This window comes from Candoia aspera, chromosome 4, assembly GCF_035149785.1.
Source record: "Candoia aspera isolate rCanAsp1 chromosome 4, rCanAsp1.hap2, whole genome shotgun sequence".
In the NCBI taxonomy this organism is placed as follows: domain Eukaryota; kingdom Metazoa; phylum Chordata; class Lepidosauria; order Squamata; family Boidae; genus Candoia; species Candoia aspera.
The window spans coordinates 77,900,779-77,972,867 of NC_086156.1; the positions used below are offsets into that span (position 1 = coordinate 77,900,779).

The 72,089-nt window shown below is 43.0% G+C and overlaps 1 protein-coding gene across 1 annotated transcript; it reads right to left on the reverse strand.

The window, feature by feature from the left end:
* Positions 1-16,179: 16,179 nt before the first annotated feature.
* TNS4 (tensin 4) lies at positions 16,180-48,811 on the reverse strand. Its single transcript, XM_063300690.1, has 13 exons — positions 48,708-48,811; positions 40,506-41,092; positions 33,836-34,256; positions 31,556-31,962; positions 29,765-29,851; positions 27,404-27,511; positions 24,830-24,922; positions 23,724-23,801; positions 23,357-23,425; positions 20,019-20,187; positions 18,715-18,783; positions 17,290-17,316; positions 16,180-16,407 (listed from the first exon to the last, which is right to left on the reverse strand). Exons 2-13 carry the CDS (start codon positions 40,975-40,977, stop codon positions 16,278-16,280), a joined length of 2,130 nt encoding a protein of 709 aa, XP_063156760.1. The 5' UTR covers positions 40,978-41,092; positions 48,708-48,811; the 3' UTR covers positions 16,180-16,277.
* Positions 48,812-72,089: the final 23,278 nt, after the last annotated feature.

A 72,089-nucleotide genomic window follows, 5' to 3' on the forward strand; every position in this document is an offset into this window, starting at 1 on the left:
AGCAGAACCCAAGCACGTGGGTATGTGTGTGCATGTGGGCCATTTTTAAACATCTAAGAAGTGTCAGCAAACAGCAGTAACAAAAGGAAAGCAGGATAAGCTGCAAACTGAGAAGGCCTTCTATTTTTACAACAGACCCTTGAAATTGGATACACTTAAAAGCCTTCCCTCACAAATGTTTTCCTTAGCTGGGTTTTGCAGCCAGCGATAATGGAGTGGGACCTTGGCAAGGCCTCCCATCATTAAGTCCATCTTTAAACTGTTTTCTTTTCTTTTCAAAAAGCGATTAAGGAGAGTGCAAAGCCAACCAAGAGCAAACATTCCAGCCTTAAAGCCCTTGGACTCCACTTCACATTCCAAACTTCCTGGTCTTTGTCATCACTTTTCTATTAGACCTCAAGGGTCAGGGAGCCTTCCTCACATGCCAGGTTCTGGCATTATGGCTTTCCACCTCCCCAGCTGGCATTTTATGTTCATGTTTCTATTGAAGAAATCTCTCTTGCTTTGCTTTTTTATCTGGGTGTGCAAAAGCACAACTTGATAAATCAGTGGGCTGTACATTAGTGGGCTGCACACCTGTACATTGGTGGGCTGATAATTAGAAGGTACACAATCTGTTCCTGTGTCTGTTTTGGCAGAAGGCAGCCCTCCTGTGTTCAGTGAAGCTTCTCCCAAGAAAGTGTGCAGGCAGCTTTATTTACATAGCACTTTCTACTCTTCTGAATTCAAAGGACGTCAGGTTCATTTTCTGAGTTATCTCTTTCCTCTTTACATAGCATTCTTCCAGACACAGCAGACCTAGAGCAGGATCATTAAACTGAAAGCCTTAACTTTGCTCATAGAAATCACAGCACCTGCCGTCTGGAATGAGGTTCCCCCTGAGATCCAGGTGGCTGCCACCCGACTGGCGTTTTGGAGGGCCTTGCTCTTCACCCAGGCCTTTGGCTAGGATGGGAGTAGCCCCTTCCAAGGAGGGTGTGTGTGGATTTTTGCTGCCCAGTTTCGCCATCTTTGTTTTTTGGGTTTCTTCTTGTACTGCTGTATTGTTTTTATCATTTTAGAGTTTTTGTGTTTTCTTGTGAACTGCCAAGAGTTGCTAGGAGCTGGGCAGGCACAAATGGAATAAAATAAAATGAATGAATGAATGAATGAATGAGAAAGATTTTGTTGGGTTCTTGGTGCTCTCTGAGCTTGGTTTGTTTGCAGATGTTTCATTGCCAGGCTAGGTAACATCATCAGTGCAAGGGAGAGGGGGGTTTACTGGCTGTTTATACAGTATGGAGTAGCTTGCCCTGCCAGTCTTGGTGGGGGTGAAAAACACAGCTGTGGGGTACATTTGAAAGGCACTAGGGGTGGGAGAATGAGGAGATCACCTGTTGAGGAGATCACCCTCAGGAAGTGGTGAGTGGCCCATACTGGCAGTGTGCCAAGCAGAAAGTGCAGCTGTGCCATTGGCCAAAACACTTTTTACATTTCCGAGCTTCCTTCGTTTCAATACACTGTATAACTTTTTGTACCTGGGTTGGCAAGTCTGCTGAGATGCTGCGAGACAGCCAGCCAGGAGGAATTATAGAATCAGATAGCATTTAATCGCATTTGGTGGGAAGGGAGACAGAAAACAGAGCAGAGAGCTGCATTTTAATTTATCATAAGGAAAGCTTAATGGAGGGTGAGTAAAGAGCACATCCTCTCAAGCAGTTTTTCCTAACGTACCTATACCTGATCTGCTGGAACTACAACTTCCAACCAGTAGGGCATTCGGGGAATTTAGGCCTGGGGAAAACTGCTCTAAAGCTGAGGAGAAAATAGCCTGCTCCATCTCTCTGGTTAAATTTTAAGAAAACTCTAAAACATGCTGAGACCTGGTACCTTTTTCTGAATCTTTTTAAAGAGACATTAGAAGGCAGGGAAAGCAGATACAATGAGAGTCATGTGACAGGGTATTAAAGTAAGCATTCATATAAGCTGCAGCATTGCAGAATGCTGTTGAAGGAGAGGAGGGCAGTTGAAGGCATTTCCATGCCGCAATGTTTTGCTCTGCAGTATCTCCAAAGCAATGAAGTGCTCCCTTGAACTGACCAATAAAAGACAGCATTTGGTCAGGAACGGCAGCTGCTGGTATAATAAAGGTCCCCAGGCCACCCACTGCACCAGGGTTTCTCAACTAGGGTTCTGCGAGAGGTCACTAGGGGTCCCCTGGGAGATCACAATTTATTTAAAAGATTATTTCAAATTCAGGCAACTTCACATCAAAGAGGTAAGTTTCATTCTTTATTTTTAGTTTAAGAACACTGTTGATGCATCTATACAGGCCTAGACATGAAACGGATATAATAATTGTGTAACCTCTGGCCTATATGTGAGCCTGAATGTGCAGGGGTTCCCCGAGGCCTGAAACATATTTCAAGGGTTCCTCCATGGTCAAAAGGTTGAGAAAGGCTGCACTACACACTCATACACGCAAAAGGGTGTGTGTGGAATCTGAGTGGCTGCTATGATGAGAATTTATCCAGCTGCAAACGTGCCTTTTCTTCTGTTTTTATTTTTAAAAACCTCTGTGAGCTCTGAAGCAGAAAGAACAGCATGCCAGCATTTTTCTAATCAGGAGCTTTTCACAACAGCTCTAAACCATGTTTATTTGTTGCTGTGGCAGCAGGAGTGAGGGAACACAGTCTGGATGATTTGGGGCTGCTTTCCACTGTTTTCAGACCTTGCAACTTGTCCTGGGTGCCCTGGAGTGCAGATGAAGGAAACTAGGGTGATATTGACAGGAATTCTCCCTGCTTTCCCCTTTCCTTCCGCAGAAGAAAATGCCAGGCTTTAGCTAAATTTTTTTTTAAGCCACTGTCTTGAAATGTAAGATGCTGGAGATGTATCCCATGCTGTATGAGAAAGTCAATAGCTGGTAGGTGGGTGAGGCAAGAGTTTAGTGTTCCAAAACATTGCAAAAGAAAACATAACTTCGTTGTAATATTCAGAGTGGAGTTGGGAATAAATTGGCTTCACTCTTGAAAACAGCTGAAGTTATGAAATCACAGAGATCCAGAACTGCTTTTAAGCTGATGCAGAATCAATGGGTATGGAGTTCCCTGCGCTTAATTTAAAGCAAGAGAGAGGGAGGGAGGGAAGAGGAAAAGAGAGAGAGAGATGGTTGTTTCTTACAACTGAGGTAGCACTGTCAGTCAGTCCTTGAACTGACAGAAAACTATATCATCAGCATATACCTGGATGTCCCTGCAGGAGAATAGATGATCCCTATCCTACCATAGGCCCAATTTACGGGAAATGGTGCTGTCCTTATTTATGGTATATAGGACACATTAAGGGCAGGGATTGGTGGATTCTGCTGGCTGTTTTCCTCCAAACATCACCAGCCAGCGGAAAAATATTCACCAATCACTTTATCTGGGAGTCAGATAAAGGCAACATCATCGGAATACAGCAGAAAAAAGGAGGTTGCCAGGTGCTTGTGCCACAATTAGATGGAAGTAAGGAAAGGCTCATAGACAGACAGACCCAGGCAGAACAATGCCAAGGTTCAAGTCTTTACTCAAACTTTGCTATCTAGGCAAGGGAAAATTCAGTTTTTAGTTCTGGGGGAGTGTTCATTTGCTCCATGTGTATATGCATTTTCCTACCAATGTCCTACAAGGTTTGATTGCCCCAAAGCCTGTCAGGCAGAGAAAAATGGATTTTTAGGAGAAAATAGCTTCTGGAAGATGGTGTAGTGTCATGCCCTGTCTATGCAGAGTAAAGCACTGACGCTGATTCATGCGAGAGCAGGTTCAGTTTTATTCTTTACATAGCAACGGTTCCGAAAAAAGCTGAGAGTGACAGGAGCGCGCCGGTGCGGGGTTTAAATACCCCGCGCCGGTCAGCGCCCCCTCACTCAGGGTTACGTCATCCCCCCTTTGTCCTGCATGCTGTCTTGCCGGTAGGTGAGGGGTTGCGAGGCCCCGCTGGTGCTCCGGGATCGCCCATCATCGGTTTCCTTATTCAGCCGGTGATTGCTGTCAGCTGGGCGATCTCCGTTGCGCTGGTGCTAACAGCTTGGGTGTGCCTCGCGATCCGCTTAGCCTTTGTCTCTTCTTCTTTCTTCTTTGTGAGCTGATGGCTGCTTATCTTGAGCCCCTTCCCCTGCTTCCTCGTTATTGTCATGTGTGCCATTGCGCTGATGTCTTCAGCTCAACGGCACTCATGACATGTAGTATGTTCCATGAACATCTTTCAGGGATTCATGGTTGGAGATCTTGCTGTTTGCCATCGAATAACCTTCCAAGATCTTCCAAATTTTCCTGGTGTTCTTGTGTGTTCCTGATCTGATTTTCCTTATGTGAATTTGTACACAGTGTAATTACGTTTTAACAGAACTTTGTGGTACTTGTCAAACATGATCCCAAGTATGCCATTTCTTGAGGCTCAGCTGGCTGTCAAATCAGTTCAAAGATGCAAGTTGAGGGGGGATAGGCGGAAGTATTGGAAAATGCTTGGCTTATGTCTGCTTCAGTGGCTGCCTGACTCTTGAGTTTTCTGCCATAACTCAAATCCATAACTCAAAGAAGGAGAAGAAAAGACTATCTGAACGGCCAGTCAGTGTTCCTGGTTCCCTGTATTTGTGTAATTATGCACAGAGCAATTATTCTTCATAGGTCATAAAAACCATTTTGAAATCCCCTGAAGTAACAGCATTCCTCTGAAAACATGCATCATTGGGGAAACAAACAACATTCCTGAAACCGAGTCTGACCAATAGAATAGATTGGTATTCTTGCTATTGTACATAGTTTGAAATGGAAATATAAAAGTAAAAAGAACCTGAGTCATAATCTTTATTCTCAAAACCTATCCTTCAACTTCTTTCTATTTTATTATCTGTATCATGTCCTGTGATGCTGTCTTCTCCAGTGGCCCTTATCTTTGTCTAGCAGTTCCAAGCACTTCTGGATGTAGAGGTAAAGCTAGACTTAACTATTTTATTTATTTATTAAACAGATTTATAAGGCTGCCCAATTCACACATGGTGACTCCGGGTGGCTTACACAATTAAGTAGTTTTAGTCTCTGAATTTTAATAGACTTACAGGGAATGGCATGTACTGTATATTACTTCAGTTGTGAAGTTCACAACTAAAGGCCTCTGCGAGATCTGATGCTTTCATCACAATGCATGTACAAAAGGATGGGGGAATGCTCATTTTATCATTTGCCCCTCTGTCTTGACCCCTTCATAGATGCCTCTGCTCCAAATGTACACTTTTTCCCCTCCTACATGTTGGAGTTCCTGGCAAATCGGCATGCCTCATTAGCATATAGATGAATTGATCCCGTGATGCAACTCTCTGTGCTTCTACAGGAAGCTGTTTGTTGTCCCTCCCAGTCTTCCTCCTTCCACTGACTGAGGAGGCAGCATGGATGCTGCTCTCTCTCCCTCCATTATGGTCACATGCTTGGGCCTTGAAAAAGGATTTTTCCCATTTTCTGCATGCAGTTCTTAGCAGCTATGAGGGCTAAGAGTTCATTAAGTTTAGGGAGCAGAAGAAACAAAGAATCTTCATTTTTCCACCAGAGATGGATGTAACTGAACCAAGAATAAAATCAGTAAGACTCTTTTTACTTTTAAACCTACTTTGTCTAAGCATGTGATTCTTTATGCTTGGGAGGGCTGAGTGTGTAAGATCAATAACCTGTGTTTCTCTGACGTGCTGATTAAAGCTATTTAAGATAATATTCTTTTTCTGTGTGCAGCTTCTCCACTGTGTTAAGCTCTGCTCCATTCAGTGGTCCTAGCTGTCCACGAATGGCTTCACTACACCTATCATTCCATGCTTTACAATAAATGTGCTTGCCACCTCTGATATATCCCTCCAACTCTTGGAATATCTGACATTTTTCACTTTAAATTCTCTTATATTTTAAACCATCATGCCTATACAATCTCTGCTTCTTCTTGTGCCCCAGGATAGTGACCCTATCCAGACTGTGAATCCTATGGAGATAGGGTGGAGGTGCAGTTGGCTTGTAAGTTGAGTTATACTGAGTGGGGTTGTATCAGGCAAATGGTGTGGACATCTCAAACATTTTTTACAAATGCAATTATGAAAGCATCCCTTAATTTCTCAGTTCTTAAAACTTCTAAGGACCCCTGGAAAAGTTGTATAGCTATGCCAGTGAATGTCAGGTGATGGTGAAGGTCTCTGGGGGCCATAATTATTATGCCTCCTGCACAGTCCTATTTTAGTCCTAAGTTCCTTCACTCCATTTTCTTGCAGGAAAAGGTAATGTATGTATGTATGTATGTGTGCGTGTGTGTGTGTATGTATGTGTGTGTGTGTGTGTATGTATGTATGTATGTATGTATATATATATATATATATATATACACACACACACACATACACACACACACACACACACACAAAATGAGTCTCTAGGTAAGCAAGTACTTGTCCAATCAGCTGTACTTAATGGAAAATGTCTTATTTAAAATCTGAAACAAAATATTTTTTTAAATGATGAGTAAAGTTAAGTGTGCTTTTGCTTATGTCAGGTTCTGTCACCCACTTTCTGGGTTTCTGGGTTGCAAAGAATCCAGTCTTATCTCCATCTATGGGAGAAAGATGTATCCATGTAATTTCAATTTTACCTGATATATCACTGTTACTGTTCTTGGAGTCCTCTGGTTTACCTGCCACAGCCTTCTGGCCTCACTTAGGAACAGGATCAGCAGAATATACCTAGGGCAGTCTTCCTAATTTAGTGCTTTTCATAACTTCTGGCCCTGCTCGCCAAAAAATCTGAGAATTTCAGGTCCAATATACCTGGAGGCTACCCACTTAGGTAAAGTTATGTTTGCATTAGTGACAGCTTCTGAAAGCATAAATGGTGAACTAGGAATCCTCTGTAGAAATCTAACCTCAGATTATGCATTTTCAGGGTGACTGGGTGTTTCCTTATGCCTGTTGATGGGCTGTTCCTTATAGCAGTGTTAATATGCTTTTCTCCAGTCCAATGAAGTGACACCAGTCTATGCTGGCATGCTTTGTGCTGTCCTCATGGCTGAGCTCTATTCTGCTTCAGCAACAAGTCTGGCCACTGCTGTTGTCCCGACAGATTTAGTCTAAGGAAAGGGATTGCCAGATTGCTTGCTGGTGGGGGAAAAGGGCTGCCGATCACTTTTCCTAAGGGAGGAGGCAAACCATGACAGATGGGTAGACAATCTGTCAAGTGCTGATCGCTCAGGTAGCTAATCCATGGATGTGTATATGTGAATGTGGTTCTGTCTAGTAAAGTTGACTGTATTCTCATGCTTTCCCATGCAGAACTCCACCCCACCCCCGGAACTGAGTACTCCAGCTGTGGTGGATCGGTGGGTTCTGCTTGATAAAGGAGCTGATGAGTGGGAGGGGTGGACACTTCCTGGTAAAGCATGAGGAGGCTGTCCTTTTCTGGACATGCCCAGCTACCACCTGGATCAGCCTGAAGAGTACTGACACATGTCAGTCTTCCAGAGGTCTGCTAGACAATGAGTTCAAAAGACTGCTGGATATGTGTCAAAAATGCCCCTGTTCTGCATCCTCTAGCTGGCAAGAGGAGTGTGTATGGGAGTGGGGGTGGCTCTTTAGATACTTTACCAGTTACAGAACTGCTCCACTTGGATCGCTTGCTACCCCTCTGAGCCCTGACAAGCTGCTAAGGGGCGATAGAAGAGTAACAAGTGGAAGGGGATTAGCAATGTGTTAGTACCTCTGACCTGTATCTGTAGGATTGGAGAACTGGGGGCTAAAGAGCCACTTACGTTCTCCTGTATGCTTTTTTCCCACCCTTCTCTGTGGGACTTCAGTCATTTCACTCCAAATGTCTCCTGCCTCACTGAGCTCTGGCAAGCTGGCAGGAAAAGTGGGAAGAGATGGCTATTTGGTATAGAGAAGGAGCTTGAAAGAGCTGGCACTGCCAAAAGCAGAACAACCTTAGGAAACAGTGTCCAGAGGAGAGGGGGTTGTGTCTTCACCAGCTTCAGGTGGCCAATGGGAGCTGGCAGGACTGAACCCCTGACCATATAACCACCAGCATCACAGTGAAGGCATCATTCATTGTTCATAGAGCAAGACTTGCCCCAGGAGAAGAGGGAAAATATCTATATACTACTAAAACCCACTTGTCTGTTTGATACTTTGTAACCTTCAGTTGGGCAAAACGCTGCATCATTCAGGTAACTTTTTCAACATCGTTACCTCAAATGGGCCAACCTACAGAATTGCAGGACCCATTACTCCTGTGGGAGTGAAATTTGAGAAAGGTGTTGCTGTTTCAGTGCCGCTGTTCAGCGCCACCACCGTGGTGCCACAGTCAGCCATGGTCACAGGATCCTCATTTGCAACATTCCCTGACAGTTTCCCACAAGTCAGTGGGGAAGCCCTTGCTCCCTCCCCCACCTGGCAGCAGCCACTTACCTGCCTGCTGGCTTTGGACCTGCAATTTCTTACCTGGGAAGCCTGCAGGGAGAAAGTCAGTGGGGAGCCTGGCAGGGAAGGTCACAAGTTGCTCAGGTAAGTCTCCCTCACCCACGCACTCTCCGCCAGTCCCTCTGCGCTCGCACCCCTCATGCGCTCCCTTGCTCCCTCCCCCACCCAGCAGTCTGAAAGGATGACTCAACAGGTCATGGGTTGTCTAGTTACTTCTAAACTGGAACTGCTGAATTCTTAAGTATCTTACCTTCATGGTGGGCTGGGATGAGACATGAGGATATGACCTTTAGTCTGCATTTAAATCAATGTGAGAAAGAGCCCTTTAAGTAATCTTCTATGCCATCTTTCCCTTGCCTGGGAAGAGTGGTGTCTCCACATATATTGACCTCAGTTTCCAAAATTCTTAACAATAGCCAACTATTGTTCACTGGGGATTTCTGGGAGTTTCTTTTAGGTTGGGAAAAACAGCATTCTTGCTGGTTTGTGAATCATTCTGCAAAATATCTATAATGGGGAGATCACAGTTCTTATCTATCCTTGTTTCTCTTTTTGGAAAGATTACTGACATAATGCTTATGATGTTCTTGGAGCATTCTGGAAAGACATTATCCAGTCATTATCAATAAAACTTGGACCAGGGCTTGAAAAAGTGAGCTTTTTATATATCCGTTTTATAGTTCTCAATTTATGAGTAGTTATTGCTAAACAGAACTGAGATCAGAGCAGTTTTATATAAACATGTGTCCCTCCTCTGTGGCTGAAACCTGAATATAGATGCTAAATTCCCCTCTTCTGCAAGTTTGGAAGAAGGTTCAAGGAAAAGGAACTCTAATCCAAGTCATAAAAAAGACCAAAATGAAAGTCAGAGAAAACAGCCAGTCTAGAAAACCTCTGATTCTATTGATATGTGGGAAGCCAAAATGTTCACCTCTTCATAGCCCCCTTTGCCATTATAAATGTGTTTTAATGGGGTGGGATTGTCACGAATATGAGTAAATTAAAAAGCAGAGCTTTGTCCATGGCTTTCCCAGGTTCCCTCAGAGAATCAGATTGTAATCTGCCAGGAAGAAGAAAATACAAGGGGAAAAAAAAAAGAAAAATAGAAAGCAAACTTGAACATCAGCAAGAGGTTTTACTTTAATCAAAACCGGACTGTGTTCAGCAGGAACTTAAACCTTGTTCAGTGTTCAACCTAATGAGTGAAAGTAGGATGCAGCAGAAATCTGACTCACTGGCACCCTTTGCAGCTCAGGACTAATAAGTTTAGTCTCCTCAGCAGGAAGCAGCAATCTCAATCAAGGGGTTTTAATGAGGGAAAGAAGTAAAAGCAGTGGAGTTACTCACTAAATAGTTAATCTATAAAGTTTTCTCCAGCAATGAAGCCAAGAAAACAATTCTTTCCTTCTCACTAAATTATTGCTACTCTTAATGAAGTATATTGTTTAGCAGCCAAGATTAAGCTACATCTGACTTGGGGACACAACTGGATGGAATCTGTCCAAGAAACGTGCCCCAGCCAGCTTGTTTATAGAAGATAAAATTGAGGTGTCCCCTGCTCCATTTCCAATTCATGTGTTACAGCTTCTAAACAGCTAGTAGAGTCATTATTTTTTAAAGGGATTTTTGCAGTATGAAGAATCTCTCATTTTATTGATAGCTGAGAAACTAGCTCCAGATGGACTGATAACACATAAAAAACAAAAAAGCATAACAGGAAACTCAGGGAAAATTATAGCTCATTCTGAAAACTTTATTGGTTTATGTTTATTTTCCCGGAAGAAGGCCATGACAAATCACTTCCATGTTGTTGCCAAGAAAACAACATTGATGTGTTCATGAAGTCACTGGGAGTTGAGTTCAAGTTGGGGGAAAAGTATTTATTCAGTTTATTTTTAAAAGTTACTCTATAGCTCTAAGGACAATGCACAATGAAGCAATATTATGCAACAGCAGAATAAAGGAATTAAGTAGTCTTAGAGGATAAAAAGGGATTTGCCTGGTACTCCAAAGATAACAAAATAGGGATAAGGGGGATCTCTTGCAGAGCATGTTTTAAATGGGAGCAATGGAAAAGGGAGCAAGAGACTATTGATGAAAACTTCTCTCCTCCCAGAGAAGCTATTGTAGTACTTGGGCATGCAGCGGTGTTCAAAGTAGGACCTTCATAGCAATCTCAGGCTTATATGGAAGGAGGCTCTCCTTCCACTAATTGTCCCGGACCATGACATCTTGTCACCTCTAGCAATATGAACTGGGCATAAAAATAAATGAGCTGGGAGCCATCAGAGCTACCATGGTTTACATGAACTGAGACTTCTAAAGACTCTTCGGGAGCAGTCGTGGAGGACATCTGCAGGGTGTTGGTGGTAAAAAAAACTCAAGATGTCAGGTACATGATCAGACATTCATCTAAACTGAGCCTAACACAGATCACTGAAGCCATCATGGTGGCTTGGTTCACACATTATGCAAAGCCATAGTATGGTTTCCTTAGCTTTACCTTGCGTTTATAAATATATTCTAATTACTTCAATGAAGCAGCAGATTATAAATCAGTGTCAATGTTACTAATAAAGGCTTGGCAAAACACTAGCATGTTGGCAGCTCTTCTAAAGGCAGACAGAGCAGAACGTCAAGCACAATTCATGAAGGATCCTATAACTGGGAAACAAAGCAGGAAAAGGCATTCTCCCACAACCCAGTTATCAAGCTTCTGAACTTGGAGACATCTTCAACAGACTTAAGCTTGTTCAGCTGTGGCTTAGCTGGGTAGAAAACATTCTACTTTTTGATTGGCCACAACCATTGAGGCAACATTTGGTGAAGAAATCACTTTCCTGTGTCAGTAATTTTGTGAGTGGGCCTCTTCCACGTGGTCTGAAAATTCCAAATATATCCCCCAGCTCAAAAAGATTGCTTGCCCCTGGCTTAGTGCAATGTGAGAACCCAGTCACTATAGTTTCTTAGTTATGCTTACAGCTAGTGTGATTTGTGAACTCTGCCACTTGAGGGTTATTGAGCAAACCACATTTAAGCAGGATATGGAATAGTGGATTTCAGTGACAGGAAGGCAGATTCTCACTGAATGTTGGAAGCAACTTTTTAAGGACAAGAACAGTTTGATAGCAGAAGGAGGTGGGCTCCCCTTCATTGGAGGCTAGATAGCCCTCTATTTGCTCTATGCTTTAATTTCAGTTCCTGATCAGGATGGTCTCTTGCACCTTTATGAATCTATGACATAGAACTAAATGTGAGCCTAGTCAGTGTCTTTGTTTAAGTAAGTCATAGACAATGTACTAGCCTAAGTGTAATGGTATGTGAGAAAGACCTTGAGTGATGGGCGAAGAGATGCTGCCTAGGGAACAGTCAGATAAGAGAGGGCATAGCCCACAGCAGCATAATTGGAAGAGGAAGAGGCTCAGAGGGACCCTCCGTAACTTCTCAGACTGTAAAGGAGATGGCGGGAGATTTGTACTTTCAGACTTGCAAGATTCTGTTAATGTAGCCTTACAACAAAGTAGTTATCTCATCTCGTCTTGTCCACCTGGGAAGGCTTAGTGAGTTAAAAAGTGCTCCATGCCACAGAGGTGCTTGAGCCTCTAATGATAACTATGATATACGTATCCACAAGCTGTAAAAAAGCTCCTAAAGGGCAGCCTTCCCTAAACTCATGCCACTTTCTTGATAAAGGACCAACTCCTATATTAGCTGGTAATTATTGACAGTTGAAGTCCAAGTCACGAGGATGCTTTCAAGTTGCAGAAAGCTGCTTTGCAAGGAATGCAGCTACTGCAACAACAGGTGGAACACCATTTATTTGGATAAACCATGTATTAACGATACTATTGACGTGTCTAGGCTGAGATTCAATTAATTGGCCTCCATCCAATTAATTACAGTGGCCTTGGGATCTGTCTATATTCATAGGCATATCTCAACCCTTTGAGTGACCTGGGTGGTGGCAAAATTTGCAATAAATAAATAAATAAAAATATGTATCCTTATGTTACATTATAATGCATATAAAGGGAGAAGGAGATGCAAGAGGTAGGTTATATAATTGTTTTTAAAATTAGTTATGTTTTCTTGCATGGGAAAAAATAATTCAATATAAATGAAATCAGTACAGTGGTAAGTAGATGATTGTCTTGCTACAGTGAAAATAACTGGCTTACCTTTGTGGCTTACACCCCACCCTCATCTAGAAAGCCTTCCTCTCCTCTTCTTCTAATCCACTCCAGCTTTCATTTCAAGGACACAACCTGAAGCCAGATCTGTTGGACAAGCAAAAAGACTGTCTAACACAGTGTTTCTCAACCTTGGCAACTTTAAGAGGTGTGAGCAAGCTGGCTGGGGAATTCTGGGAGTTGAAGTCCATACCTCTTAAAGTTGCCAAGGTTTAGAAACACTGATCTAACAGCATGGGCGAAGAACCCCTTGGTGCACCTGAGAAAATGCCACTGATCTGACAGCTGTGATAGAAGATGGAAGTAAGGACACCATCTTACCCATGGAAGATACCCCATCCAAAGTATGATTCAGCAGTTAAAATGACCAATGGAAACTAAGAAATGAAAATATAATTCCAAGGATCATTTCAGTCTTTGGGGTTTCCACACATAGTCCCCTATGTGTCCTAGTCCACTATGCAACAGAAGATTATAATGACATAGGATGTAATAAAATTAGGGTCGCTGGACCCTACTGTATTGGACAATTTTCATCCAGTCTCCCACCTCCCCTTTTTGGGGAAAGTGGTTGAGAAATTGGTGGCATTACAGTTCCAGAGGGTTCTGGATGAAACAGATTATCTAGACCCCTTTCAGTCAGGTTTCAGGGCCAGATATGGGACGGAAATGGCATTTGTCGCACTTATGGATGATCTCTGGCGGGAGCAGGATGGTGGCAGTGGTTGATCTCTCAGCGGCTTTCAATACCATCGACCATGGTATCCTTTTGGGGCGGCTCAGGGAGTTGGGGGTGGGTGGCGTGGTTTTGTGCTGGTTCACCTCCTTCCTCCAGGGCTGGTCCCAGTCAGTGGTGATGCAGAGGAGAGATCCAACCCTCAACCCCTCCATTGGGGGGTGCCACATGGTTCGGTTCTCTCTCTTCTCCTATTCAACATCCTCATGAAACCGCTGGGTGAGATCATCCATCACCACGGGATGAGGTATCATCAGTATGCTGATGATACTCAACTGTATTATCTCTGTCCCAGGTGAAGTAAGTGATGCTGTGACTGCCCTCTCCAGGTGCCTGGAGGCTGTGGGGGCCTGGATGGGGAACAACAGGCTTCAGCTGAACCCTGATAAGACGGAGTGGCTGTGGGTTAAGGGCTCTTCCGTATCTGGGACTTTGTCATCTTTGGTTCTGGAAGGTGTTGCACTGCCCCAGACAGACCCGGTGCATGACTTGGGGGTCCTCTTGGACTCACGGCTCCTGCTTGAAGAGCAGGTGGCAGCTGTGGCCAGGAGGGCCTTTGCGCAGCTTCATGTTGTGTGCCAGTTATGCCCCTTCCTGGATTGGGAAGCCCTTCAGTCATTCATGCCCTTGTTATCTCCCATATTGACTACAGCAATGCGCTCTACATGGGGCTACCCTTGAAGAGTATCCAGAAGCTTCAGCTGGTCCAAAATGCAGTTGCGCGGGCTATTTGTGGCGCCCCTAGTAAAGGTAAAGGTTTCCCTTGACGTAAAGTCCAGTCGTGTCCGACTCTAGGGGGCGGTGCTCATCTCCATTTCTAAGCCTTACAGCCGGCGTTGTCCGTAGACATTTTCCAGGTCATGTGGCCGGCATGACGACACGGAACGCCGTTACCTTCCCGCCGAAGCGGTACCTATTGATCTACTCACATTTGCATGTTTTCGAACTGCTAGGTGAGCAGGAGCTGGGACTAGCAACGGGAGCTCACCCCGCCGCGCGGTTTCAAACCGCCGACCTTCCGATCGGCAGCTCAGCAGTTTAACCTGCAGCACCACCACGTCCCTAGAAGGGCACATATAACACCTTTGCTACACGAGCTCACTGGGTGCCAGTTTGCTTCCGGGTCCAATTCAAGGTGTTGGTTATCACCTTTAAAGCCCTTCATGGCATGGGGCCAGGTTACCTGAGGGATTGCCTCTTCCCCATTACATCTACCCGCCCCACCCGGTCTTGCAGAGAGGGCATGCTGAGGACCCCGTCGGTAAGAGAATTCCATCTGGTGGGGTCCAGGAGGCGGGCCTTCTCTGCAGTAGTGCCCGCCCTTTGGAACTTCTTGCCCCTGGTGGTGAGGCTAGCCCCATCGCTCCTGGCCTTTCGGAGAAACTTGAAGACCTGGCTCTGCCAGCTGGCCTGGGGTGGGGAGGAGAGAAGTCATGCCTGGGGTTGGCTAGAGCCTTGAAGTACCCCTTCCACGTGAAGACTGAATGAGATACAGCCATCTGGACTTTATTTTTATTTATATTATTAGTAATATGTAATTTTATAATGTATTTTATATATTTATTGTTTTACTGAGTATTTTGTTGTAAACTGCCCAGAGTCCCTCTGGTGGGAGGAGATGGGCGGTGACAAATTTTATAAATAAAAATAAAATAAATAAATAAAATGACATAATTCAGGAGGGGGGGGAGCATTCAGCTACCGGGCTTCTCAGACTTGAGGCTCCAGACTGATCTCATGTCACCTGAATCTACACTACTGTCAAAGAGAATTTCAAACTATTATGTCACATTCTCAGCTCAAGCTGCCTGTCCTCCCATGCTCTGTCCAGCAGCTTTGCTGGCACAGAATGTCTATGCCTGATGCAAGTCAATTATAGCAAGTTCCATGGCCAGATGGAAAGAAGTAATAAACTCTTTCATTCACACTTTACTTAATGCTTATTCTTTCATTACATCCTATGTCATCATAATCCTCTGTTGTGCTATTGAGGCCAATGGCCCGGTAAAATGGAGTATGTGTGGAACCCCAAAGACTGAAATAAGAAAAGGCTGGGTATTTTAGTGTAATGATGATAACTGGAAAGAACATTCTGAAAGAAAAAAAGAGGGTTTTGAAACCCTGGCTATTTAAAACTTCCTTACAAAGTGGGGAGATATAAGTTTGAACAGTTGTTTCATTCATTAATGGTGAAGTCACAGTAGGCGTTGCTGTGACAGATTCCTGCTCTGAATTTTTTTTTTTTAGGATAAAATTGCATGTTGGTTAAATTTCAATTTCATTTCAGTAAAACAGTAGCTTGCATAATTAGTTTATTGGGCTTCCCCACTGGCCATTACAATAAATGAAAAAGTGAAACACATAATATATATCAAAAAGATGTTGGAATAGGCAACATGTTGGTGTTAACAATCTGTTACATCACTGTTAGCAATCTTATTCCAATACTTGCAGTTGTTGTGGGAAAAAAATGCAAAATCATCATTTGTAAAAAGTCTGTCTTTTCTATTAAGAAGGATAGGTTTCTGATAAATCAGGCAAAAAACTATTCTAGAGAAAATGAAAGGCCAGAAATTACACAGCGAGTCAATCTGTAGATAGTGTAGATAGGACAGAACATGATAAAATGATTCTAGTTCTCCGTTAAACCATTCCCACAAAGTCCTCCCATTTCTCCCTGCAACTTTTCTATTGTAACACACACAGCTGATATTAAACAGCCTGATTACCATTTCAGATAGATCAGTTCCCAGCCAGCAATGATACTTTATTTGGAGATTATGAAATCAAAACTGTTCAGAATGCAACCCAGCAGCCTGAAGAGGTAACATTGTTTGGCATAGAGGGCAGAGGATTTGCTGGAAACAGACATTTCAGCACTGTGGCAGTCCTAGGCATCAAGTAGAAGTTTCCTGATAAAGTCAACTATGTGAGAAGCTGGATGCACAGCATCATATTCTGCAAAGAGGTGGCAAATATTCTCAGGATCTGCTGGGCTCTTGGCAACAACACCAAAGATCCTATGGTGAAAGACAGGAAGCAGTTCTTGAAATAATAGATTTACAACATTATACTCATGACTAATGATGAAACAGCTTCAATAGAGAAGGTTTTATATTGCTTTCCTTTCCTTTTCCATAATGTATCTTGCTTCCGGTAGTCCACATGAGGGGCAGGATGCTATGAAAGGCATTTTAATCCTTTGTTCAAATGGCATTTGGTCTGGGCTAGAAATCTCTAAGGAATGGGAAGAGGCAATACCCAGGCTGACTCACTGATCCTATGTGCTCAATTTTCCTCTTTGCTTTCATTGATTCGTTATGGAAGTCATTTAAGAAACAGCAGAGTGTAGAAATAAAGATTAGGTCTTAGATCCAAAATTAATTAAGAGTATAAATACAGAACAGGGCATGAGCTGTAATGTTAATCAAGTATGTACAAGCAAGCCCTTTAAAATTAATGGAATTTATATTCAAGTATTAAACAGTATTAGAATCTGGATGTTGATTCACCAAAGAAGCATTTATACAACTTCAATGCCTTTAAGCTCTATTTGTGTGACTGACTTTTTCTTTTTAATCTTTACTTGGCCAATGGCTTAAAAAAGACCCCTGACTAATACCTAATACAGGGAAGTCTGTGGAAGGGGGTATGTGTCAAAAAAGTCAAGTTGGTGGCCATGATTGTGCAATCAAAGCCCCCCTGCTTTTTTTTTAACCTGCACTATATCTGCAACACGTGTAAAAAAGGGGTGGGCTCTGATCGGGCAGTCAAGGCCCAATCTTAAATTTTTTGACTGCCTCCCCCGCCTGGCAGATGCTCCTCACCTAATAACAGATATCATAGTCTAGCTTCTATATATTTAAGAAGTCTTTATGACTCATCCCATCCATATAGCTTACCTTGAAGTTTTCGAAAATTTTTGCCACCTTAAAATGAAAAAGAGATATTAGATTTAATATACAGTAAGTCACACCATTTTCGTATCGTAACTTCAAAGAAATGACTAAAATAGTTATGAACAAAAAAGACTTAACTTCTTTAAATTGTTCTTATTAGGTTCAGTTTTATACTATGGTAGATGTCTAGGAAAAAGAGATGGAATAAGGAGAAACATGGGTGACATTCCCAGGTTTTGAACTTTTCTTAAAAAATCCCAGTCTCTTACTAAGACAATTCTGTTCTATACATTTTGACCTTTTTCCTGCAATTTTGATGCCATATTGCATTAAAAATAAATGCATGTTCAGAGTGACTTTTCACCACTCTCAGCATTCAAGATGTTTTCTTTCTGTAGCCTCCAACAGAATCTTACCCAAGGACAAAGCAGAATCTCCTACGCTGAACATCTGTATTGGAAGCCTAGATGAAAACACCATACAGTAGATGGGCTATGTGTTGTGGTTTTTCCAGTTTACTGAACACTATAGATTTCAAAGTTACTTAAGATCCTGTGGATATATAGTTTAATATTAAATAAAAATGGAAAAGATCCACCCAAAAGAGAATATGGTTGAGATAGTGATTTAAGTTCTTTTCATATAAGCCTCTTCAAGCTGAAACTGATCTAGGTTCAATCAATTGTTGAAAAATGTAGAAAAGGTTACTGCCAAATCACTGGAACCATTTTTCTTGTTTGCAATGTTTTTAAGGCTTGATTTAAATATTGTAATGCATTTGATTTTGGACTAGCAAAATGTTACTGATGCATCATGTATGGGTATTATTGATCACTACTTCCATCTTGCAATGCAATGCAGGCGCTTCTCTTCTTGCTTTTAAACAGTACTGCTATAATGTCATTGCTATGGCTTTTTGTTTTCTTCTTCCCCATGATTCTGCTGTGATCCATCCCATGTACCATTAAGCTTCATGTTTTTGATGCACAGTGGTCTACTTCTGCATCTGTGTGAACTCTTGATTTCCCTTACCTCCTAGTCCCTGGATCTTAGCCATCTGAGGAGGGGGTCTTTCAAGGGAATGATAGATTAACGGCTCTGCAGCTTCCCAAGATTGAAATCACTTTGATTTTTTTGCATACAACCAATAAATGCACATAACATGAAGTAAGGGCATAGATGGGCTGTATTATGCAAACAATTTATTTTATAATTTCCCTTGTGGGTGGAGGATTTTTGTTACGAGGACCTGTTGCAGCTCAGGGTCTGGCAATGACGAAATGATATTCTTTGCCTCTTGTTTCTAGTTTTTCTTGTGCAGAACTTCTTCAAATTGCTTTGAAAATGCATGTGAAAGTGTCCTGAAAATCAGCTCAACTTTCAATACATGCTATAAGATTTACACAGAAGAGCAGTGTGAGCACTCACTTTCGATTTTCAGGATCCATGTCACAAAAACTGATGGTAGCCAATGGATAGTGCCGTCTGAAAAAAATCCTGTAGGAATGGGGGTGAAGAAAGCAATATACAGATTCAGAGAATAGAGAACATTTCCGTATTCCCACTAATAAGAACTATCATTCCCTCTATTAGTGAAATGGCCCCAGTGAGTGCTTTTCAGGCTAAGGGCTGCAGATCACCACTGAACATTATGTTGGATGCACTTTTTAAAAATGTATGCACTTAGTCAAGAAAATGAGGGAAAATTCCATATTGAAAACGATAATGAATGAATTAAAAACCCTACTTCAAAGATCCCATTTATATTCATACTAATCTGTAGTATTTACATTGCAATCCCATGTATATCTGCTCAGAAGTAATCCTGAATTAGGACAGTATAGCTTCCATCCAGGTATGGGTTTATAGGATAGCATCCTTAGCTGTACTTCATCTCCAGTGAAATAATTGTGAAATCACTGGGATCTAACTGCAGTCATCTTTTGTTGTTTATTCGTTTAGTCGCTTCCGACTCTTCATGGACCAGTCCACGCCAGAGCTTCCTGTCGGTCGTCAACCGACAGTCCTTAGTGTAGGTTTAAGACAGAGGAAATTAAGTTGTTCAAAATATTTGATATTTCACAGCAGGGATTTTTTTCCTCCCAGTCAGACTCTCTTGGATCCAATGGGAATGATTCATGATTTAATTCCATTGAAATACAGTAAATGGGTCATAATTTATTGATGACTAATTGTCCCATTAATTTCAATAGAAATAAAGCATGACTAATTTCCTTATGCAACACAGTAGTCTATATAAATTAAACCAAACCCCAAATGCCAGATTAGCATGACATGTAAAGCTGGCTACTGACTCAGGCAGAAGCTGTGCTCAAACATAGTACCAAGCCAAGATTTTTAAGTCCTAAATTGCTAAATAATTCATAGTGGCCTATTTCACATATAATGTGAACACAGTTAATGGCTGGACTCACATGCTGCACTAAAGCTGAAATAAACAAACCACATTTGGCTTAATGTGGTGTGTGAACCAGCCAACATAAATTATATTTATATTGCAGATAGGGGCTGGGGCTATGGGAGAGCGGCTTGCCTCTAGTGTTCTAGATGCAACACACCAACATGGCTACTTCACAGGAAAAAATACACAAGAGTAGCTCTACTTTTATTCCATAAATTTTGAAAAATATGCCAACTTTCCCACCCAAAGCTTTCTTCTGGTACAGGTGGCTGTAGGAAATGGCTTGCCACCCTCAGTGCAACTTGCTTACTTTCTCTGGATGTCAGTCAAGGTTATTCCTTGTGCAGTAACTTTGAAGTGGACAGTGGTGGGCGTGGGCAGCATCTCTTGTTCAAAAGTGGAAGATACAGCTTTCTGAACTGCTGCTTTGCCGGTAAGGGTCTCCATAGTCACCGAGTGCAGGTACAAGACATTGCAAACTATAAGACAAATGGGCAAAAAGGGAGAACAGGTTATCTCTGGTGGCTGCCAGTGAGACAATTTTAAAAATGAAACTTAACATTTTCAAAAACCTGGAAGGAAAGCAAGGGTTGTGAGACATCAAAAAAAAAAAGTCTAGATGTTTCTTTCTACGCTGAGATTGCATGGTGTGTTTTAAAAACAGAGTAAAACTTGTGAAAGATCTGAAGGCAATCTGGAGAACTGCTACTACTTCTCTAATCAGACAAATTCACAACATTTTACCAGGGCACATTGGATAGAATGGGACTTCATTTGGAACTGCGATTGTGGTAGTTTTTTTGTTTTTTTTTAAATCCCAAATCCAGTTTTTTTTAAAAAGATGAGTGGAAGACAGGAGAGAAAATGCTGGATCGCAATGGTCTAATAGAGAATGGTCTAATACAGTGTTTCTCAACCTTAGCAACTTAAGATGTGTGGAATTCAACTCCTAGAATTCCCCAGCCAGCCTTCCTGGCTGGGGAATTCTGGGAATTGAAGTCCACACACCTTAAAGTTGTCAAGGTTGAGAAACATTGGTCTAATATGTGCTTCACAAGGGGTGGACTGTTGATGGACATTCTTTGTGATCAGTTTGTGATCCTCTTGATTGCTCATAAAAGTTCTGCTGCATAATTCTGCACAGATGCAGTGGTGAAAGAACATCATTCTGTGTTTGCCTCTGCCATTGTCATAAGAAGGCTTTTGATTTCCATTGTGGCACCTATAGAACCTGGAAGTTAGCAATGGCTACAAGATCCCCAGGTCTGTTCTGCTTCATCTTTCCATAATTTTTAAAAATGTATATATTATGTTCGTAAACACATTAATTAAACAGTGAATGGAAACATGATCTGAACATTACTAACAGCTCACAAAAGGTAATATGAGCTTTTGCAAAAAATCTGAAACTTTGAATCATCATCAAAATATGGCCCTCTGTAAGAGTCCCTCGCTTGTGTCAGGAGTCTGTCTCCATCATTTGAACAAGGAAGCAGCCGTAGCAAGTTTTTGTGGCAAATGAGATTAGATAATTTGTATTAGTTGCAAATCTGATGTGTGTTTACAGCAGCTGTGAATTCTCACAGGATGCTGCAGTTGCACTCAGGGGGTGCCCCCATGGCTGTGAGAAGCTCTGACAGATAACAAAATAAGTACATGTGACAGAAACGCCAGTCTGAAGCAAAAGAAGAAATCTAGAACAAAGAGAAATGAGGCAGCCACAGGGAGGGAAAGAAACACAATACAAGACAAAATGATACTAAGCTGTTTCTTCATTAGTGATTAATAGGATCTTTCTTCACTTTTAAGTGCCCCATTCATCCTTGAGTCAGTAAAAAATTATACTGGCATGAAGTTTGCTGTCCCCATTGCTGATTCATATCTTACCTCTGTTTGAAACCATTGTAGTAACCAGATTTCTGTACAAGGTAATAGAGGATAGAGCTTAACAAATTTTACACGCCTTGAGGCAGTTGCTGGATAGTGTCATAATAAGGGGGAAAACTCTATGTTAAAACTTGTGAGATAGTGCTAAGGTTGTCTCATTCATGAGCTGGGCATGAGATGAAGGTCACATCATGAGGACCCAGGAGAACAAAGATGTTGCCAGCCAAAGCATTTCTATGTTAAGGTTAGATGCAAATGAGGAAAGGACTGTGGCAATTTTTAGCACACCCAACCATCACTGCATTGATAGAACAGGAATGAGGGTAGACTTTATGTCATTTCAGGGATGTCTTGGTACAGGTATGCTATCTAAATTAGGCAACAACCAGTTCCTGAGCAGGTAAGGGGCAGGGCAAGGCAGGGCAGGGCAAGCAATGGGAGGTAGGGCTGCTGCACCCATGTGCTCAGAGTCAAGTTCCTGATGTAGTGGAACAGGAGGGTCTCCCCCTCCTCCCCCTCAACTCTCTGGGAATGGGGGCAGTGTCCTGCCTCATGCTTAGTCTCTGGTGCTTCTGGGCTGGCATTGCCAGATTACTTTGACAGGGGCCCATCACTGCCCTTTTGCCCTTCCAAGTTGTCTGTCTACCATGTCCCACTGAAAGCTGAGCAGAAAGGCACTTTGTCCTTTGCAGGGAGCTTGAGGCTGAGTCTGGATGTGTCTTGTTCCCAGCTGCAGGCTGTGAAAAATGCCTGAACACTGCCCTCCTCTACTGAATACTTAGAAGAAAATTAATAAATGATCTGCACAAACTGGGCCATACTGGCTAGTAACACCCCTGGCTGTGCTAGAAGCTGCTAGAGGTTGCTAGTGAGGAAATGGCATAGAGAGAGAAAAGAGAAAACAGCCAGGAAGGGAAGAAAGGAAAACCACCCAGAGAGGGAAACAATGTGTGCAACGGAGAGAAGCATGAAAGTCAGCATGCAATCATAAAGAAAGCCTTTATGTTCATAGCAAGCCACTCAAAAAGTGGGAAGTAGTCTCTACATTTCAGAAGCTTTGCCCTCTGCTATCTCAGGACACTTTTTCAAAATTACAAGTGTGCTTCTTGTTCCAAGGTATGTATGTATGTATGTATGTATTTATTTATAAATTTATTCACCGCCCATCTCTCCCCAACAGGGGGACTCTGGGCGGCTTACAATAAAACAAGATTAAAATATGAAACCTTTACAATTAAAATACAATAAAAATATAAATATAATATTTGGGGACCACCATGTTCTCTGAACCTGATGAACAAGTGAATATTATCTGATGGCTCAGCTTTGCAGTATCTGATGAAGAAGGCTTCTGTAGCTGGTCTCCCTGAAAGTCCTCTCTTTGACCGGCTCTTGGTAGTGATGCATGGGCTGAATTCTTGTCTCAACCCTTTCCCCAGGCCATATTCAGGAACCAGTGAGACTTGACAACTACTTCTGAACTATAATCTCTCTCATCCACACGCCCACACACCCACAAACCCACACAGAGGATAATTGTCTATTTTACAATCACCATGCAAAAAAAAAATCTCTTTGTGTAGATACAGGATGTTGTGGTCTGAATGATAGCAAAACGTGATATCTTCACAGAAAAGTCACAACACCGATAGGAGGCAAGACATATAGACTGAACTGCAATTTATTATGTACTACGTTAACCTTCAGGATGCGAAATGGCCTTCTTAATTGAAGAAACATGTTTGCTCCCATTTCACTCACCAGCACCTTTCTGGGACACCAGAAGAGCAGCTTCTGAGCCAATGGCTGGATTTTCGTCACTGAGGAAAGCTAAAGTAGGAATAACAGCACATTGGTTACAACCCACATTGCAAAAAACATTACATTAAAATCTTGGTGCACAACAGTATCATCTCCTGGAAAGATCTTTGAAAATCTGCAGTTCTAGTATTAAACGTTAATACATTTCCTCTTGTTTTTCATTGGGGCTTTACTCCCTAGCAAATATATTTAAGTCTAAAATTGAATTGCTGTTGGCTGACATCTCTATGGTCTGTAAGAATTCATGCTGCAGTGTATCATTCCTCTGATCATTGCAGGAAATCATGGTCCAGGATTCCAAACATACCTTGGCTGGGAATGACCAGTTTGCAGGGTAGTGCTAATGGCATAATGGTGTGTTGATATACAAATGCTGAGAGACTCCCTGTAACAAAGAACAGGTGGAAGGGGTCTGTACAAACTGTTCTTAAAACCTCAATATCCCACATCTCTGCCCAAATTATTCATTTTCATACAATCAGCAACTGGGGTAGCACTGTTAAGAAACTGGAGATTTTATGGGACCAGCAGGCCCATTTGTCTCTTGCAAAAGAATGGAGTGGGGGATTTCAGTGACTGGAAGGGAATTCTTGGGGTGGTGGTGGTTTTCCATTTGTAAGATTACCAATGAATCCTGCCTGCCTGACATTTTATCCTGAATGGAATGGTAGATATGGGGGAAAGCGGTTCAGAGTTTGATGCAAATTGACTTGATAAATCTGATCCTCAACTAGAACACACTCTGCACGACAATATAGTTTTTCAATTCTGCAACACAGCCCATAATTTTTTTAAAAATGTACCAAAATATATGCACAAGGGAAAGGTTTACACAAAAATATGCACGGGGGGGGGGGGGGGGGAAATCATTTGCAAAAATGTATACATTTCTAATGCTTCAGGAAAGGCCCACCAAAATATGTACAGATTTTCGTGAGGATTTTTAAAATGTTAAACTGATGGGTGAATAGGCCAGCTGAATATTGGAGATCCAGTCTGAAATGGCACGGTTCACCTTTCATGATAAAGGGAGAGGTGGAAAAGAGTGTCTGCTCTCCCAGCACAGGACATCTCTAGTAAAAGCTCAGCTATATCAGAGGTGGTGTCATCTCTGGATATTGGTTCTTGGGTTGCAGACAATGGGAAAGGGCCCACGGCCTTCCAAGACTGCTACTTTTATGGCTTCCCAGAGATACCTGGTGCCACTTAATTGAAACAGAATGCTGGATCAGATGAGCCATTGTTTCATTATAGCAGGGAACTCTTTTAGGAGCAAAATGCAGCATTATGCACACAGATTCTACTGTCTGAACCTCAGCTAGTTGTACTACCAGCTAATAAGCATATGCATGAATGTATGAAAGTCACAGCTTAAGCATATCTGGTTGGAACCTACTAGCCAAACGGTCTTACCAAAATAGGGTTCTTCTTCAGCTCCCTTAAGATGCACTCCTTTGGGAGATGACTCAATGAGGAAGTGCCTGATGTGGTTACCAGCATCTTCCCCTTTAAAACAAAACAAAGGAATCTGAAATGCAACTTATAAAAAAAATCAACACCTTACACTGGAAGATTTGCAAAGGTCAAGTCTGAAAGAGCTTTAAAAATGGATTTTTAGGTTTTAAATATTCAACTCTGGCTCTCTTATCTGATTTTGGTGCTGCTTATGTTTAATGTTAGATACAATATATGACAATGAAGACATAATTTCTGAGCACAGTTTTGTACAGAAATAGACAACGCATATCTTTTTCTTGGTTTTCTACCATCATCATCTTTTGATTCTGTGGAAACTCTTTGCTACAAATTTAAACCAGATGAAGGCATAGAATTGTTTTGAGAGCAGTTTCAGCTCATGAAACAAAATGTTTCTGAATATAAATCAGTGATGGTCTCATGGTGGGATTCTTCCAGAGATGTGAAAGTTAAATCTTTAACAAACTAAACCCAATGTCTCATGAAATGGGTTGCATGGTCTCTCAGCAATTCATGTTCTGTTCCTAAAATCCTCTGCATAAAGAAATGTTATGTGACTGCAAATTCAGCAATGTGGGAATTGAATTGAATTTCAAATGCAAGCTGATGAGTTGGAGTCCTAACCATAACAAGATAATTTACTTCAACTGCTGGAGTTTTGGGCCAAAATGAAACCCCTGACCCTCCATCATAACCATGAATGCAACTGCTTAAGAAACATTTTCAGCATATGACAACAACAGAAAAAAACCCTCTGTAAAGTTCCACCCATACAAATTATCACAGGGAAAATATTGCTTTTGGCCTGCAAAGGCAATGTAAACCAAACAAAATTGAGAAGAAGCAAATGAGCAGGGATTCTTTAACCGATGTTACTCTCTCACTCTCTCTCTCTGCATAGGGGTATGTGCATTTTCTTGCAGTCTTTTCTGGTCCAGAGTCCTCAGATGGGTTGGAAAACAAATTCCATAAAACCCAATGACCATGCTGGGTAGGACCAATGGGGATTGTAGCTGAGCATATCTAGAAGACATCAATGTGGCATGGTACTATTTTACTGTGGTGTATTTTAGTTTTTTAAAGAGTAAACTCTTTCCACACTTAAAAGCTGGGAGCGTTGAAGGATGGGGTTTAAATCCTAAAAGTGAAAAAATATTACTTTTTTAACATTAAAATGAAGGCTGCAATACCTGCTCCCATTCTTTACAATCTCTCATTGCACTCTTCTATTTTAAATGATATTCCCTGGTCCAACAAAGTTTGCTTTCTGAGCCACACTGGATAATTTCTCTTAAAGTTGTGTAGCCTTAGAAGATAAAATAGAAGGACCTGTAACAGGTTTCAGTCCTGTTCTCCTCCTGTTCCTCTTAATGATGGTCAACTTCCATCTCCTCTGGGCTTCATAACCCAACTGGGGCGCTCATCATTAATCAGTGGACAAGTCTGCATTTCCCTTCAGGTGCATCCCCCTCTCTGAAGCTGAGATCCATGTTCAAGTCACAGAAAGCTTGCTTGCCCTGGCTTGCAGCTACTTTGCCCTGACATGGTTGTGTGGGTAGGTTCCAGTACATTAGGTTTGCTTTGTTTCTGTTTCATTTCCCCAGAGATATCTTGCAGGTTGCTTTCAAACTGAGAAGCAAAGTTTGCTTTGACTTGAGCTTTGCACTGCCCTTGACTCAGAGAGACTCAAGGAGGCCTGAATATGGTCATTTGCCAACTTTCTATTGCTTTTCTGTTATATTTGTTCACAGTTCCTTTTGATGCCTCATCAGTCATCTCTCCTCTCCTCTTTCACGTCTCCACTGCCTTATCCTCCGGGGGGTCCTCCACTGTTGCTTTCCTGCGTGAAAAAACTTCAGATTTGCTTGTCTTTGATTTCTAAAGCGTGCAACAATTGTTTGCTTCTATGAAGATGTTGTGCTCTATCAATTATATAGTTCCGTTTTTCATTTTTGCAGGATTTCCTTAACTGTGGGCCATGAGACAGCTGGGAACGTGCAGTGAGAAATGTGTTGAATGATTAACCACAGCCATGAGCTTGGAGCTTTTGGCCTTGCAGGGGATGCAGTGTATCGCCTCTCTGCATTAGCTGCAGTTGCATCATCAATCTTTAGGAGAAGCCACATGCTGCCTCTCTGCAAGAGTCACTAACCTCGCTTGCTTTCCAACTCTGCAACTGTCAGCATCTGGGGAGTCTGCTATCTTTCCCTTCCTTCTTAGGTCTCATCAATATTGAGACTGGAAACATGCAGGTAGGGGCTTATATTTAATTATATAAAGGACTCCTAAGTGGGGATGCTGCATAGTTTGGCACCACAGCAGCTCTTCTCAATGCGGTGCCCTCCAGATATCTTGGGGCTGTAACTTCCAGACTTCCCAGTCTATTGGCCCTCCACTTGGGAATTCTAGCATTTATAGTGCAATACATCTGGAAAGCATCAGGTAGGGAAGGCTGCTGTAGAATCTCTCTAGTATTGCCCTTTTGCAGTTCACAGCAGGAATTCTCAGTACCTGTTTTGCTGCTGAAGACTTTCAGGGCTAAGCCAAACGAGCCAGGATAAGATGTGCTGTCCCTCATAACAAATGTACCTGGCAGTTCATCTGTTAGCAGCTGGATAGCTGTTAAAAACACACACCCAGGGAACAAAGGGTCATCATATCAAAGAATCATGAGAGATTAATAATCATTTGTATCTTTTGCAAAACAATTTCTGTTTTCAAAGCAGTCCGCATACATTTCTTAGCTGGCACCCTTACAGTAACCCTATAGGTAAACCAATATTGTGATCATCCCCTATGTTGCAGAGAAGAATAATGGCTGGCCTAAGGCCATTTGGCCAAGTTACACAGAAGCCAGACTGGAATCAGGAGCTTCTTGATTTATAGATCAGTCTCTTTGCTGTGCATTACTCGATATAAGACTAGAAAGGTTCTCCTATAATTTGAAAGAATTGAGCAGCTTGAACAGGAAGGTCCTAGGGAGAAAACACTGCCTGCTCCTGAACAATACTGCATGCCTTTATCTATTTTTCTTTCATCAGTTTGCAAGCTCTCCCTTTCAGAGACCCAGAGGGACAAAACCAGCTTTCCTTTCCCAGGTATAGTCTGGTACTACTGATTTTGTATATGGGGTCCATCTCACAAAAGAGAACTGTGGGAATTATATGAAAGAACAAATGAAATGTCTTGCTCTTCAGGAATATGTGTAACAAAAGCTTGAACAATAGCATATACTATCTACATAGGCAGCATCTCTTAAAATCCCAGGGCAGGGGGGGATTGGATATCAGTCTTTATCAAGGGGATTTTGCTTTACAAATAAGCAAGGAAAGGACAAATGGTGTAATTATTTTGAGCAGTGGTATCAACTTAATTTGAACGTGGCAATGTATATAAGGTGGAAGCCTGCATCATACTAAAGAAATAAGTAGATCCAAAGTTTGGAGTTCAAAACATATGGAGGTAGCTGAGTAGGTAGATAAATAGATAGTAAATTGAGGCAGGGGGATTTTCTGGGAAAAGTAACTGAGAGACACATGTTTTGTCCCATCTAATAATTCCACCATTCTTTTCATACTCCAAACATTTGTTTGCATTTCTAGAAGCTGGATTCTCAAGGGGGGAGGGAAGGGAAAGGATTAAACCCTTTCATCACTTCATTCTGCAAGTTGACTCTTCTCCAAAATGGATATATCAGTATAAATCTGGTACATTTTCCTCTCTATGTCTAAATGGCATTGATCCAGTTCTTTTTTTTTTACAGATTTTATTTTAATAGATAAGTTAAAAATCCACACTGAATTTTGTTAACAACTTATATGGAGCATTTGTGTACAATTTCCCTAATATATATAGTTGTTAGTGCAAATGCCTCAAGAAATCTTTTTAAACACATTTTTTTCTGAAATTATTTTTGCCCCCCTCACTTTTCCCTTTCCCTACTCCCATTTTCTGAGCCAAATAAAGAAAACGGCTAGGCGAAAGTACAAAAACAGAGGGGAAAAAAGGCACAGTGAAACCCATTTCTACTTGTTTTCCTCTGTGCAAGAACAACTTCTGCTTCCACTTTCTATATCAGAGGCAAGCTTGGAAGTCTATCTTTCTTGTCACCACCTAGTGCTAGACTAGATGGATGTGTTCCTAGAAGGAAGGTAAAGGTCTGGTTTGGATACAGCAACAGAATGGAGTTCTGGGTTATATGAAGAAGGCAAGAGGAGACTATTGGATTTGAGGATGATCTAAGTCAGTGTTTCTCAACCTTGACAGCTTGAATAGGTATAGACTTCAACTCCCAGAATTCCCCAGCCAGCATGCTGGCTGGGGAATTCTGGGAGTTGAAGTCCACACATCGTCAAGCTGCCAAGGTTGAGAAACACTGCTCTAAGTGCTCTCCAAGGATCCTTTGGGCCATCCCAGTAAGGTTTATCATTTAACCAAAAACAAAAAAAAAAGGAAGGCATGGTCATCCCTTCTTTGGTTTTTGTTTTCCCAAGAATACGTTTACTAGGATATCAGACCCCTCTAGCACTGCTTAGCCCAATACTGTAAAGTGAAGCATCAACTGGAGCTGCCAGCAACTTCTTTTTCCTGAAATGGATCTTGGAAGTAAGTATTTCTAGCCTGCTTTCCAAGGGAAAAAAATGTTAAAAAGCTGGACACCATCATGAGCCCCCTAGACGCTCTGGGTTGGGTTCAAAATCAAAACTAATAAAACTCCTTCCTCAGAGATGGGAAGAATATTAGACATAGGCTAATGCTAGTTCATTCATGTAACAATTAATCATCTTTCTCTCTGTGTCTGAATCAGGTCACATTCTTAGGCTGTTAGCTTTCTTGCCTTTCCTTATTGTTGTTGGCTGCACCTGAGATTACCTTGGTCCCTTGTGATGCTGGGTTTGAACCAATATTTAGAGGTGTCCATCACAAACTTCATAGTTGTCTGAGCTTCTCTGGAATACCCTGCATGAAAAAAGTCACTCATATAACTAAGTTCAAAAAGTTAAGAAAAAGGTGGCTAGAAGAATCAGAATGACTTTTGTTTTCATTGTAGAGATTTTTTTTTAATCTTAGAAAAGAATCTGGATATGAAGGGGGATTATAAAATGACAACAAATGAAGGAAAGGTGGAGAGGAGAAAGAAGTTATGTACTGTGTAAATATTGAAATGGATGGACAACACTGAGATAATGGGCCAGATCCAAACTCCTTCTGGTTGAGCCTCGGTTCACTGAAAGCCAGAAAACAAGTCAGTAATGACTAATTTGAAATTCCTTTAATATTCCTTTGCAACTGAGGCAAGGGCATCAGGGGAGGGGTTCAAAAACATCAAGATGGTTCCATGAGTTTGTAATCAAAGCCATAACCTATTTTTTCCACACATTGCACATAACATTGCTTCAATCACCTACTTGTAGCTTTCATTTTGACTTTTTTTGACACCCTTGTGGATGCCCAGAGGGTAGCCATTGTCATACTGGGCCTTCATAAGGCTAGAAAAGTTTGTTTTTTCATGGTGACATAGATAGTTTTAAAAGAGATCAACATTTAAAGGAGATTGCTTAGTTACGATAGTTAAAAAACACAACCTTCATATTCAGGGACTTTATCTTAATGAATCCCAAACTGTATCTCCTCAAATCCTATGCCAAAATTTTAAGTCAGTTTTGCTGTTTTAGACCCAGTCCCTGGATTTTGTACTGCCCTCTTTTCCCTCAAAAGTAAATTCTGTTTAATTAGATTAGCTAGCAAAAACCCAACATTACATGTCAAGATTTAATATTAACAGAGTGACTAAATTTTCCTAGAACATCTGGCCATCTGGTTGCTGTTAAGCCACAGTATGCCATTCTAGATGAATTATTGATTGGATGTCCCTGATCAGCCACCTTGTTTTCCTGATAGCCCTACTTTCTGGAAGGAGGATGCACGCTTATCTTGCAAGTCTGCAACCGCCCCTTCCTCCTTGGTTGAGGTGACATTTTTCAGATGGTAGCAGAGAGAAGCGTGTATGAGAATGAGAAAGCAAGGGAAGTCCAGTTCTGATACTGGTGTTCCCCACTGGCTTCCCTCTCAAGCTGGTTCTCAGCTGGAAGACAGAAGGAAAAAGGGTGCACTGAAAGGAATTTACTTTTGACTTGATCTGTACTTTTTCCTCACTCAGTTTCTTGAAATACTTTCAAAAGGCCCACAGGGGAAAAAGAGGGAGGGTGAATTAACAAGTAGGGAATCTGTGGTCAATTTAGGAAATTTTACCAGGCTGATTGTACAGATGCTTTGCTTGGATAATATACAGATTGGCCCTATTCCCTGATTTTTGTATGAACAGGCACCCTGCCATTTTTAGTTTGGATGACTTCCCCTACTTCCCACAGTAGGGAACTTTTATTTCACCCATCCCCTAGATTGGTACTTTTTAGATGTGTGGATCTCAGCTTCCAGAATTCTCACTGACATCCATGTTGGCTGGAGAAGGAGTTGCAATCCAGATTGTGTGAACCATGCATCTGAAATGTACACAATCTGGGGAAGGCTGCTTTATTCTGAAGAGTTGTAATCCCCCTCTCCCCAATTTTTAAAGTAAAAAAATCATTTGCAGCCCAGTTGGAAATAAAGTAACTGAGAAACGAAGATGTGGCTTCTAACTGTGTGGGTGGAATGACTTACCATCCAGAGATGAAGTGGAGAAACTTGAGCTTTCAGAATAGGAGTTGCTGAAACCATTAACTCCTGAAAAAGTGCTGGAATTGGCCTGAGGCATCTTATGCTTGAAGGAACTGGAGCAACCCCTGGAAAATTGAGTAGCCATCTCACTGTCTTCGAGGTGGCCATTGATGAGCAGTATAGGGATTGGGAGTAGGGAATTTGTAACAGGTGAAGAGGAGTAGCTGTGAGTTGGTCCCTTCTGGTTTGGCTGAGTTAGAGGAAAATTCTCCTTCTGGGAGCATGCGGCTCTGGGGTAGGAAGAACCTGTGCTGTGGGGTCCTGTCAGGGATTCAACAGAGGAGGGGCTTCCCATTGACCTGGTGGGAGGTGTGTCAGGCTCATTGTTGGACAATGATTGGATGCTGCTGCTGCAAAAGAGAAACCAAATACAGAAGTGAGAAGGAACACTAGACTTGCACTGCTATTAGTTTTAAATATCCATATAACAGCAGATGATGCGTGCTAGATGTACAAGATTTTAGAGCTCTCTGTTGGTGTCCAGTTTTGCTAGGCATTTTTAAATGAATAATTGAAACTCACCCAGATATCTCCCCAAGTGACCAGCTGATTAGTGTTTTTTTTTTCAAAATACCCATCTTTTTAAAACTCTAAATTGAAACAAGAGGAGGCAGATGATATTTCTTTGGGGAGGGCACATTTTGATGATACTCTTCAACTAACTGATTGAGTGTCATCAAGAAAATATGTACTCTGTTTTGTATCATCCCAGAATGCAAGACATCAAATAATGGTCTTAAGTTACAGGAAGGCAGATTCCACTTGAACATGAGGGAAAAAAAACCTGAGCAGTAAGAGAGTTTGGCTGTGGAGCTGATTTCCTAGAGAGGTGGTAGGCTCCTCAGCAGTGGATGTGCACACTAGACCTACAGGGAATGCTTTTATTTGAATTCCTGCATTGAATCCAATGTGGAAAGTCAAATCCATGTTCTTGATTTGCTTCCTGGGACCTTTCCTAAAGGCTCTGCTTTTATGGATACTATAGACTTCTGTGAAGACCAACAAACAACTTGGTGCAGGAAGCAAAAAATGTGCTCAATGGCAAGTTGTGCAGATGAGTCTCTAGAGCACTCTCTTGCTCTGGGTATAAGAAAACACTCCTAAAGGCAGATGAACCAACCTGATTTAGCCAATGACATAGAATGTGGAAGTGATCAAGGCTTCACCACATCTTTCTATCCCATAGTCAACGCGGTTGACTCATGGCCATCAACCTTCTGGAAGGAGAAGGCACTTGAACAGAATTAATGGAATGAATGGAACTGAATAGGACCCAGTGGCTTATATGGCCCATTCCAGCTCTAAGATCCTTCTGCTGTATTCAGGCAGCAGGTATTTCGTGCACTGGCAGTGCACTTTGCTTAGGTATCTATTGTTTTGGCTCCTGGCATTTCCCAACTTTCATTTTATAACAATGATGCTTAGTTATTTTGACATGGTGAGGGATGCAGAGGAGTTAAATGTTTTGGCTCTACCCAAGGACAGATTAGAGCAGCTGCCCAGAAATACGCCTTCCCTTACCAGGGACAAGGTAACATACCCCAAACAAGTTGGTGGGTAAAACCTACTTCCTCCTGTCATTCCCCAGCCCCATTTTCTCCAACCACCATCTTTAAATGGGCATAACTGCTGCTGGGTTAGAGGCAGTGGGACCAGGCCAAGGTGACTTTTTGGGGGGGTGCTCTGCCCTGGTTGAATTTTTCCTCACTGCCATCTTCTCCTGCCATGTTGTTAGGTATTTCTTCCTGTGCTCAGTTTCTCTTCCTCCTTTCATCCTTCCTGCCTGACAGCCTTAGTCTTCTTGTGAGCTAGCACTGCAAAGCAGCTCAGGCAATGGTGCTTAGCTACAGAGAAATGTGAAGTAATCACACAGAGTAACTCCTTTCATGGAGCTCTCATTCCAAAGTGGCAGCTGGATGCCTGGGATCCTACTGTTGACCTGTTTCAAAACTTGTCTCTTGAAGCTGTGTCACTGGATTTAAAGTACATATCTTTTCTTTTGATAAGTAGACTTCTTTCCCCCCAAAGCACCTTCCTTTTTTTGTAGAAAGATTGACTGTCAGCATCTCCTTCCCCCTAAGGTTTTTTTTTAAAATTAATAATGCATGGAAAAAATGGATTTTGCCCCACCCCACCCGGGTAATGCCTCTACCTTATACATGGATGATGTTTTTTTGGATTTGTTTGCTTTAACACTTAGTATGCAGTCTTCCTTGCATTTACCTTCCAAGAATGTAACTGGTATCTGACCCAGGACTTGTTGAAAGCACTGATGCCTCACTGCACCGCTGGGCCATCCTCCTGAGCTGTGACAACTTGAATATATTCTCAGCACCTGGGGAGGAAGCTAAGGAAGAACTTGAGCCAAAGGATGCAAAGTTCTTCTGATCTTGTTGTGGAATGGAGATACTCTCTGACACTTGGATGCAAGCTGGTGACTGTCTTCCTGTGGGGGAGAAACGCTGTGGGCTTCCAGAAAGGTGACCAACAGTATCACAATTATATCCAAGGTTGCCTCCATGTGGAAATGAACGACCACGGTTTAGGGAAGACACAGAAAATGGAGTGCTGGAAGGACTTCTTGAGCTCTGCCAAGACTCTTGATACTTGGTTTTGCCTGGTGACATTTCAATATATTTTATGTCTGGTAAAAACAACAATAGAAAATAAGACAAACCTCAAGAGTAAGACCAACTACAATTCAAGACTGCTTACCCTTTAGGTTCCAATAACCCTGAATTATTTGTATGCTGCTGCATAGACACAATGTAGCTCCTCTACTGCATTTGCAAAGCAACAGCAGCAAATTTTAAATACTTTTAACTACTTATACTTAATGTGTGTCAATATAGTGTATATACTTCCTAATCAGTAGCACATGGGCAGGGGGTGGGGGAACAATCAAAATCAGCAAGATGACAAATGGAATATCATGATGGCAGCCTTTTGAACATGTGCCATTCATGTGAAGGATACAAGGGTGATAAGAGATTCTACTTGTGGAAATGATAAAAAATCCTGTGTGAAAAACAACTGGAAGATACATTAATCTTCCAACGTAATGAAAAGAAAATACACATAAGGAAAGATGATGTGGATGCTCCTTAGAAAAGAATGGAAAGAATTATGTTACAGAGCAACACAGAAGTATATGGAACTACATTAATAAGGCAGATGAAAAAGGATGCTTGGTGGAATGAAGTGAACGAGGCTGTAGGTGAGGAAAAAATGTTTCTCAGAGAATGATTGCTGCAAAAAACAAGAATGAGGGGAAGATGACAAAGAGTAAAAGATAGTTGCAAAGAATGAAATCAAAGAAAACAAGATGGGTCAAGGCTAGAAGAGGTAGAGAAAGCACAGGGCAACTGTGATGGAAATAAAAAATAATTTTGAAAGTGGGGGAAGAGGGCTACACAAGAAGCCTGAAGCAGAGTAAATCAAATTAAAAATAAAAGTGATGAAATAATTTGGAATGAAACTGAAATAAGGGGATGGGTATTTAGAAATGTCTATGGGGATGGTAGTGATATGTCAAATAGTGGAATTGAAATGAATGCTAGAAACATTAGAAAAAAAGTAAGATACTAGGAGGCAGGAGTATTAGGGATGTTTGCCACCATGAGTTGACCATGTATATATGTATATACAGTATGTATGTATATATGTATGTATGTTTGTGTATACTGTATATGTGTGTGTGTGCGTGTGTGTTTGTGTATGTGTATGTATATATATGTGTGTGTGTATAATGTGTGTGTGTGTGTGTATAAATAAATAAATGGCAGGATAAATCTAATAAATAAATGTTCTGCATTTCAACTATCATCATCCTGTGTCATTGACCATACTGGCTGGGACTGGAGGGGGCAGGGGGAATAGTTTCAAAGCAATTGGAGGATAACAGGTTGCCTACTGAAGGTAGACCAAGAAAGAGGGAAGTTATAACCTTACAGAGATTTCTGAATTACACACATCATCATTGACACTTGGTCAGACTGGCAGAGGTTAATGGTTCAGCTGCATCTAGAGGGTTGTGGTTTCATCACTGCTGGTACATAGATCAGCATTCCATAATTTAGCACCTTCCAAACATGTTGGAAATTTGGCTAGGAATTCTGGCAGTTGTAATTGTACCATATTATCATCATCACTAGTACTTCTACTATTATTATTATTTCAAGTTACTGTATATCCTGCCTTTTCCCCAAAGAAGAGTCATTAGTGGAGGGCATAAAGCTGGTAAATGCAGATACATCAATAGTCTGATTCAATGTGAGGCAATCTTATATGCTCATGATTGGTCATTCATTCCTGCACAAGAATGCCCGGAACTAAAGGGCAGACTATCTAGGTCAATGAACGCAGTTTCCATGCACTTCTTTTTTCAAGGTAATGCACAGATAATCTTCTAGCCAGATCTGCAAGTCAAAGAGCCCTGCCAACAAAACATGTTTTGTAGAGTCATCCAAGCAAGCATCATGTCAATGAGTCCATTACTTGTTGGCACCTGTATAAAAGGGTGGGGATGCAAGCTTCAGTTTTTCTCCTTTCCTGCCTGTTCTGACAGCAAATGAAAAACATCTGGTTACTCCCAAGGAACAGATCAGATGCAAGTAAAAGGAGATTGCACAAGGCCGTCTCTCTGTGCTGTTTTGACTCCAACAAGCAATGATCTCATGCTGACCTTTACCAATATGTATTACACACACAGTAAATATGCATTCAATTTCTTTTTCTAACATGGACCATACATTTCAAAGCAGCAAGGTGGGTTTATATTACTTCTGGTGCTGCTAACACTTTCCCCTACATTTGGTTTTAGAAGAAGACAACAGTGGTTCAAAAAGAACTAACATTTGTTTGCAAAATCATTCAAAGAAGCTTTTTGATTTAAATTTCACATTGCAAGACATCGCCTTCTAGAGACAAATTGCATTTTAAAATTTACATTATACTAGATATATGTAACATGTATATTAGACAATTTTACATGACTATGATTTTAAAGGAGGAATAGAGAAAAATGAGAGGCATATAACTGTTTCCCTGTGGGTTGCTCTTCTGTTCAAAATGCCCCCAAGTAGGCTTTACACATCTTGTCTAGAAAGAGACATTACTTAATTTTTTTTCAAATTACAAATGACCTGTAATTCAGTTAGAACACATGAACATGCCATCCCTTTTCTTTCCTTCCTTACTTAGCACCCATGCTTAAAGAAGAATCATAGCTCAGTGGTAAATTGCATATTTTACATGCAAAAGATCAAGGTTAATCCCTAGCAACTGCAGACTGGTGTGGCAAATATTGCTGCCTGAAACCTGGTCAACTGCAATTACTCTATATAAATACTGACCTAGAAGGACCAATAATTCAGTTAGATATAAGGCAGCTTTGAAACATATGAATTTCAAGAGCCTGCAAAGATGTTTATCAGTTAAAGTTGATCTGTTTCATACCTTAGCCAGGATTCTCAAGAACAGAGTCCTATGTTGAAAATATTAATGTGTTTCATCTCTTATGAATAGTATGTATATATATTGCCTGAAACACCTATAAAGAAGTGGCCATCAGTGTGTGTGATCCTTTCTTGGTGTTCATGGCATACATTTGTAGTGCAGGCCAACTTAGCAGTTTATAAGAAGTGCACACCCTTAGCAAATGATGCCATCCACAGGCATCCTGCATTCCAAAAGCCATGCCAAAGTACAAACTTTAACATGGCATTATAAGGCATGCTTATCTTCCTGCCTTGCCTTAAGGGTTTAGTATGGTTTGGCTACTGGTAGGGATCAATAGGCTGAAAAAATTGGCCTGGTCTATACAACTGGAATGAGAATTGTAGCCATCTGCAGCCAGAGGGTAATTGGAAACCAATTTTGCTGAGCGAAAGCAGATGAGGAAACTACAGTTATTGAGGATCTGATTGCTCCATATGACAGTGACTTTTTAGGTATGTGCGACAATAGTTTCCTATACTGGCCAAACCAAAGAACTGTAGCATTTTGCCACTTGATAAAGGGAAGACTATCCTGCATTGGACTCTCCTGCTTAAACAATACAGCTTGGCCCTCTACAACAAAGATGCTTTTAATTCCAAGTCCTCCAAACCATTTCAGGGAAATGGATAGAAACAATGATCAAGCAGATGCTTTTCACACATATTGGAGGACTTCTGGCTGTGAACGATGGCAGTTGTTTAATACACTCAGAGGGTGCTAAATTGGAAGGCTGATCAAGGAAGAGAAGCTTCTTATATGAGAAGCCCTTGCATTAGGGATCTTTTAAGGAATAAGTAGACTAAAAGGGGCACTGGGAAAACAAATGCATCAAGAGATAGTTGACTTTCTCCTGCATACTAGAACCTGGAGGTTCATTCATGGATATAATTAGTATCCATTTGGGGACAGGCAAAAATGAAGTTTTGCTTCACTTAGCACAAAATGAATGTATTTCCTATCCTAGTATGGGATATTTGCTGTTATTAAGATTAGACCCAATCTGGTGCTAGAGAGCACCAGATTGGGTCTAATATTGGATTACAACTCTCATAATTTCAAAGCAATATAGCCTACAGGATGCTGAATGTTACAATGCAGGACATTTGGAGGATACTGTACTACATTGGGGAAGGCTGCATCTGGATTAAAAAAAAAAGGTTATGAGTATCAACAGCTATTGGTCACAAACAGTAAGCAGTAACTATCTTACTAAGAGTATGTGATATGTGCTTGGGCTTGAGTTGTATTGTCTACACATCCTGCTCATGGCTTCTTGGGGGTATTTGGTGTGCCATTACTGGCAACTGGATGTTGGGCCACTCTAGTAGATGGACCTTTTGTCTGATCTTGGATAAATTCTTCAGTGTTACTGCGATCTACAACAATGGCAGAATTTAGCTGAACATTAACTCTTATTTAGTGTAATTCCACTGAAATCAACAGGACTTATTTGTGAAAGCCAACTCATTGTTTTCAGTTAGCTTACTCTGAGGATGACCAAACTTGGATGAAATTCTAATGGTTCAATCATGAACCATAGAATATGTGACACTTTCTGGATCTCTGTTTTTCTGGAGCATTATGAAGCCCATTCTAGAATAATAAGAGGAAATCTGCTCATGTGGGCTGAAACATTTATTAGCTAAATTCTTTTTTTAAAAGATAAAGTAATGGAATATCTGTATCTGCAAACCCAGAAACCTTGTGTGGAGTGGAGTTTCCTAACCTATGGGATTAGTCCATTTCAAATATATGTGTCAGTAAGTGCATGCGCTCACAGGTGGTGGAGGTGGTTAAGAGTTAATTCTTTGCTGGCATTGGCAATTGCCACTTTGAACACTCAGTGAGACATCACTGGGGTTTTAGAATGAGTAAGAAGATTGGTCTGAACAAGCACTTAGGACCAGCCAAGCCCACAGGGGAAGATACAAAGAAACTGGCAGATCTAATCCATTGGCATTAAAACAAATCAATCTAGTGTCTAAGATCGAACAATTATGACAGCAAACCAAATGAGGATGCACCACAGATCTAGCTCTCAGAAACATCAGATGCAATGCAGGGTTTGGATGGTACCACCTGGTGAAGATTTGCAGATTTGCTTGAGTTACTTTTGTGAGAAAGTCACAATATTAGTGACATACTGGCCCTGTTTGCTCAAATACTCAACTGGGTCATGTGGAAGGGGTGTGTGTGTGTGTGATTGTGTCATGTGAACTCTCTAACCTGCACAAAAGGCCTGCTTAGCCAACCTAGAGGGGATTAAATTTAGCCCCAAGAAGCCCTGGGTTTGTTTGGGTTTTAACTAACTCCCCAGTAAATCAACTCCTCCCTTGTTGAGCCAAGTCCTTTACTGGGATTAAGCTGACCTTCCTTACTCCCAAGACAGAGATAACATCCCAGAAAGAGACTCTTGTCTTTGTCTCCTTAGTAGATTTCACCCCCTGCCATCAGGAACATCTGCAGGGAAAGTAAAAGTCAAGATGGTGGCTGTGACCGCAAGATTGAAGCCCTGAGCTTTTTTACATGCTTTGCAGGCATGAGACCCATAAAGAGGGTTGGGGCTTGGATCACATGGTTGTTGCTAGCATTTTAAAATGTTGACCCACCTGTGGGTGCCCCTGCTGCCTTCCTATGGCCACTTGGGAGAGTGAAAAGGGAAGAAGGGAAACCCTTCCCCAAGTCTGTCCAGAGTAATTGTGGCAACCCTAAAAATGCCACTGCAGATCTCCTCCACTTTCATGGGGAAATAATTAAAAATGCAGGAAGTAGGTGGGGAATTGATAGCCACCTAGACTTCTTTGTGGCAGCTGATGGACTAAAGGATTGCCAGCACATGACTGACCAGCCATCCCGTGTCTTGTCGAATGACTGGAGGAAAGGTAGCAAAGTTTAGGTCCTTAAACAGTCTTCGGTAGAAATATGGCTTTTACTATATGATTGCCAGGCCTAAGCTGAAGAATTCAATGGGTTCTCAAAGCAACCAAGTTTCAATGTGTAAACCACCACCCCCATTGTCCATAGTTTTCCTTTTCAGACAAAATCCATTAAGAAGGAAGAGGCAAATCTGCTTTGATGTCTTTTGATTAGCAGCATCTAAGAGCCCCTGCCTGAGATCATCCTTTGATGCAGGATCATTTGCACATACATTTTTCTTTTTTTAAGTGTGAGAAGTGGCAAATTCATTGCAGTTTTTCTGAGAGGCTTCCAGCTTCCTCCCCTCTCCTGAAACTGGTCTTGTTCATTTAAGTTTTCAGGGCTTAAGAAAAAGGGGAGGCTCTTTCTGAATTCTCTGCACTCAGTTTCAACACTCTAGGTCTAAAATCTCCAGACGGTGGGAAAAAGAATTACCTTTGGAGTGATCCCCTGTGTCTTGAGGGATTTCATACCTTACCTGATGAATCTAGTTCATGCTTTGCTACCACCCTGGTGTTGTTTTGTGGAACAGCTTGGAGGGGACTCTCTGCTTGGGCTGGCTGTTGGAGTGGCTTGAAAGTTGGGTCAATTTCCAAGATCAAGCGGTTCAAATTCTCAATAGATATATCCAATGTAGGAGAGACTGGATAGCTGTCCTCACTTGGCACCATTGGTTCCTTCTGCTGACATTTGTCCTCACAATGTTGAGAGGACACAGGTGTGATGATTACAGTAGATTTAACAGATTTCTTAGGCGGTGAACATCCTTGGGTTTCAGCCAACAAGTTCTCCCTGTCCCAGCCTTCCACTGTATAATAAAAACACTGCATTGGCAATGTGTGACAGGATAAACCATCATTTGGGTGCTGTAAACAGGCATGTTCCTCCTTGGGTGAAACGCACACTGTCTGCCCAACCCGTACAATGTGGTTTGGGATGACCTTTGACATCCTGCAGCTATTAAGTCTTCCTGTCTTTATGTTATGTTAGACTCCAATTCGCTAATACGTGTAAACTTTGGTTGGGTCCTTAGTCATTTATGGAGAAGTCTCATGTGCACAGGACCTTAAAAAAAAGAAAGAAATGCACTTTAGTCTCAGAGAACAGGGGAGGGGGAAAGAAAAATATTGTGTTCACAGACAATAAATCTAAGGATTGGAACCATTTGCACCAATGAATTTCCTGCTAAAATGGATTTGGAGGGTTACTTTTAATCAGTGCTGCAGTACAGAAAAAAAAAGTGTTAAATTTCTCTCTCCCCCTCCCCATACAGTTTTGGGAATTTTCATATTCCATTACATGCCTGCTACTTGGATTTTTAAAATCTGCATGTTACATGCAAAAACTAATTTAATGTCTAGTTCTGCCCTTTGTGCAGAGATTTAAAGAGAGGATCTCTCACTGTTGTTATATTAAGCAGGGGGATGCTCAGAACAGAAGTTATATAGAACAGAAGGGGAAGTCAGCAAAGAGGAAAATTCACATATCCAGAGGGACGGAGGGAGGGAGGAAGCAAACTCTCTAACAGTTTTGAGATGACTGTCAGGACTCTGTCATCCATACCAGGGTTGTGGTGGTGAGGTTCTTGCTCAAGGGGCTATCTATAGACTTAGTCTGTTCCAACTGTTCCCATATTCTATCTTTAGCCAAGCTGGTAGAAAGGGAAGTGGTATTGTAGTTGCAGGATTTCTTAGGTGAAATTTCTGTCTTGATGTTTTCCAGTCTGGTTTCAGGTCCAGACTTGGCACAGAGATGGTCTGTAAACTGAGACTCAACCCAGGCAATACTGTTTGTAGATGATGCAACTGTCTAGTTGAGTGGTACCCTGCTGGTCCCAGAGGGGTCTGTACGTGCCTGAAAGGACCAGGTTTGCCGTTTTGAGGGTGTTCCTAGATCCATCATTGTCACTAGAGGCCCAGGTTTGGCTGATTTACTACCTGTCCCGACCTTATCTGGACAGAGGCAGACTCACAACAGTTATTCATGCTCTGGTAACTTCCCTCTTGGATTATTGCAACGTGCTGTATGTGGGGCTGCTTTTGAAAATAATCTGTTAGTTCAGAATACAGCAGCTCACTGGGATTGGCTGCTGTGAACATATTATGCTAGTTTGTCACCTCCTACACTGGCTGCTAGTTCATTTCCAGACCCAATTCAGAGTGCTGGCTGTGACCTTTAAAGCCACAAACAGCTTAGGACCAGGATACCTGAAGAATGCCTTCTCCTGTATGTTCCTACCTGGACCTTAAGATCATCTAATGAGGCCCTCCTCCAGGTCCCCTCACCAAAGGAGGTGAGGTGGGCCTTTAAAGCGGAGAGAGCTTTTTCAGTGGTGGCAACCTATTTATGGAATTCCCTCCCCAGACAGGCTGAACTGCAACCCACACTAGCATCATTTAAGCATGAGGTGAAGAGCTTCCTGTTATCCCAAGCCTTTAAAGTGACTTTTAATTGTATTTTAATTGCATTTTAATTCAATTAGATTTTGTTGTTTTAGATGTTGAATGACTGTCTTGCAACTGTCCTGTGAGCTCAGTTTTGGATATCTTCTGAGTCACCGAATATCTTCAGCAGGAAAGGACTGACATAGGAAAATTTGTAGCTGAAACTGAACTCAGATAAGACAAAATTGTGATTGGGAACTGGATGCCATCTGGAAGATAAACCTGTTCAGTATGGGGTTGCAATTCCCTTTATGGAACAGGCTTGCTGGCCAGAGAACCTCCTGGATCCAGAGCTTATAGAGGGCAGTCACATAATTTCAGTGGCAAGATGCCTTTTACCAGCTTTCAGATGTACCTGAAAGAGAGAGACTGGCTCTAGGAACCCATGCACTGCTATTTGTAGAACAGGACTATGGCAATGCGCTCTTCCTAGGGTGGCACTTGAATATACTCTGGCAGTTGCAGCTGGCCTAGAGCACTGCATTACATGTGATAAATGGTGCTTCTTTGGGGTCCTACATTACCCCTGTATTGAAATGGCTTCATTCATAATTAGTTGCCTTCCAGTCCAATTCAGGGTGCTCACAATGCTGTATAAAGCATTATATGGCTTAGGCCCAAGTTATTTAGGGGACTGCCTGCTCCCCTACAGTCCACTCCCTGCTGTTAAGTGAGGCATCTCATTGCTTGCAGATTCTGCCATGGATACATTGATCATCAGTGATAAATTTTACTTTATTCATATCATGGCCAATATCATGGAACAAACTGCTGTTGGAATTCAACATTATGGTCATGGACTAAAAGTATACACATAAGAGAAGTTACAGAGTTTAGGAAGAAATAAAAAAGGAAATTCTCAACAAATTACACAGAATAAGATAAATGCTCAAAACATATTTACTTGGGCTTTTAAATGCTGCTGTTCAATGTTTTATATCTGTCATGTTTTACATCTTGTTTTATATTTGTTTTATTGCATCTGTGTAAGCTCCTGAGAGAGTGGGTGGCATAGAAATAAGGAAGCAAGTAGCTGTTTTGCTTTATAATGGAACACAAAATTTCTTACTCAATATATCATTTTATTTCACAGGGGAATTGTCTGTAGTCAACAGCTGTATCTCGAAGACATTCAGTAACATCGGTTATCAAAACCCATGGAAATCCAGAAAAGCAAGGGGTAGGCACCAGAGGAATTAAGGCAGTCTTTGATATAGATATCAAAGTGTAAACTCTAAACCATCAGAGTTTGTATAATAGTCATGTAAGCAAAAAGTCAGTAAGGAAAGCTTATAAAATAATACACACAGAAGGAAAGAACAATTTTTAGCAGTGAAGCAGCAGCACAGGAAAAAAAAGACAGTTGAGTCAATACACAAATACAGAAGCACAGCTGGTCACAACAGCCACGATGAATTTCCATAGTATGTATTATTTCTTAGAATGCATTGCATTCTTGATCTTTCTCATATCTTCTTTATAACTTTATAGAAATTTACTGAAGATATTTTAGGTTTTTTATCAGCTACCTAAGCATGTCCTTCAGAAGCAGACAAATTGGTGGCAGACTGGGTATAGTTCTGGCACGGTGGAGAGGCTCCTGGTAGACACGTTATGACTAGCGTAGTTGACTAACTGCTTTGAAGGCTGATGGGAGAGGCAAATGTAAAGTCTTGAGAAATGGCCAGAACATGATGCCCCAGGAATTATATAACAATTGGCCATGAACAAACAAGTCCTTTTTGTTCTCTGTCTCTCAAAAGCTAGTGTGTACATTGCCTTTCTAGGGCCTTCCATAAGCTGCATGACCTTTTACACGTGTAGCGCTAAACAGGCAAGAGTATGAGGCGGTGGTGGGGAGATGGCCAAACTTTTAAACTTGATCCATTCCAATCTATTCCTTCTTGCCCCCCTCCCACCGCCCCCTCAACAATTGATCATCTGCTTTATGTACAAAGTTGCATGCAATAGCTTGCTACAGACTACAGTGTCTGAGAATTTTGATCAGATACTGGCAATGGAATAGAGGTGGCAGTATTTAACTGTCCTTGGCTGTTCTTGAAAAAGCTAAGCAGGGCTGGATGTGGTTTGTATTTAGACGGGAGATCATCCCAAGGCTCTAGGCTAGACTGGGAAATAAAAAATATCCCAGAAGAAGACTGAATGGGAGCCAAAAAAGCTACAGTATATTGATCTGTCTAGGGGTTCAAGCTTGATTTCAGAGGGAGACTACATTTATTAGGCGACACGTTATAAATTCCAGGTTAATCGTTTTTGATGTACAAGAATCAAGAGGAATGGCCTCAAATTTTTATTACTTGGAAAACTCTTGTATTTTTTTTTTCAGTGTAAATAAAGCTGAAGGAAGACAATGCTTATTCAGTGGAGGGGAAAGAATAATATTGGTGGGAAATGGCTGTTTTGCAACTTCACAAAATTGTGGAATGTTACACTTGGAAGAAAGCTTGGAGGAATCTCGTCCAGCCCCATGCCAAACGCACAATGAAACACCCTGAGCTGGCTATGCAGCCTCACTAAAATACTTCTAACAAAGGAAGTCACCATTTTTCTGAACAGTGTGGATAATTCTTGTCCTTGGGATATATCTCCTAATATTTGCTCTGACCAAAATCTGCTCTGGAGAAGGAGCAGTGCAGGGAAAAGATTAATTGTAGGCTTAACTCATGTTGGGAATACAGAGTTTGTTTCTGAGGTTTTTATAAGTAGATAAGAGAGCACAGTTAATTAGGCATTCACACCACCTAGGTCATGGCTGCTGAGGAACAGAAGGCCTCACAACCTTTGACATCTATCTTTCCCTGTTCCTCATGGGACCCCATAAGACTCAGTCTGGGGTAGTGGTTATGGTGTTGGACTGGCACCAGGAAGAATGTGGCTGTCCAGTTAATAACAAAGCAAATATATTGTACCAAATGACCAAGCATCCCAGAAGATCCCTAACAAGAGCTGCACTGATGAACACTTAAATGTGTGAATATGTACACGATTTTTTAAAAAAATAGCATGGAGGAAATTCATTTTTGAGATTCTGGTCTAACCTTTGCTCGTGCTAAAGGTGTACTCAATACTGGTTTTCTGACTAAGAACCCCTGAAATTGTGAGAATAACTTCTGATTTAAGCACTATTAAAGGAGACAAGCCCTATCTGCAGGTTAACAGTCTAGACTTAGAAGGCACAGAAAAAAGAAGAGGAAAGGGAAAACTAATTTGGGGATTATGAGAGTTATAATTCAACAAGATTGGAGAAAACTGTTGTCAGCTAGACCCTCTGTTGTGAGTTATGTATTCCATGCTCAATGCCTTTGCTAGCCTTCATCAGTCTGGTGTCCTCCCAATACTCTGACATTATAGTTCCTAGAATTCATAGCCATATTGACTGGGAATTCTGGGACAGAATGTGCATTTATGTATCATGCACCTAAACTCCTCGGCAGATTGGAGAGATTGCGTCCAGGTCAAAAGCAACAGGGCAAACTCCCTGTCATCTTTCAACCATACATAGTTCAGATGTTAGGGCAAATGATTAGCTACACGCAATTAAGTAAGCCTTTCTACCTTTTGCTAGTGGTGCAATCTTGAGGACACGCACTTGGAAATGAAATTATTACAGGAAGAGTAAAATAATAGGAAGCTTGCTCTCTTAATCCATTTTTGCCACCCAGTTTTCAATATTCATGATATTCTCTTTAGACATTCTGGAGAGAGGCCAAATTCTGATCACATCTGAGGTGAGTGTACTTGCCCTGTCTCCCACGTGTAGTAGGCAAGAGCAGCTGGAAAGACAGCAGCAAGGACTTTTTTCTAGTCAAGGATTTACCAGGTCTTCACTCTTTTGGAGAGGCTCCACAGGAAGCGGAATATTTCTACCCTAGACACATATTCTTTCCTGGGCCATGGTGGGAATGTGGGGGGTCAGTTTCTATAATGCCAGCAAGGAACCCAAATGGCACAGATATCTTCACAATCTCCACAATTGTCTAGTAAAATAGAACAATATTATCTCTATATCGCAATGGGGGGTGGGGGCTGAGTTGGGAGAACAGACTTTTCCTGCAGCTCAGAGGGATCAGGGTTGAAGTGCAGTTGAACTAGAAACCCCCTGTTCACATTCTTACCTATTACCTTAAACCTGTAATGTTTGACTATCTGGCTTTTAGTGGTTCATGCGAAGAAAGTGGAGTAATTGCTTCTTTTTTCAGGTGGGGTTATGGTGATATTTATTGTGAGGCTTCTGATGACATGTTCTTAATTTAATTGCACAATAGAACCCACTAGGTAGGCACACATAGGCAGACAGTGTATCTGTCTTTTGTACATTTCATGCAGATTCCCAGATCTAGGGTTTTTTTTTTCATATTCATAGCAGGCTGAGGTCCAGCAAATGGTACTTCCTCTAAGTGAAAGAGGAAGCCAAAGAAATAATATAATGATAATTTGATACACTGTTACATCACCCAAATTATCCCGCTGAGGCAATAACCTCCTTCTTTATAATGGCAGGGCCACCTTACAAATCAACCCAGGTCAACCTCTTTTTATGTGCAGCCATACACTTACACAAACACACACATACACATCAATATTCTTTGAATTCCCAAGTATGTGAAGGTCTAAGGCTCATCATGATTAGACTATGTCCTTTATAACATAGGTAGTTATTATTTCTATCAAAACATAAACAAGTTTTGGTAGCTGTGGTAACCAACATTCTTCAATTTCACTGCCACGCCTCTCCAGCAAGATGAGCCACAAAGGCTCATGGTGATTAAAGAATGTTTCACTGCAATCCAGCTTCCCTTTCATGCTATTCTGAGAAATGGATCTGTGCAACTCTGCAGCTCCAGTTTCAAGAGGAAAAGAGAAAGACGGAACTACCAATACAATCTTCCCAAAATGGTCCCTCCAGATGAGCTTCACTTCCCAGCATCCCCTGGCCAGTATGCTAATATACTGTATTTGAAGAACTACCAGGTTTGAATAGGTTGCACTAGAATCAGAACTGAACAAATGTTCTCCTCAACTGAATTCTGGGTTAAATAGGGATAAGTACACACATGGATAGACTTTGTTCAGTATCATCCAAAGTTTGTATGAATTCTGCCCTCCAGCTAACTAGTCTTCTGCTGTTGATGCATGATAGCTGATAAGGGAAAAGAAAGGGGAAGATATAATTCACCTGCGTGACCATTTGATGATTGGTACCAATTCACTAATGGCTTTGCAGAGCATCATTTTACCACTGTTTTTAACTGATCTTTTAACTGGTGCTAAAATAAAGTTGTGATTAAAGAAAAAATCATACACCACTTTAATAAAAGGTGTGATCACATTCTAATAGCACAATGCTTTAAAACAAAACAAAACAAAAGACGAAGTCCAATTTCTATCTTTGCCATTTTAGTAAGGTGGTCAATGACTATATGGTAAGACAAAGGGGGCAAGTGATGTCATCTAAGACCTGATGTCATCATGCAAAAGGTACAAATTATGTAATTTGTATCAGTTGCTAGGACTGACAATATACAGCATCACTAAGGAATATAGGCTTTATAATGCTACAGTGGTGGTTGGATGTCGCTACAAATTGCTAGGGCAGAAATGCTCAATGTCTGATGCTAAAGCACCCCACATAGCTAGAGACAGAACTGGCATCAGGACTTCACTTGTCCAGTGATTAGTAGGATTCCTCTTTGCGCATTTAACATACAAATTGAAACTGGCTTAACTTTCTTCTGAACATCAATCAGTATTATCCAGGTGTTTCACAAGTACTATCCAGAAACAAAGTACTTCTCTGTCCCCAGGCCAAGGGCACCCACATATTCAGGAAAAATCTGGATCTAGCAAATGTAAAAGCAATGTTTACATAATGCTTTTGTATAAGGCACATACAGTGCAGAATCTGAGTGTTCTTCAAGGAAAAACATTCAGCTGAGGTTTATTTTAGTATGCTTTTTAAGACCTCTGAACTCAAACCATCCCCCACAAAGATGATTTTCGATAATTTCCCCCACCAAACACCAAAAGCAAACACTTTAAATAAGGGATATCACAGATTGCAATTCAGTTAACCTGCGTTTTATATCATTACCAGAGAGAAATGGTACACATTTGGTTAAATGCAAAAGTGAGATGTGACAAGCCACGGTGAAGAATAGGAGAAAGCAGATTGCAAGCAGAAAGAAAAAGAAAGAAAAAAGTATTTTCTCCATTACCTAAACTCAGTGGCAGGTCTTTTCTCTGATGCACTCAGCCTCCAAAGTGTGGCAAAAAGAAAGTGTGAACAAATCTCAGTGCCTCAAGGGTGCTATTCCTTTAATGGTAGCCCTGTCCCGCCTATGCCAGGTGAACTCATGGCAACCACACCTGGATTTTGTTGGGTGTGTCTCTCGGCTTATATCCAGGGGTGATGGAAAAGATGAAAATGTGGAGTGTGGAGCTGGCTATTAGCCAGGCAGACTCTGTCCTTCACAGCTCATATCTTAAGCAGGCAGGAAAACATACATCTGTGTCACACAAAGAAGAAATTAACAAAGAGAAATATATCAGTAAATGTGAACAGTTAAAAGAGGAGTGAGAATCTTATCTGGATTTCAAATGAAGGAAGAAGGAAAGAAAACAATTTTTTCCTCAGTTCCCTGACAGGAATAAACTTCCCCTTAGCATGCACAGAGAGCTCTTTGTTTATTATAACACACTTATGATGAATCCACGCGACGGGGTGAGCTCCCGTTGCTAGTCCCAGCTCCTGGTCACCTAGCAGTTCGAAAGCATGCAAATGTGAGTAGATCAATAGGTACCGCTTCGGCGGGAAGGTAACGGCGTTCCGTGTCGTCATGCCGGCCACATGACCATGGAAGTGTCTACGGACAAACGCCGGCTCTTCGGCTTAGAAACGGAGATGAGCACCGCCCCCTAGAGTCGGACACGACTGGACTTTACGTCGAGGGAAACCTTTACCTTTACCTATGATGTACTTGGAATTTCTAGAAGACTGAATGCTGTAATAAAGCAGTGTGTTACCTTTTATTTATCACACACACACAATACGTATGTGTGTGTGTATACATGCACATACAAATAGGATTTGCAGTATATATCATTCTTCTGCACAATGTGCACAGAACTGAAGCCAGCACAGCAATAGAACAATACAACATGAATATAGTCACAACTAGAAAAATAAAATCATACACTAGAACATTCATAACACCAGAAAATTATACTGAAAACCAATATTGTGTTTACTACCTGCCCAAAGTCCACTAAAAAGAGGGCTATTCTGACTTCAGTGCTATAAGACGCAGCCTGTAACAGAAAAGTCCTTATCTTGAATTCCTACCTACCTAACTTATCTGGCTGATGGGACATATAGCACAGGTGCAAATTATAGTCAGCACTGTAAATGCCAGTTAGATCCATGTCCCTTCTGGCTGGTGAAAGCAGTTCGGGAGGTGACATGTGGCTGGGTCCAAGCGATGGTAAATACATCCTTGAGAGAGGGGGTGTTTCCAGCAGCCTTTAAGGAAGCGCTGGTGTGCCCCCTCCTCAAGAAACCCACACTGGACCCTACTATACTGGACAATTTTTGCCCAGTCTCCCACCTCCCCTTTTTGGGGAAGGTGGTTGAGAAAGTGGTGGAAGAGGATCCTGGAGGAAGCGGATTATCTGGACCCCTTTCAGTCAGGTTTCAGGCCAGGATATGGGACAGAAACTGCATTGGTCGCACTTATGGATGATCTCTGGAGGGAGCGGGATGGAGGCAGTGCATCCATCCTCGCTCTTCTTGACCTCTCAGCAGCTTTCAATACCATCAACCATGGTATCCTTCTGGACTGACTTAGGGAGTTGGGGGTGGGCAGCGTGGTTCTGCGCTGGCTCACCTCCTTCCTCCAGGGTTGTTCCCAGTCAGTGTTGATAGGGAGTGAGAAATCCAGCCCACAGCCCCTACTCTGTGGGGTGCCGCAGGGCTTGGTATTCTCTCTGCTCCTTTTTAACATCTACATGAAACTGCTGGGCGAGATCATCCATCACTACGGGATGAGGTATCATCAATATACTGATGATACTCAATTATACATCTCCATCCTGGGTGAAATAAGTGATGCCGTGACCACCCTTTCCGAGTGCCTGGGGGCTGTGGGGGTTTGGATGGGGGACAACAGGTTGTGGCTAAACCCAGGGAAGATGCAGTGGCTGTGGATTAATGGCTCCTTGATTTCTGGGAAATTATCATCTTTAGTTCTGGATGGGGTCGCACTGCCCCAGACAGACCCAGTGCTTAACTTGGGGGTCCTCTTGGACTCACAACTCCTGCTCAAAGAGCAGGTGGTAGTCGTGGCTAGGATGGCCTTTGTGCAACTTCGTATTGTGCACCAGTTACACCCCTTCCTGGAGCAAGAGGCCCTTCGAACAGTCACTCATGCCCTGGTCATCTCCCATATAGACTACCGCAATGCCCTCTACATGGGGCTACCCTTGAAGAGAATCTGGAAGCTACAGCTAGTGCAAAATGCAGCCGCGCAGGCGATCTTATGTGACTCAAGATCAACACATATTGCTCCTTTGCTCTGCGAGCTGCACTGGGTGCTGGTCTGATTCTGGGTCCAATTCAAGGTGTTGGTTATCACCTTTAAAGCCCTACATGGCATGGGGCCAGGTTACCTGAGGGACCGTCTCATCCCCATGACATCATCCCATCCCACCTGATCATGCAGAGAGGGCATGTTACGGATCCTGTCTGCAAGAAAATTCCATCTGGTGGGGTCCAGGAGGCAGGCCTTCTCTGCAACAGCTCCCGCCCTTTGGAATATCCTTCTCCCAGGGTGAGGTTGGCCCCCTCCCTCCAGAACTTCAGAAAACAATTAAAGACCTGGTTTTGTCACCATGCTTGGGGCGAGAGGGAGAATAGTCACTTCTGGGGATAGCTAATTCCTTAGAGTGGCCCTGTTCGGCTTGCAGGTTATAGAGAACCTTTAGCCATCAGATTCCCACCATATTTATATTTTATTATGTATTATATTTATTCTATAGTTTTATATGGTTTTTATCTATGTTTTATTGTAAACCACCCAGAGTCCCTTCTCCGGGGAGATGGGCGATGATAAATTTGATAGATAGATAGATAGATAGATAGATAGATAACATGGTAGTGCATTTTATACTAATTCTGAATAATTAGAGCTCCATATGGAGTTCATTACAGTAATCTAGATGGTACATGATTACAGCATGACTTGCTATGATCAGAGCTTTGTTCCTCAGGAAGGATATTGCTGGCATACCAGCTAAAGCTGGGCAAATCCTCCCCGCCCCCAACATCTGGCCTTCAAAGAGCCATCCCAGATTTAATAGGACCATTCCCTCACCCCAGGCTATATATCTGGTTCTTCAGTGTGATTGTTATTCCATCCAGATAAGGTTGTATTCACATCATAGTTTAGCCTGTCTGCTGATCAATAGGACCTCTATCTTGTCTGAATTCAGTTGCAATTTATTTTTGCTCAGGTTTATTTTAACACTGCATCTGGCAGTGGTTCAGTATCCATTCAAGAGATACTGAACCAATGCTGGATGCAATGTTAAAACGCCATAATGATATCACTAATACCATATCATTATGGCATACTAATACAACTAATGCCATAATGATATGACTCAACCCCAAAATTGTGGATGTGCTTCTCCATTGTGTCTATGTAGAGGGGAGAACATAAAACTCAGATGAACCCACATGGGCTAGAAGAGATGGAGCTGAGTAATATATATCCAGCAATCCTATTCTGGAAACATTCTCTGAAATATGACTGCAACCACCATCAACTGTTGCCTCCATCTAAGTTAAGCATCCTAGATCAGTATCTGGTTGATGTTATAAATGCAATTGAGAGGCATCTGTCTAATTTTCAAGGTAGATCATCTGCAAAGAAAGCCAAAACTGACTGATAATCAATTTAGACTGATAAGGATTCATGTAATCAGCTTCATCCAATACAACTGGAGTGATGCCACCCTCATTCAAGAACCTAACTCAAGAAAAGGGAATTGGAAGCCACACTGAGTATTCATTTGAATAGAAAGGAGGGCCATAAACAAATAAGCAAATAAGTGGTTCAGTAATTGTCTAGTCATCAGGAGACAGTGAAAGGTTTTAAAATAAAGAATGTATAGCTGCTTCCTCTAGTGGAAGTGAAATATAATCCTCCTTCAAAGAATGGATTATAATCTCTGCAATTTAATCAACCAATTTGCCTCTGGCACCTTTTATAAACTAAGATAATTACAGGCCTAAAAGCATGTGACTGAACAAATAGAAACACATCCATTAAAATTGGATGGATGCCAGCCTCAATATTCTCAACAGAACTGACTCCTAATGTGGAGTCCATCTTGGAATAGATGTGAGCAATCTGATGAGCAAAATTTATTTCTGTATTACTTATGGGCTCCTTCTCAATATATGACTCCAGAGCAGCTGCCCACAACCCTGGACCTCCAGAGGTATTGGTTAGGCTGGCTGAAAAATTCTGAAAGTGGTTATTCAGCAGGAAATTGTTCTGGAGTTTTAAATCTTATTTTTTAATTTATCTGTAAGGTTTATATATGTCCTGTACTACTTCAGTCTGAAAGACTGTAAATGATATAAATAGGAGGATTACTTACCATTTACCTGTGCAATATTAATCAAAACAGTACTTTAAATATATAATGCATAATAAGAATTTATATAAAACAACCCATAAAACACCCTTTTGAAACAGCCAAGTCTTAACAAATCTTCAGAAGACCGTATGAATGGGAGCAAGCTACCTCAGTCAAACTCCTGAGACTTTTTGAAGCAACCAGGTCTTAGCAAGTCTTCAAAAGGCCACAGGAATGGGAATGCAGGAAAATTCTTGAGCCAAGTTAAAAGCCCCTAACCCACACCTTCCCAGGGAAAACAAATCCCTGGCTCAGCTATATGGGGTCAAATTGGGCAATGGCCCCATTTCTTTTTTGGTGCCTGCGAGTCGGTGTTGACTCCTGGTGACTGCCTGGTCATGTCCCTGCAGTTTTCTTGGCAAGATTTTGGCATGTGATTTGCCACTGCTTCCTTCCTAGGGCTGAGAAAGAGTGACTGGCCCAAGGTCACCCAGCTGGCTTTGTGCCTAAGGTGGGACTAGAACCGCCTCTCCAACTGCCCCATTACAAAACACTTTCTTAGGAAAACTACACTGTCAGCTTAGCTATAAAACATTTGGAAGACCAAAGAATGCTGATAAACTGGGAAAAGATACGGGAAGTGAGCAGAGCTCTGGGAAAGGAGAAGAAAGTAACCCCCTAGAAAGAAACTATGTTCATGGAATACTGCCTCTTTGTTCTTTCAAACGTCCAGAGTCCTGTAGTCCTGCTCCATTACCTTATAGCAGTGTTTCTCAACCTTGGCCTCTTGAAGATATGTAGACTTCAACTCCCAGAATTCTGGGAGTTGAAGTCCATACAACTTCAAGCAGCCAAGGTCGAGAAACACTGCCTTTTGGTTACACCCTAATGGCCTCACTGACCTCATTAGGCAAGTAACACATGAGGTGTTATAACTATGAAATAACTGGCTTCTATCTCCAGTCACAAGTATATTCTAATTTCCATAAGTCTATAAAGAGGGATTGTAATCCCACCTCTCTGTAGGCCTGTCTTCACCTCCAGAGCTGTCAGTAAACTAATTTGGGCTCCAGTGTAACGTGTCCTGGTCTTTGGCTGAAATGAACCCCTTTGAAGGAAATATTTCCGACTGCAGGAACTACTCTTACTTCAGGGATGCAAGCTGTTCCAAAGGAGGGGAGATCCCATGGAGAACTCTGTTGCCTGTCACTTTAGGGGGAGACCTACAGCAGGCCTTCTCTGTTCATTTGGCTTGGATAGGGAGACTCTTTCTGGGAAAGACAGTCTTGCAGATATCCAGACCTTCACCCATTATAGGTAAAGACCAGCACCTTGAACAGGACTTGGAAACATACTGGCAACCGGTGTAGCTCCTGTAGTAGTGGTACCTTACGGCAATAACAAGACTGCCCCTAAGCATACAGGCCAGTGAGTTTTGTACCCTTGAAAGTTTCTGGATGGTCTTCAAGGGCAACTCTATGTAAAGCAAATTACAGTAATCCAAGTGCAAGATGCAAGAGCATGAATAATCTTCCTTAGTACCTCCTGCTGTAGATAAGGTTGCTACTGGTGCATCAGCCAGAGCTGGGTAAAGGGCCTCCTGAGCCTGGTTTTCTTCCAGCAACAGTTGTGAATCCAGGGGGACCCTACCCTGTGGGTCCACACTTGATATTGACAGTCCAAGTTGCTACTAATCCAGAATCAGTAGGCTTCAATAGTTGAATCTGAGCCTGATTTTTCACATGCAAACCCATGCAGATCCACTTGCGGTCTCCAGACACCACTTGAGAAGTTCCGCCTGTAAAGAAATTTACAGATGACTTTGGGAAAGGTATGAAAGTGCTATTAAAGGGGGTAGAAAGTAATGGGCCATTCACAATGGACTTGGAGAAGCAATTATATAATCCAAAGATTGAAACAAACAACTCCAAATAACCCTGCCTTGATTTTGTTTAGTACAAGACAGGACAGACAGAATCTTGTACAGGCTCTTAAGATTGACATCAGCCCTTCAAGCTTGGCCAGGTCAAGAAACAGACACCACAACAGGGATTCCAGTTTATTGTTCTAGGCTATAGTAACAGAATCCGGAAAGCCTGTCCAAATTTCTCTGTTCCTACTAGACAAATCAAGGCAGGGTTATTTGGAGTTTCTTGGCCAGAGGCGGAGATATACAACTGGGTATCATTAGAATATTAATAATACCTCACCCTGAACTGGCAGATGACTTCTTCCAGCAATTTCATGTAGATGATAAATAGGATAGGGGAAAGGACTGAGCCCCGTGGCATCCCATTATGGCAGTGTTTCTCAGCCTTGGTGACTTGAAGATGTGTGGACTTCAACTCCCAGAATCCCCCAGCTGGGTGTTGAAGTCCACACATCTTCAAGTTGCCAAGGTTGAGGAACACTGCATTATGGAGTTCCCCCACTAAGCATTAGTGAGGAAATGAAGGCACAAGGTAGTCTTCAACCTGACCTGTCCTGCTTTAAGGAAAAGATTGATGGCAGTTTGTTTTAACATCAAGTGTCACTGGATGGGAGCAGAAACAAGATAGGAAATCTTGTTATGGATAGCAGGAGAAATAGGGAGAAAGAAGGGGAGAGTGCGTCTCTTCTCTTCCATCACCTCTCCTGCCATAGGAAGCAGTAGAGAGAGAGAGAATGATGCCACTTCACTAATGATCACTCCATGGGATGGAGAATTGACTGTTCCCCACCCTACCTCTCTCCTCCCTCCCATTTCTTTTCAGGACACAACCTTGTGTTGCTTGGTAGCCAAGGGCTGAAAGTCAGTTCAGCATTTCTTTAAGAAGCCAGCTCCTTCACTGAATAGCACTACATGTACATAAGTAAGGAGTGGACAGAGCACTCTGCTGGAATATAATGAAAGCAGCATTATACCCTTGGTTGTGTTTTGGGGTATATGTAGTGTGCTTTGTCCAGACATACATAGTCTTTTTATTGTTTTTAAGAATTGTTCTGGAGTTGAGTGGCCTCTACATCTAAATAAATAAATAAATAAATGTGGCACATTGCTCTGCCCCATTTTAATGTGCATCGTACAAAAGGGGAGGAGCTTGCTTTGGGATGATCCTGCAGACGCCTCTGGGGATGGAGTTTCCATTGTGACATCAGGAAGCACATTTTGTCCTTCTGATGAAACCATGATATTTGATGCCCCTTCTGAGTGGACAGTCTTTCTATATAGGCACTAGGTTGGCTGTTCTGGAAACCAGATGCTTGACTAGATAAGCCTTTGTTGAGATCCAGCTGGTCCCTCTTACATCTAATCCTTTTTTGTGGTAAATCAACAAATGGTGTTCCTAGGAAGTGTATTCATCTCTTTCTTCCCTCTTTTTTTTAAGTGAGTCACATTAACTTGGATAATTAAAAAAAAATGTTGACTCAATGTGGGTGGAGCACTCTGCCGTAACAGTATGATATTGTTAGTTCTTCTGACCTTTTTCTCCTGCTGAGGTTTAACATATCAATGAGTCAATCCCATAAATCTTTTTTTTTTTTTACTGGAAGCTGCCTCCGGCTCCTGCCCACTTCTGTGTCCCCAGGTGATTACATTTGATTCCACAGAAAATTAGGCTGATAACAGAAATACAAAGGAAGTAAAATGTGTTTCACAGGAACATGAAGGCAGGCATTTTAACATTTCACAAAGAAAAATGGGGTCAGATTGGTACAGCAAGGTTCATTAGGTGCTGAAAACTCATTCCTGCTTGTTTGATGCAACTGACCATAACAATATTTTAAAATAAAACTTATTTAATAAAGGGCCTCAGATCCATTGAGAAGCCTAACTATATGAATAGTTTAGCTTTGCACAGTCTGTTGCCCTCAGATGTGCTATGACTGTAACTCCCAGAATTCCCTGGCAGCAAAGAGGACATCTGCTTGGGGGTGAGTTATTAGTTTGCAGGTGGGAAATAGAAAGAATTATTCCTAAAGGGAAACAGTTTGGTGCAGTGCTTAAGGCACCAGGCTAGAAAGTAAGAGACTGTGAGTTTTAGTTCTACTTTAGGCATGAAGCCAGCTTGGTGACCTTGGGCCAGCCGCTCTCTCTCAGCTCTAGGAAGAAAGGAAAGACTAACCACTTCTGAAATCTTGCCAAGGAAACTGCAGGGACTAGCCCAGGTAGTCACCAAGAGTCAACATTGACTCAAAGGCACACACACACAAATAGAAAGAAAGTAGTGGAGTGGTTGTATTGAAGGTCTTTATTGTGAGTAAGTGTCATGATCACCGTTGCGATGCTTGTGACAGCGCAACGACTCACATAACAATACAGGGAAATGGTGCCGGGGGATTAAGGGAAAAGGCAACTGGTTAACAAAACAGAGCAACAGGTGCTGGCAACAAAGTTACGACTCTAGCTGGAGATGTGGAAGGAAGAGATACAATGTTGCAAAGAAGGTAATTGACAACACCCGACCATGAGGCACACCTGAGCTGTCAAAAGGAATCACGAACCTAATCGCCCGGCAATGACCCATCACCGGCCGGGGAAACCGATCAAGAAACCACCCGAGGCACAGGAGGGGGCTCCACGACCCCTCACCCACCGGCAACAGGACAATCGGGGCTCGGGGCACACCCAGAGTGGAGTGCTGACCGGCGCGGGCTATTTAAATCCCGTTCCGGTGCGCTCCACTCACTCTCAGCTTTTCCTAAGGCGTGCATTCTATACTCAATTAAAGCCAGAACCTAAAGCCTACATTAGAGTCTGCATTTTATTGGGTAGCAGGCAGAGCCTGACATAAAGCTGAGAGTCACCAAACCAACATTGCCAAGGTCCACCGGATGAAAATTTTTCCGCGGGAGGAACCAACTGGTGAGAAACGGAACCGGGGACAGCGATGGAGCCAGCACTTCGCACCAGAGGCGTGAAGGATGGCCCGCAAGAGGCAGAGGCGACCCGACGACGGCTGGAGGCAGCGCACCCCACAGGAGCCGCAGACACCCTCCCTGCCCACACTGCACCCCAGTTCCAGACCTGGAGCCCCAACCCAGACGGGGGAACCCTGACAGAAGACAAAGTCGTGGACCAGCAACTCCTCGCTTGGGCCGACGGAATAGGATCCCGGACGGGAACACCCTATCCCAGCTGGAGGCTCCGCTACCCTGAAATGCCCGAGCAGGAAGGCGCAAGACTACGTACCGGACAGCATCTGGCAGCACCGATGTCAGACGACCAGGGCACGCCAGACAGGGTCACGGCCCTAGAAGCCCGGGTACAATACCTTGAGAACCTGCTCCTGTCCCCGCCAGCGGCAGATGAGGACACGACCCTGAAAGCCAAGGTACGAGACCTGGAACACATGCTCCAGTCCCTGGCAACAATCATCAGCAAGCGCTCCAAGACTGAGGCAGCACAGGGGGTAAGAGGGGACTGGGGCAACATACCCACCCCATCTACAACCCTGAGCGGGAGGGGCCAAGCTCGAGACTCCACCGCAGGGGCTCGCGCCCCCGGGCCAGTGGGAGCCATCCTTCAACACCCACGGGGGGGGGGGGGACCCGCAACATGGGAGGTTCGCAAAAGACTTCACCATGCAATTTGACGGGAACCCCACGAAAATGTCCTTCTTCTTAACCAATGCGAGGGACTACATGGCCCAATACGGACATTACTTCAGCACAGAAGCCGCCAAAATCTCGGCGGTGGCCACCAGACTCCAGTATAGGGCTGCAGACTGGTACGTACAGATGTACGAGTCCGGAGCCCCAGCCTTAACCAACTTTCATGACTTCCTTGCTGAGCTGAAACATTACTTTGAGGACCCCCTGGCGAAGGAAAGGGCAAAGTGCACACTCCTAGCACTGCGGCAGGGCAAAAGAATGGTGGCTGACTACGCCCTCGAATTCAAGGTCCTCACGGGCAAAATCACAGAATGGTCAGAGGCCACCCTGATCGACATGTTCAAACGTGGCCTCAACCAGGAGGTGCTCCAATGGGCACTCTACAGGGACGACCCGGCCTCCCTTCACGGGTGGATTTGTCTAGCCGGCAAAGCAGAGCACGCACAGTGCACGTTCCTGCTCGCAACCGCGGAAGACAAAATCCCGCCCAGCACAAGAGGACCAGTCCCACAGCTGGGGCCAACCTGGCACACAGACCAACAATGGAGGCTTGCCCGCGGGCAGTGCACTAAGTGTGGGAAAACGGGGCACTGAGCAGCAGATTGCTTCATGAACAGAGCAATGGATCGCCCGCCCAGACCTGCACTGAAGATGCTGCACAAACCATCCAACCCCCCCCCCCGATGGCTGACAGGAGCGTTAGCAACCCTGGACGAGGACGCAGATGCCTACCTCACAGGGGACGTGAGCGACGCCCAAGAACAGCCGGCGGGAAATGCTCCACACCTGCTCTAAGCAGCGCTGCTGGGGAGGTGGTGAAGAAGGGGCGCAACAACCCCAGGGTGAGTGACGACTGCTCCATCCTGGCAGGGACAATCAAACTCGCTTACAGCCCCAGAGCCATTGCGGCTGAAGCTCTGGTGGATTCTGGGTGCTCCAGAAATCTGATCCACCCCAACATTGTCACCGCACTCAAACTACCCTGTTCCCCCCTCCCTAAACCGCTGGCGTTCCACCAACTAGACGGCTCCACAGCGGGGGGGAGACCGGCCACCCAGAGGACCGAAATGGTCACCCTGACAATGGGCACCCACAAGGAATCAATAAACTTTGTGGTGACCCAGTGTAATGATTGCCTATTCCAATAAAAGGAGTCTCATCAGTAATTACTAGAGAAAACTAATTTATTGAATGAATAGTATGCAAAGTACGAAGAAAGCTGAGAATGAGCAAAAGCGCGCCAAACACAACTTAAAAAGCCTTGCTCCCATTGCGAACCCTCCCCTCAGGCTAGCATAGCAACCACCCACCCCAGATGCTAGCAACCGTTAGAATCGGCCTGAGAAAGTAACCTTGAACAGCAGAGATAACCCAAACATACATTCCAGAAGATCACAAGTCAGCACAAAGGAAATTTACCAGCGTGGCCAGGCAGGCACGCAACTGCAGATATGACATGTGAAACGTTACGAGGAACCATAAACATCGGAACGGGAACATGACACCCAGATAGGGAAACCCATAATAGTATTGGGGATCCCATGGCTAACACGCAATAACCCACACATCGACTGGAGGACACGCTCCATCAAGTTCAAAGACGGCATCTACCAGGCACCGACACCAGACAAACCACCTACTCTGACAGTGGGGAGGGCAGAGGCTGTCGCCCACGACAATGACCCCCCCCCAGAAGGACTGCCAGAGCAATATGCAGACTTTGCAGATGTCTTCGGAGAGGAGGAGGTGGACCAACTACCCCCCCACCACAAGACGGACTGCACAATTGAGCTGCTCCCAGACGTCCCCTTACTCAAACCCAAGATCTACCCCATGATCCAGAGAGAATTAGCGGCTCTGCAGGAATTCTTGGACAAGAACCTTTCCAGGGGCTTCATAGAACCAGCAAACTCGCCGGTTGGAGCACCCGTCCTATTTCGAGAAAAGAAGGACGGCACCTTAAGACTATGCACCGATTACCGCGGATTAAATTCCGCTTCCCTATCCAATAAATACCCACTACCCCTCATGAAGGACATGCTAACACACCTGTCAAAGGGCAGGGTGTTCTCCAAACTCGACCTCCGCAAAGCATATTACAGAATCTGCATCAGGGAAGGGGACGAGTGGAAAATGGCATTCAACTGTCCCTTGGGCTCCTTTCAATATAAGGTACTGCCATTCGGCCTTGCGGGGGCTCCGGGGATCTTCATGCAACTCATAAATGAGGTGCTGCATGAGCACCTATTCAAGGGCGTGCTGGTGTACCTAGATGATGTCCTCATCTACATGAGGACGCAGAAGGAACATGAAAGGTTGGTGAGGCAAGTCCTCACTAAACTACAAAAAGCCAAACTCTACGCTAAGCTGTCCAAGTGCGAATTCCACAAATCGTGCTTGAACTACCTAGGGTACAGAATCTCTGACAAAGGTGTAGAAATGGCCCCGCGAAGGTCCAGGCAGTTTTGAGTTGGGAACGCCCATGCACCAGGCGCCAACTTCAAAGCTTCCTTGGGTTCGCGAATTTCTATAGGTCCTTCGCGAGGGGGTTCGCAGAAATAGCCCTACCCTTAACGGATTTGCTCAAGACCAAGGGCGTCGGGGAGTCGTGCAAGGTAAAAAACCCAGGGGCCGTACTTAATTGGACTCCCGTCTGTCAAATGGTATTTGACAGGCTGAAAGTGCTGTTTACAGCGGAGCCAATCCTTGCGCACCCGGACCCCGAACAACCTTTTGTGGTGCAGGTGGACGCCTCTGACTTTTCAATAGGCACCATCCTGCTGCAAAAGGATTCCGCAGGAATCCTTAAGCCATGCGCCTACCTCTCGAAGAAATTCTCGGAGACGGAGAGGCGATGGCACGTATGGGAAAAGGAGGCGTTTGTGGTTAAAGCGGCACTGGAGGCTTGGCATCACCTTCTGGATGGGACAACCTGCCCATTTGAGGTCTGGACAGACCACCGCAACCTCGAGGCGCTCTGTACGCCCCAACACCTCAGCCCTAAGCAAATAAGATGGGCTCAGTTCTTCAGCCGGTTTAACTTCCAGCTGAAGTTCATACCAGGCAAAAAGAACTTCCTGGCAGACGCGCTCTCCTGACTGCCCCAGGACGCAGAACCCATCTCCGACATTGTAGGGACGGTGCTTTCTGATTCCCAGCTGGGTATGGCGGCGATCACCCAGGGTCGTGCGCAGGGACAGGCCGCCCCCCCTCACAAACGACTACAATGCAACCCGCCACCAGACGCAGGCAACCTCAACTGCCAGGTGGGATACGGGCAGACCTCATAACAGCATTGAAATCTGACCCCTGGCTCCTCGCCAACCCCAACAAGGTTACTATGGACCAGGACCTAGCATGGGGGGAGGGTAGACTATATGTATCCGACTCACAACGGCAGGCGATCCTCAACAGATCACATGACAGCAAACAGGCTGGGCATTTCGGGTTCTTGAAAACCCTGCACCTGACTCGGAGGCAGTTTTGGTGGCCCTCACTGAGAAAGGACGTCAAGACGTATGTGGCATCCTGCCCAGTGTGCGCGATGGCCAAATGACTGACGAGCAAACCCCAGGGGCTGCTGCAACCCGTAGCGGAGCCCTCCCGCCCTTGGGAGGAAATCTCAATGGACTTCATAGTTGACTTACTGCCCAGCCAAAAGAAAATGGTCATTTGGGTGGTAAAAGACTATTTTTCTAAACAAGCGCATTTCATCCCCTGCACCTCGATTCCGTCAGCCCAACAGCTGGCGAAACTGTTCCTAGTCCACGTGTACCGCCTACATGGATGCCCTTCCCACTTGGTGACCAATAGGGGCACACAATTCACCTCGAGGTTTTGGCGGGCTTTTTTAAAACTGATCGGTACCCAACAAGCCCTGTCAACTGCCTGGCATCCCCAGACAGATGGCACCACAGAGATCCTTAATGCCACACTGGAGCAATTCCTCCGCTCTTATATAAACTATCACCAAGATGACTGGGTCGACCTCCTCCCGTTTGCAGAGGTCTCATACAACAACGCAATACACCAGAGCACCGGAAAAACCCCATTTGAGGTGGTGTTGGGTCGAGAGTTCGTCCCCATCCCGGAACTACCTCAGCCTCCATCCCCAACAATGGTCGCTTCTGATTGGGGTAAGAAAATCGCAGACTCCTGGCCGGTCATCAAGGATGCGCTTAAAGAAGCACAAACAGCATACAAAATGCAAGCGGACAAGCACCGGCGACAGCAACCAACATTTCAGGTGGGAGACATGGTCTGTCTACCAAATTCATAAAGTCACCACAACTGTCAAAGAAGCTGGGCCCCAAGTATATTGGACCATTCCGGGTGACACAAATAGTGAACCCAGTCATGGTGCACCTGGACCTGCCACATAATTTAAAGAGACCACACCCGGTATTTCACTGCAGCTTACTTAAGCCGGCGAGTGATCTGTCCCGGTGGCACCCACGCACGTCCCCCCCCCCCACTGCCTGCGATGATAGACGGACAGCAACACTTTGAGGTAAAAGAGGTACTTGACTCCCGCAAGCAGCGGGGCTCCCTCCAATACCTCGTAAAGTGGAAACACTTTCCACACCCTGAATGGGTCGCTGCCCATCACGTTCAGGCTCCTGACCTGGTCCGCACATTCCACACCGCCTACCCCGCAAAACCCATGGCTTAACCTTCCAAAAGGGGGGCAGTATGTCATGATCACCGTTGCGATGCTTGTGACAGCGCAACGACTCACATAACAATACAGAGAAATGGGTGCCGGGGGATTAAGGGAAAAGGCAACTGGTTAACAAAACAGAGCAACAGGTGCTGGCAACAAAGTAACGACTCTAGCCGGAGGCACGGAAGGAAGAGATACAATGTTGCAAAGAAGGTAATTGACAACACCCAACCACGAGGCACGTCCGAGCTGTCAAAAAGAATCATGAACCTAATCGCCTGGCAATGACCCATCACCGGCCGGGGAAACCAATCAAGAAACCACCCGAGGCACAGGAGGGGGCTCCACGACCCCTCACCCACCGGCAACAGGACAATCGGGGCTCGGGGCACACCCGGAGTAAGGAGGGGTGGAGCGCTGACCGGCGCGGGCTATTTAAATCCCGTTCCAGCGCGCTCCACTCACTCTCAGCTTTTCCTAAGGCATGCATTCTATACTCAATTAAAGCCAGAACCTAAAGTCTACATTAGAGTCTGCGTTTTATTGGGTAGCAGGCAGAGCCTGACAGTAAGGCCTGGTTGAAATTGTGGAGCAGACTGGAGAATAGAAGATTAAGAGGGGAATTGGAAGCAGTATTCCAATATCAGAAGGGCCATCATGTAGAGGATGAAATGGAGCTGTTTTCCCTTAAGCAAGGTAAGTACCAATCAGTGGAAACTGTACAGAAGCAGATTTGAGTTAACATCATGAGAACTTTTCTAGGTGTATGGAGGATTGAACTGTGGGCCAGATTGTCTTGGGAATGGGTGAATTCTCCATTGCAAATATTTCCTCAGAGTCTGGATAGCCATTTTATAGGGACGCTGTGGTGAAGTGGTTGAGTTATTTACAGAGGTTCAGAGTCCTTGAACAAAAGCAGCAACAAAAATGCCTTTCCCTAAAATTGACTGCTACTGTCAACAATGGTCAGAAGAAAACCAGGAATGGATTTTTAAGTGAGTCATTTATGAGCTTGGTTCCAGCCACAGGCACCAATTCCTTAAGTTTTAGTTAACTTTAGCAATATGCATGTGTCTTTTTTAAAAAAAATGCCTGATGCCATTTGATGGACTTTGTAGTCCAAGTAGAAACAGAACCATTAAGCTTGAAGAACCTGTTCTGACTAGTAGTCTAGAGGGCATGACCTCCAGAGTAATTTTCTGTACAATAATTCTATCCAGAAGCAGTCAAGCAGCCAACAGTTAGTTAAAAGTGTACGGTTTAGAGGCCAAACCCTGATGATGAATCTGCTGTGTTACTACTACTATCTTTCTCAAGATTACCCTATTTGATACTGCTAGCAGAAGATAAGGCAATTGAGATACCAAGGACAAGCCCTGGAGAGCAAGATTGTGCCTGGTAAATAAATACGAGCATGTGGAACTGCATGTGTTAGCGACAAAACTCAAAACAAATTAGACTCCAACAGTCTTTGAGTTTAGAAATAGAAAAAGACTTTATTTCGCTCTCTCTCTGAGCTTCTACGGTTTGCAAAGCATGGTGGACTTTCCAGGAGCACGATGCAACGTGTCCAAAAGAAAAGCCACCCCATACAATATTTCAAGTTTATTTTTATACATTTTCCTGTCCCGTTGCTCCTCTTTATCCATTTCCCCCTTGGCTGGGTACTCTCAGACTTACAATCTTCCGGCCGCCTTTGTTTTAAACCATTATCATATTAGGTGATGTGTTTAGCCATTGCCCTGATAAGTTTAGCCACTACCAGATGATGAGTTTAGCCATTGCCATGATAAGTGATGAGTTTAGTCCTTATCATTTGATGAGTTTTCCCCACTATCTCTTCCTGACTTCGTGTTGGTTTAAGTATTTAACATGGCGTTGCTTTTGCTCACTAGCTTGAACTTATTTACACATTAAAATTTTTACCTCTCACAATCCCCCCTTTTAATTTTTATCGATCTTTTTAATTTGTAACTCAAATTGTTGTAATATTTTACTTGCTTCGGAACTCCCATATTTATTTTCCATTAGGGTCATATTTTTTCCTTTGGTATCATATTCTCTATCGTGCTTTGTACAATATTTCTGATCAGGGGGATAATGCATGGGACGCACATTAGGCCAATAAAAATTAACATTCCCATCATTAAAGCTTGCTTCCAACTGCTAAATAATCCTCCCCAAAATCCCCCACTGTCAGTATCTAGAATTCCTTTCCATGTTTGGACGGGCACGTGTATTGATTTCCTCAGGTCGGCGGTAAGATCTGCCACCACCTTTCCAGTTTCACCTATTTCCAGACAGCAGTTTGTTAGGTTGAACTTCCCGCATACACCTCCCTCTTTTGCCAATATGTAATCAAGGGCTAATCTGTTTTGGTATACTGCGGTTCTACGTTTGTCCTGTTGTTCAGCGATTACATTTAAGGCAGCATCTATTCTTTTGCCCGCTATTTCCAATACTGCCTGTAACCTTATTATTCTATTAAGCATGTAGATTGGGGTTCTATATCCATAGGACTCATCCTCAGCCCATGATGCCGGGTCATAATATGCAATTATTCTTTCTGGAGGCCATTCGTCATCTTTCCATTTTCCCACTTCTATCCCTGCTATACTTCGTTTTTGTCTCCCTATCTCATCGTATACTGGGATTCCTAAAACCTGCTTTCTTCTCATGGGTAAGAGGAAGAAAGAAGGCCTTATCCATCCCAACATACAAGTTCCACTCCAGTTTCCTGGTAGCTTTTCGTAAGCTTGGTTTCCACATATCCAATACATATTTTCCGGTGATATCCAATCTTTTCCCTTTTCTATAGTGATATTGAACTTCACTGGTTTTGACTCATTATTAGGGCTTGTCCACTCTTGTTCATCCCATACCCCTGAACACATTAAGTCTCCAACAGGAATAGTTCTGTTTTGTCTAAAGCAGATTCTTGCCACCAGGTTTGTGGTTAACGTCCAAATAATGTCAGAGGTTGTTTTTCTCTGAGTAATGTTTCCCGTCTTAGTGAGATTGTTGAATTGGCCAGGGTCAGCCTCTTTAGCCTCCCACGGCCACTTCTCACCCATGTTTGTCCCCCCACAGACAAAACAATTTTTTACATCTAGGGTTTGAGCGATACCTTCTGCCATTTCCACAACCAAATTTTGGGCTTTTGTGGAAACCACTTGTTTGTCTCCTAATTGTTTTAAGGTCTCATAAACTGACCAAGTTATGCTCCTCTCCTCCCCTGTTTCCTGCAATATTTGTTTTACCTCCAATGTTATAATTGCCCCGGGGTCTGTCCCTTTTCCATATATCAGGATCCCATAGGTATATTTTATTGGTTTGACCAGAGTTAATGTCATTATAATGGGATTACATTCCCCAGTTTTACAGTTGCTCTGGGCTACCCCATTTTGTATTCGCAACTTATGTTCTCCTATGGGTCGGTTCGTCCATGTGGCAGTGGTCACACATTTCCATTCTGGACAATAATACCAGTCTTGTACATTACAACTATAATCATTGTCATAATTGTTGGGGCCCTGTTTTGGATAGGCACATAGATACTTAGCATCTAACATGTACGTACGTTCCCACCTCAATCCACCACAGTTTCCCGTTGGCCAGCCATTAGCATTGATGACCTTGCATGCATCAAAGTTTAGTTGCACAGGGGTTCCATATGTTCGAATGAGTTTAGAGGTTATATTTTTATGGGTTCCTGAAGTATGGTGAGTTAAGCTCACCAGTATCATAGTGATCTTAGTAACTTCCTTAGGGTCATAACATATCGTTTTGTTCTCTGTCTCACAGACTTGGAATTCTTGATTATTCTCAAGGCACACCCCCTTTTGTTGACATCCCTCCGGTTGTTTAGTGTGATATTGTAGGGTTTTGGTTTTTGTTCGCCCCTGCTGTACCCAACTGACACACTTTTCACAATTTGATTTTTCTGCTTCTTTGTTTGTAGAAAGGATCTGTCCCCACAAGATATTTACAACTATTACCTTCACCCAGTATACTTTATGTAAAGACATTTTAGTCATATCACCTGCAGCCACAAGGACACGGGTAGCCTTCGGGTTCTAGCCAATCTTCCTCTAGGGTTATATCACACTCTTTGGTACAATCAGCATGAACCGCTCCACACCCCTCACAGTGGCTACAACAACACTGGAAAATACAAGGGCATTCAGAGAACCAGCACATTCGCACAACCCTCCCCCAGTTTATTTTTACGTAATGTCATTTGGAGGTCTCCGTTGTGCTTGCTTGGTCCGGTTACCACTTTCCACTCTTCCGGAGTTTGTGGTTCTGGCCCTCTCTTGGCTCTGGTATGATGAGTCCAACCCTTTTCAGCCATCCTGATCGCGGTCTCAGAGGTCAGCAATACCTGGAACGGTCCGTCCCACTTAGGTTGGAGTTTTTCTTCTTTCCAACTCTTGATCAGGACCCAATCTCCAATTTGGAATTTGTGAACAGGGAACTCTAGAGGGGGTCATTGAGCCAACAATCCTTTTTTCCTATAAAATTCAAAATACTGGGACAGGGTGTGCACATAGTTTCGTATGATTTTATCTCTGGTTTCCAGAGAGTCTATACAAATTCTTCCTGGAGCAAACCCTACTCCATATAATAATTCATAAGGAGATAATCCTACGTCATGCCTAGGTTGTGTCCTAATTCTCAGTAATGCTAAAGGCAAACATTTGGTCCATGGCATTTTTGTTTCTAGCATGAGTTTACTGGGGCTTTCTTTAATCTTAGAATTCATTCTCTCTACTTTCCCACTTGAGGGCGGATGCCATGGGGTATGGAAATCCCATTTTATATCTAAGGTTTGCATGATTCCCTGCAAGAGTTTTTCTGTGAAGTGACTCCCTCGGTCGCTATTGATTTGAGTGATCAATCCATATCGTGGTATTGTATGTTCCAATAGGAGCCGTATCACGGATCGGGCATTAGCTTGTACAGTGGGGTAAGCCTCTACCCAGCCTGTAAGATGGTTGATTATCACTAAGAGGTACTTATAAGTTCCAACCTTGGGAAATTCTGAAAAATCTACCTGGATACATTGAAATGGTCAGAAAGCCGGAGGTCTCCCACCTGGGTTCCCTTTTCTCAAGGCGAATCGATTAACTTGTTTACAAATTAAACACCCTTCGATGACATGAGCGGCCAGGGTATAGATCCCAAAGCATGTGTATGACTTTAAAATACAATCTACCATGGCTTGAGTTCCCCAATGGCTTCCCTCATGTAAATGGACTAAAAGATGTCTGGTTATTGCTTTGTTTATAATTTGTCTCCCATCCGGGAGAAACCAGCGGCCATCCTGTCCTTCTTGCCCCCCCTCCCCCTTCATGTATTCTTTTTCTTTATCTGAAAAGATAGGGTTTTCTACTTCTGGTTTTACCTCGGGGATAAGTACATACATGGGTTCAGCTTCTCGAGCTGCCTTCTTAGCTTCTTCATCTGCCAGATTATTGCCCACTATTTCAAAGGTATTCCCCTTCCTATGAGCTTCTACATGTACTACTGCAATCCTTTTTGGTTTCACTAGTGAGTCCAGAATTTCTGTAATTAGTTTTTCGTGTATTAGTTCTCTCCCTTTGCTGTTCACCATTCCCCGATCTCTCCAAATTTTTCCACATGTATGGACTATTCCAAAGGCATATTTGGAGTCCATGTATATAGTCCCTATCTTTTTGTTTAATAATTTTAGTCCCTGATTTAGGGCAAAAAGTTCAGATGTCTGGGCTGACCAACTGGTGGGTAACGATCCCGCTTCTACTAATACCCTAGTTTTTCCTTCCACAATCGCATATCCGTTTAGCCTCTTTCCTTCTTCAACCCTAGATGATCCATCAATGAATAAAGCTTCCCCTTTTTCTAACAGTCCCTCTTCCAAATCTGGTCGTATTTTCGTTTGTAACTCTATTACATTGAGACAAAAGTGCTCTGGACTACCCTCCGTCTCTGCATGATTATTTGTTAAAAACTGGGCTGGGTTCAGGTGTTTTTCTGTTACTAACACTAAATCCCTCTGTTCTATTAGCATTGCCTCATATTTCAAAATTCGTGAGTCAGTCAACCATCTTCCTGCCTTTTGTTGGAGGATGGTTCGCACTTGATGTGGTGTGCTTACCACCAGAGCCCCTCCGAAAGTCAGTTTTCAGCTCTCCTGAACAAGAATGGCAGTAGCTGCCACTGCTTGTACACAAGTCGGCCATCTGCGGATGACAGGGTCCATTTGTTTTGACAGGTATGCTACCGGTTTCCTCTGTCCAGCCCAGTTTTGAGTGAGTACTCCATGAGCTATGCCTTCCTCAGCATTTACAAACAAGTAGAATGGTTTATCCAAGTTGGGCAAGCTTAAAACTGGTGCTTTTGTTAGGGCCTCCTTTAATTCCTTAAAGACTTCTTTTTCTGCATTTTCCCAGTGTAAGATCCAAGGTTCCTTCTTGGTAAGTTTCCTGTATAAACGTTTTGTTTGCTTGGCATAATTTTCGATCCATAATCTACAATATCCTATTAGTCCTAAAAACTTTCTCAAATCCTTCCTGGTTTTAGGGAGAGGTTGCCTTATTACTCCCTCTATTCTTTCAGGTGTGATTTTTCAGCTTCCCTGACTAACTAGGTGACCTAGGTATTTAACTTCTCTCTCTACATATTGAAGTTTGGTTTTTGATACCCTCAACCCTTTCTGGGCTAAGTAATTCAACAATTGGTTAGTTGCGTCTTTGGTAAGTTGCTCTCTTGTCCCTGATACTAAAAGGTCATCTACATATTGTATCAAATATGTTCCCCGAGGACTTTGGAACCCCTCCAGAATCTGTTCTAGTACTTGTTCGAACAGGTTCGGGGACTCAGTGAAGCCCTGTGGAAGTACTGTCCATTGATATTGTTGCTTCTGTCCCGTGAATGGGTTTTCCCATTCAAATGCAAACAAGGGTCTTGATTCTTTTGCCAGTGGACATGCCCCAAAAGCATCTTTTAAATCTATTACACTAAACCATTTATGGTCGGACGGAATATGTCCCATTAAGGTATATGGATTTGGAACTACTGGATGTCTAGTTTCCACTACTTGGTTTAAGAGCCAGAGGTCCTGGACCATCCGGTGTGTTCCGTCCAGTTTACGGACTGGAAGGATAGGGGTGTTATATGGGGATTGAGTCGGCTCTAATAGTCCATCTTTCGTGAGGCCGTCTATTACTGGTTGTGACCCCCTTCTCCCTTCCATTGAGATCGGATATTGTTTTTGTCTAACAACTTCTCCTTCCCTCTTCAATTTAATTTGTAACGGAGGGACTTGAAGTCCTCCTCTATTTCCTTCCACTACCCAGACTTTCTTATTGATAGCTTTCTGATCTTCCTCTGTTAATAGTAACATCTGCTGGGAGTCGTCCGAAAAGGATATGGAAAGATTTAATTTTCCTAATAAGTCTCTTCCTAATAAGTTTACCCCGGCTTTTGGTATATATAGAATTTTCCCCTTTACTCCTGTTCCTTCCCCGTATTGGATCTTCACTTCTTCCAATTCTGTCACATAAAATGGTTCTCCTTTTACCCCTGAAATTTTTACTTTTCTTTCACTCTTTCTTACAGAACTGGAAATGGTTGCAACTGAGGTCCGGGCTGCCCCAGTATCAATTAAAAACACCATCTCCTCTCCTTCTGGTCCCACCTTTAAGTTTATCAAGGGCTCCTGGTGGGATTGATAAAATATGGGCCCCTGACCCCCCTAGTAGGGGATATCGTAGTCTTCCTGAGCCATGGCATATATCTGTCGTTCCTTCTGAAGTTTGGGACAGTCTTTCTTAAAGTGTCCTTTCTGCCCACATTCAAAACATGCTCTTTCCCTCCTTCCCTCGGACTTCCATCCCCCTCTTCCTGTCCGGTAGTTTCCGGCCTCTACTCTTGGCCCTATTCTTCCTTCTCTCTTCCCTTCCTTCGTTCCTCCCTCTTCTTTCTTTTCATAATTCATGACTTGGTGGACAGTTGCCACCATCATTTTACTCTGTTGTTTTGCCTTTTCATTATCTCTCTGGACATAGACCTTTTGTGCCTCCTTCAACAAACCCTCAATTGACTTATCCGCCCATCTGTCTGCTTTTTGCAATTTTTTTTCTTATATCGGGCCATGATTTGGTGACGAATTGGACTCGAATGAGTTGGATATTCCCTGCTGCCTCGGGGTCTATCCCAGAATATTTGCGCATTCCATCTTTTAATCTTTGTAAGAATGCGGCTGGCGATTCCTCTTTTTCTTGTTCTATCTGGAGGGCTTTGGTCATGTTTTGAGCTTTGGGTACTGCTTCCTTCATTCCCCTAATTATCAGTACTCTTAAGTCCTCCATGTTCTGTCTCCCCTGATTCGTATTATTGTCCCAGCTTGGTTTGGCAAGAGGAAATTTTACATCCCCTGCTGGGCCGGCTTGATGCTCTCTTTCTCAAATTTGGATAGCGGCTTTTCTTATCAGGTGCCTCTCTTCAGCAGAAAATTGAGTATTTATTATAGCCGTTAATTCATCCCATGTATAGATGTTCGGCCCCAATAAATTATCCAATTGTTCTGCCGCCCCCAATGGGTCCTCTATTAAATTTTTCATCTCCTTTTTAAACATCTGCAATTCTGATGCCTTTAATGGTTCATGTACATAACTGATGACTGGCTGTCCCTGAGCGTTCAATCCGGAGGGGA

Excerpts from the sequence above, each read along its gene's own strand:
- TNS4 (XM_063300690.1), bottom strand. The coding sequence starts at position 40,977 with ATGTCAAAGGTCATCCCAAACCACATTGTACGGGTTGGGCAGACAGTG. Across the intron at positions 27,512-29,764 it reads CAGCATCACAAGGGACCAAG|CTATCCAGCTGCTAACAGAT; the intron begins GTAATCTCAGGT and ends TGTTTTTAACAG. Across the intron at positions 16,408-17,289 it reads AAATTTTCGAAAACTTCAAG|GATCTTTGGTGTTGTTGCCA; the intron begins GTAAGCTATATG and ends CTTTCACCATAG.